Here is a 72089-nt window from a genome sequence, read left to right on the forward strand (position 1 = left end):
CTCTGGACTAGCACCCTTGCCTGCCCAGAGATTCCAGCCACTGCTGGAGACTCAGCACTGTATGTGAGGGAGGGGTTCTGGGACCTTCCTCCTTCCTTTCTCTTAAACCCACATGTTCTTGAATTCAGGCTTTTTGGGGAGACTTACCTTTTAAGCTGGGTCCAGGAGGAGGGTTCCCTGGTTCGGTTCTGTTGTTAGATTTGGTTTTCAGTCCCCTTAAAGCAGTGTGTTTTGATCGGTGAGGAAGGGTTTAGAGGAAGTCTGAGCTGTTGCTGTCTCTTAGCCACCATATTGACTCTGCATCCTGAGCAACACTCTTGGCAGCTATTGAAGATTATCCTATCATTTTCATGTAAGATAAACTAGAAAGAGAATGGAAGTAGAAGACCTGTCCAAAACCTATTGCATTAGTTCAGACATGCACTAATGAGTATTTGCACTAGTGTCTTAATGGAAAATAGAAGAGAGGGCAGATTGCAGACATAAACGAGTTGAAAAGTGGGAGGTCTTTCACTGATAGGCTGATGATAACTCTATGTTCATAAGTATGGGAGAATGAGTAAACTGTGGTGCCACTGATAGCAATAATGAAATCAGAAGGAAAAGCAGGTTTGGAGGAGAATTCAGTTTTGCACAGGTTGGATATGAGATTCTGATGGATCACTTACCTCTCTATGTCTGGAGTACAGGTAGAGAAACAAGTCTAGAGCAGTGATGTGGAACCTATGGCAGGAGTATCAAAGATGGCATGCAGAGACTTCTCTGTGGGCACTTGGGCACCCTTTTTCTCCATCCCCCATCACCAAAGTTTGTTACTAGAAAAGCAAGAGAGACTTAGGTGGAGCTGCTCCCCTTCCCCTCTTCACCAAGCCTGTTGATGACATTTTTTAACATTCCCCTCCCCTCTGCCTAGCAGCCCAAAGGGATCACACAGGGGATAAGGTGGGCAGTTCACAGGAGGCAGTGCTGGAAGGGAGCTAAGCTCTTGGGTCACTCCCCCTCCCCCTCCCCCTCTCTACAATTATTGAGGACATTCCTCACTGCACTCATCCCTCCATCAAGCAGCCCAATGGGAGGTCTTCCTCCCTTCCCCATGTGGGGGGTAAGGAGCAGAGCTATACCCAGCATGTGGTGGGGTGGAAGGGCATGGCATAAGGTCTGGGGTGGGGGATGGGGTATGGGCAGGGCCCAGTATCCCTATCACTGGTCTAGAACCACAAAAGAAGTGAATAACAGGGTGGCATTTGAATCTGCATAAAGTTGATTGTTTTCCACAAGGGAATGAATGGGGGATAAAATGGGAATGAATACAATGGGCTGAAGTGGTCAGGGGAGGAAATGTATTTGATTTGCAGCAGAGAGCCTGGTTTTAAATCCCAAATCTGACACTTGCCACTTATGTGACCTTAAGTACATCACTAAGTCTCCCTAGGCTTAGTTTCTTAATCTCTAAAATTAGCACATTTGAAAAGATGATGGGTAAGGTCCCTTACAGCTTGAAATCTATGATCTTATGTGGTAGAGGCCATGGAGAGAGAGAGGACTTGTAAGCCAAGATGCAAGAAAACAAGCTGGGGACCTGACCTGTCAATCAAGAAGAATGTTCCAAATGGAATGTTCCCAGGAGGAGAGGCAGTTGAACTGGCCAGGAGAAACTGAGAAACTTCTGACTGTGGACTTGATTTCTCTCTGGAGGTTGAAGCTAACCAAGGAGACGAAGCTGAGAACTGATCCTGGTTAGCTTCTGTCAATGGGTGAAGGACCCTTGTAGGGCTGGCTTGGCTTTGGGCTTTCTGATCATGGGGAAACCTCTGCTCTCTCTGAGGTTTTGACTTACCAAAAGTTGGAGGAAAGCCAAGCTGAAGGAGAAATTTTCCTTGGTGGCTTTGTGAAGAAGAAAGAAGATTTTAAACAGTTGTCCTCCACCCATCTCTCTGCCTCTCTGTCACAGTTTGTGACAAGACTGATTATTTCCATAAGACTCCTAAATTCTCCTTGTAGTTTAGGGAAACCCTCATCCCTCTTACCTCAGTTTCTCATCCTGTTATTACAATAAACCCCTATCTGAGAAAGAAAACTAGAGTATTTTATAGTCCACTGGGGGGCGGGGAGGGGGGGGAGAGGAAGCCAAAAGGCTTCCAGAAGTGGGCAGTTCATGGAGGGAGGAAGGGAGGAAGAGGGAGGAGGAGGTTAGAAAATAGATTGATCCAGCAGCCATCAGTAGGGATCCATTGGCAAACCCCAGAGCATTCCCCTGTAGCAGTATCCCCTGTGGCTCCATCTCTCCCTGTCTCTGTAGTACCTCTACCTCCATTGTAAGTAAGTATCATTAGGTGTGATCCCATACTGCTCTCACAGTCACAAGCCAGAGCATTCAGTCATTGTAAGAGAAATAGTTCAACACAGATTTACATTTCTATTTCACTTATGAGATGTTAAAGAAAAGAACATACAGAAAGAAGAGAGCTAAGGATTTTTCCCTTGGGGAAAATCCTTATAAACCAAGGTCCAAAGGAAGAGTGGTTAGAGAGGTAGAATCTGCCTAAGGTGTCAGTAAAGAATAGATATCATTTCTTATATTCTGTACTGGTATCTTAGACATATAATTGTATGTCTTTTTTAAAGAATCCAACTGCTGTAATTAATTGAAAACCTACTTCTGTTACATTTTTTTTCTCTATAAAGCAACACAGTTGCTGGCTTTTAAGATCTTATAATGCTAGATATCAAAATAAAAACTAAATATAGAAATTCTAGACAGGGAAAAAAACCCAGTAGACATAATGATTTTCTTCAAAGTTTCTGAAAACATATTAGACCAACCAACAATGTTCTGTTATAGAAAGTAGATCACTAAACTTGATTATTTTGTCCTATACACATTACATGCTCAATTATCCTTTAACAAGAATGAGGAAGTTCTTCGAGGAACAGTGGCTTGAACTCAGTGAGGTCAGTCAGATAATTGTATATAATCTCATCTATGCTGTTTACAGGGGTATAATTGGAAATGGAAATGGAAATGGAAATGGAAATTTCCATAAAATGGAAATACTAGTCTTTTGGAGGTGGCAGACTTTTAACTTTAATCTCCATTGTTGGCATTTTCTCCATCACTTTAAGCCCAGATCATCAACAAAACAATTAATTAAGCTCCCGTTTGAGTATTTCTGATGTGTAAATGCTCACACTGAAAATTAACAACCTGTCAGCTGGTTTAAACTTGCTCCAGCATATCACCTGGAATACCCTATTAATGGTTTTTGTTTTATCTGTCCCAAATTTGAGATTGATAGACAAAGGAGAAACAAAATGCTCTCTTTTCTCAGATCTCTATTCCCATAATTCAATTCACCAAGTAGTGTTGTCCTATCATTTTTTTTTGTTTTGTTTTGTTTTGAGATCTCCTTGCCTTTTGTCTTCTAAATTTCAACAATACCTTTGGCTCCTTAGGTTCATCCTTTCACTTTATTTATTCTGAATTACATTGCTTCTGACACTGTTCTTACAGCACCATGACATTCTTCCAGATCAATCTTTAAGTTGCCTGTCTTTACATCTACCTTTGATGCATCTTTTTCTCTGTTTTGGACTTTAATTCTTACTCTCTATTTTTCTATCTTTTGATTCTCTCTTTGCCTTCTTGTTTCTTTTGCTTTGTTTCACTGTGTGCTTCTGTTATTCTCCCTTTCTCCCTTTCTATCTCTGTACCTTTGTCTCTTTGTATTTTCCTTTTTGTCCCTCCATATCTCTTTCTCTTTCCTTGAATCTCTCTCAATAAACTGAGTTCAACAGAAGTCATCTACATATCTAAATTATTTTTAGACAGCTTCCCTTTTTTTCCCCTTGACAGAATTATTTCTGACAGATTTCCTTTTCAGAATTTAGTTCTTGAGAGATCCTCAACCCTTTTGGGCCAACTTCCTCTGCACAATTTGCTATCATGAGACTTTAGCTCTCCTTTCTCTGAATTCTTGGAAATTCACTCTCCCAGCATGAGGGTCACACATCAAATGATGCCTAACATTTCTTATCATCAACTGTATTATCGTCACTACAAGATGGAATAGTGATTTCTTCACTTCTCAAGATTCCCACTATTTCCTCTTCAGTAATTAGTTTTTCCTCAAAACCAGATAAAGAATAGCAAATCCCAGCATTGCTTCCTCTATCTTTAGAAAAAAATTATTGCTTATTTTTGAAATTATTTATTCATTATTAAATCATGTAAAATATTTGTGGAGAAGAAAAAGAAGGAGAGAGAGAGAGAGAGAGAGAGAGAGAGAGAGAGAGAGAGAGAGAGAGAGAGAGAGAGAGAGAGAGAGAGAGAGAGAGAGAGAGAGAGAGGCGGGTCAGGTTATTGAGAGAGATTCTCTATCATAATTGGGAGGTATGGACAAAATACCAACAATGACCCTAAGGTGAGAGCTCATAAACATGGTTCTGTAAATTTGTTTTTTAAATACTTTGAAAAACTATATTTTATATTTTTTGGTTTCCTTTGTAAGCATATACATTATTAACAATATTGTTAAAGTAACATTATTATGTTTATATTTTATTTTATGCACTTAAAATATTATCCTGAGATAGAGTCCTTGGGATTAATTAGAATATCAGAGTTGTCTGTGATACAAAAGATGAAAAGTTAAGAACTCTTTCCCTAAGGGTTTTGGTTTCTCACCCAGAGAATTTTCTAATATCTAACAATTCTTGATACTCTTACCTTTGATTTTCCTTTAGTTCTTTATATCTTTTGTTTGATCATAGTTGAAGGTCACAGCATGAATTTAAGATGGGTTTTGAACAGAATAGTTCTTATAACAATAGAACCCAGTTATTAAAGACAGAGCTAGTGAAAAGAACCCTGGATTCAGCACCAGAAGACCTGAGTTCTAGAACTATGTGAAAGTATCTACTGGGACACACTTTTCACATGTATATAAAAAGAAGGGAATAGACTAGATTTAATGTAGTGTTTCTTTTGATTCTAATGTCTGATAATTTTCTGATCCTAGTCATCTTTTGACTGTTGTCAACATATTACTCAATATTACATTAATAACTGCTGCCTTGAAAGGATGACAAAAGGTAAAGGTGGGATGGAAGTAGATAAACTCATTTATAATGTTGTGGAATTATGGATTGGTTCAGTCATTCTGGAAAACCTTTTGGGATTATGCTTATTAAGGTGATTAAAATATTTTTTATCTCTGAGAGATTTCACTACAATGTATATATTTGAGAATATGGCAATAATTTCAAAGTCACTATATATAACAAAATATGGTACCATCCATGCTAAAAATATCCATAGCTATACTTTTTTGCACATCTTAGAAACAATAAGATAACACTGAGGAGAGAATAAAGATATTATGCTACATTAATGCAATGAAATATGAATATAAGACCTGATAACAGGAATATGCACATTGAATGATGTAGGATGAATTAAGTAGAACCATGAAAACAATATTCATGATGCCTACAACAATGCAAACTAAAAAATAAAAATTAGTTGATCAGTGTATATTTATTAGGACCACATTTGTCTTCAATTAAGAGATTTAAAAAAGGTAGCACCCTCCCTTCATTGGAGAGGCAAGATACTACAAGTATAAAATACTACATATGTTGTCAGACACAATCATTGTGCTGATTAATTTTACTGAGTCACTAACAAATCACTGTCATAAGAGAAAACTCACTGGATAGGTTGATGAGGAAAAGAGGAAAGAGACAAGCATTTGGAAATGCATGGGTTATAAAAATAAAATGAATAAAAAATAAGTGCCTGGGAAGATCTTATTATATACCCCATCCCAACAGAAAAGAAATTGCTTTAAAAATCTTTAATGAGATAAAAGATAACTGTAGGTACAGAATAAAACTACATTTATGACCAGAATAGTCAACCTTTATGTTTGTATCACATTTCACTCTAACTTAAAATTTTCTTGAAGATAGGCATTATTAATTCTTATGTTTTGCATTCTTGATAGAATTTTGATGAAGAATTGTCATTGGTACATACTGTTTGGATTGCATTTTTAAAAGTAATGTTAAGTGCAGGGACCCAATGATCAAGAATATCTCTTCTTCTGTTTATATTCTCCAGCCCTCATTTCTAAATTCCCTGCTGGAACCCTGAGGTTCTGGTTCTGCACGCACCTTGTCTTATTCATAGCTCAGACAAACCATACAGCTTCCTCATCATTATATCCATGCTGCCTTTTCTCCCTCTCTGCCTTTCTTATTTTGCTACTCAAGCTCTAAGTATAGGCAGAAAGCTGGCACAGTGGCTAGAGTTAGGAAGACTGATCTTCATGAACTCAAATCTGGCCTCAGATGCTTACTAGTTTTGTGATGCTGGGCAAGTCACTTAACTCTATCTGCCTCAGTTTCTTCATCTAGAAGAAAATGGCAACCACTCCAGCATCTTTGCAAAGAAAATCCCAAATGGAGTTGTGAAAAGTTGGCCATGACTGAAAAATAGCTGAATGACAAAAATCCTTGAGTATAGTAATCAAATTAATACTACCATTCTGGGAAGGATATGCAAGTTTATTACCTTATGATTCCAATAACATCCTCCTGACTTCCTTGCTCAAAATATTTCTCTTTGCGAACATCTCCCACATCTTGTGTTATCTCCCATTAAAACATAAGCTTCTTGAGTACATAGACTAGATCATTTGCTTAAATTTGTGTAGATCTAGCACTTCCTGTAAGTACTCAATTAATTCATTTATTCATTCATTCATTTCATCATAGGCATATGGAACCTGACAGATGACAGCTTTCATTCAAATCTGACTTTTTAAATTTACTCCAGTAGAATATGTAAATTGTGTTGAAGGCAAGAGATCAAGTGAAAAACTGTCTATGCTTTCTTGGCAAGGCGCTAATTGACCATTTAGAAGGATCTTTCTTCTCAAAATGACAATAGAAGGAGCCTAAACAAAAGTGGTCCTGACACAAATTTTCAAATCTCTTCATTTTTTCCTCTCCTCTCCTTTCCTCTTCTCTCTGCCATCACATAGCAAAGCAAATGTCTTGAATGAAAAGAAAGAAAAGAGTGAGGTGAGAAGATTAAAAGAATTATAGTGAAAAAGGAGTTTTCTGAGAATATGATTTGACCCTGGACAAGTCTCTTAACCTTTTGGTATACCAGGCAACTCTTTATAACTAAAAGTGCTGATCAGCATGGGCAAATAGAATTTCCCATCAGAAGTTCCCCATATCAATGAAGTCACAGGTCTGCTCTCTACCTTATTTGTCTACCCTCCCCATCCAAATAAATAAATAAATAAATAAAATGAAAGGAATTAATTTGGTTGAATTTCAGACTAAACAATTTGAATAGTTGGGGGGTTTAAAGATATGCAATTTAAATCAGCTGCATTTATTAATTTCAGTCCTTCAAGAATCTATGACTTCAGCAGTATCAGTAGTTTAGTCACTCCATTAGAGCTAATTACAACCCTTCTAAAATTGTGGATCCTTGAGAGATATTATGGTTAAAACATGCATTCCCCTTCAACCTAGCTGAGTTTACTGGATTCTATGCAAACAGTTCAGCACCAAGTTTGTCCTTGGAGCCCTTCCAATTTGACGTGTTTTTTCTGCCAGGATTTCTACTTTGGCATAGTCTTTAAAATATCAGGGTTGCTTTCACTCAAGAAATATTTTTTATTTCATGAAAAAAATAAGCCCTATTTGATACTTACGTAACATTTATTTTTGTATATACATAATAGTTTAAGATTATACGCTGTAGAACATTTGGTAATCTGAAGTGATAGAAGCTATTTCCTCACTGGAAGTTGGAAGTTTTTTAAATCAATGAAATCATAGGTCCAGATCAAAGGGATGGGAGTGGGGGGGGGGGGGGAGAGATTACACTGGGAAAACTAGACTGAGAAAGTTAAAACATATGAGATTTGTGTTCAATATTATTAGCTACAAGAACATTGACAATTTATTTAAACTCATATTCAGCTTTGTCTTTTGTAAAATGGGATAATAAAGCTGGCATTACCTCCTTCAGAGGGTTGATGTAAGAATTATATGAGATAATATATATGTATATATATATATATAGCATACTTTGTAAAGCTTAAAGAACCATAGAATTTTCAGTTATTGTAATGTAAAGCACTTTATGATTTCAAAGTGTTATATAAGTCGATATTAGGATAGACCCACACATCAAGAGATCATATATTTAGACCTAGAAGGTACCTTTGAGTCTATCTACTCTAACCTATTCATTTTAGAGATGAGTAGAAGTGAATTGACTTGCTTGGGGATACAGATAGCAAATGTCTGAGCCAAGAACTGAACTGTGGCCTTCTTGATTCTGTTCCCAAACCCTATGCATTATGTCACATGGAAATTTTAAAAAATTAAATAATTTATTTAATGAATCTAGAATATTTTCCATGGTTACATGATTTGTGTCCTTTACATCCTCTCCTCCCATCACCCTCCCAAAAAGCCAATAAGCAATTCCACTGGGTTTTACATGTGTCATTGATCAAAACCTATTTCCATATTATTAATATTTGTAATAGAGTGATTGTTTAGAATCTACATCCCCAATCATATCCCTATCGACCCATGTGATCAAGCAGTTGTTTTTCTTCCATGTTTCTGCTCCCACAGTTCTTTCTCTAAATGTGGATAGCATTCTTTCTCATAAGTCCCTCAGAATTGTCCTGGATCATTGCATTGCTGTTAGTAGAGAAGTCCATTACATCACACGGCCATTTTAAGGATCTAGAATTTTATTGGTGTGGCTACAACCAACACAAATACATCTATGTCATACTTTGCTGTGGTTGAAGAAAAATTCCCAGTGGTCAGTCTTCTGATGATGGGTTTTTATTAATTTCATCACCACCACTACAATTACCATCATTACTGATCATCAAAATTGGATGGGACTAGAAATGGGAACTAGAAATATGGTAATTCTAGTTCTAGTTAATAAATGTACTATGAGGCCCCATTTTAATTCAAAGAAAAACTTAGTCACCAAGAGGATTATGAGCCAGATTGTGTGGGAATACCACTGCCAATCTCTAGAGTAGATTCAAAATAAGCTTATCACAGTTTGAAAAATTCCACCTTGTTTGCTTGGTCTTTAGATTGTTGCAAGTCCTGATAAATAGAAGCAAAGAGGATCAATTCAAGAAATATATTAAATATAATGGACACCAGTCGAACTCAAAATAAAACTAGAGCTTCATGAGCGCCTTCCCACATGCTTATTGAACAAACATATCCTAAATAAGCTATTGGTGGACTACCATCAGAATAACATTCCTGCACTCAATTCATCAGTTAAGACCCTGGCTATTTTAGAGGAAACACAAGTCAGGGTAGAAGAAAATATTTAATTTGATATACAATTAAAACCTACATAGAACTTTAAGATTTGGAAAGCACTTTAACCATCATCGCATTTGATCCCAATGATAAATATTATAAGGTAGTTACTATTATGAACCCCATTTTATAGATGAAGAAATGAAGGTTAAGAATGGTTAAGTAACTGGCCACGGCCACTTAACTAGCATTCATCACAAGTATTTGAATTGAATTCAGGTCTCACATATATACATATATGTGCATATTTGTCAAAACAAACCTAAAACAGACTTTAAAACTAACTTCAACTCAATTATTAGCTATATCTCATTAGAAAACATGGGAGCAAATTTCTTTGTAAATGATAGGTGAATTCAGTTGCAAGCAGAGTTAAAAAGAAAATCAGTGACTAGTTTGTTATGATTGTTAAGGAGCCAGACTTGAGAATTTCATTTTCTAGAGAATATCATATATATATATATATATATATATATATATATATATATGTATATATATATATATATATATATATATATATATATACACACACACACACTTATGTAAATGGTTGCATAAGGGTGAAATGAGGCTGATCCTACTGACTATACTACTACTACTATGATTACCGCTACTACTACCTCCACTATTATTACAACTACTACTCTACCACTAATATAACTTCTACTATACTTACTATGAATGCTACCACTATTACTATTGCTTTTATACACATAGAAATGCACTTTGCAAATCTGAAGCCATTATCTAAATCCTAGCTATTATATAGTAGAGTGGGAGACAGGGAAGGGAGTTTTCATCTGTGAATTCACAGGGGTTAGGAATAGAGCCTCAGAGCTGTCAACTTCCAAGCCTTTTATAGCAGCTGTGGTAGTATTGATTAGATTACTATCCCCAGAATAACAGGGAAGAGGCAGTGAAGTCATGCTTACTAGTAGGGCAAATGGCCAGATGCCCAGGTAAGCCCTAGTTTCTTGTGACTAGATGGAATGTGAAGTCTGGTCAAGGGTCATCTTCATATAAAGGTAAGTTGACTTTCATTCATCCACCATTTGGAAGAGCTCAAGAATCAGGAGTTAACAACTGAGCTGGTCTTTGAAGGAAATTAGAGACGTTGAGAATTGGGGGGAGGGAAAGGTACAAAAGAGAAGACCAACTTCCTCTTTTCTTTCCCTTTACATAAACCATGGCCTGCACAAGGTATAGATCTGCTCACTTCTTTGTATGTGCATTTTTGTTTGTTTTTTTTTGGTAGGAAAAAAAATGAAGGAAGTCGTGAAAGCAAGGGCATTTCCTGCCACTGTTAAGGACTTGAGGATTTGGGGGTCTTTTTTCATTTTAATTCTAACATCTACCTCTGGAACATGGAGATAAGCCTTTTTTCCCTCCTATTCTAAACCTGAAGTTGACCTTGTACTTATAGCCCTTCATCTTCTCATTCCTTAAAGACAGCCTTTTTCATTTTAGACGTGATGACTACTATCATGAACCTTTCACATTCTGTCAGGGAAATACTCGAATCTTTTGAAAATTGTTTAAATTAAGGACATTTATATGAAAATTCTTGCTCCTCTTGGAGAATATACCAAAATGTAATCCAATCTCTGCATTTTCCTTTCTGTCAAGGACTACAAAATTGTTTTCATCTTTACTGACAATGCACAATGCTAAAAACAATTTGTTACAAATTTTCTTCTAAAGACATGTAGATTGCCTAGTAATAGTGATTTCCATTTTGCTGCCATAGGCCCAAGCTTACTTTTTGTGGCAACTGTCCCATTTCACAGGTCTTACCAACAGAGGCCAAAAAATGGTGGCACAAACAAATTGGATCTGTTCAATGGAAACAAGAAGCTTATTCTTAGTTAAAAGACAAGTACAAGGTCATGTTCCAATCTTGTAATGGGCCACCACAGAAAGGTATGGCTCCCCCAACATTTGAGGTCTTAAAAAAAGGCTAGATGACAATTTACCAGATATTCTGAAAGGGAGAATATGGATTAGGCCCCAGACTTCTGAGGTTCTTGTTTTTGCTGGTCAGGACTCATGATTTCACTGGTGTAAGGGACTTCCAGTGAGGAAGCAGATGGACAGCTCCTCTGAAACTTACATTCTTCAATAGCTTGGATCTCTTTTCCTACCAGCTACAGTGTTTTTGGACTTCTCTATCATACCTTCCCTCTACAGGAAACTCATTGTTGCAAAATCACATTTTCCCATGAGACTGAATCTGCCTTGTTCTCACATCTCATCAGTATCCACATCCCTTCGATTGGATCTTCTGGCTGGAGGGCAGGACCATGAGTTCCTGAGCTTCTATTTATAAGGCGACTGAACACAGTCTTCTCCCCATTTCCCATCAATTAGACTGACTTTGCATTACTTTGGATTTTTCCATCATGCCCTTGTGCTGGGAACTTTTGCTTTCAGCTTTCTTTTGTTTAATATTTTCCCCAATTATCTTGCAAGTTCTTTGAGGACACATTGTCTTTTTTTTCCTCTCTCTTAACTTGTATCTCTAACAGTTAGCACAGTACCTGTCACATAGTTGGTGCTGAATATATGTTTATTGACTGCCTGAAATATAACTATTAATATATAACCATGTGCTTGTATATGTTCTTTAATATATGTATACACATATGAAGACATGCATGTGAATGTGTATATATACATATGTACTATGTGAATCTCCATGTAGGTATATGTACACAGATCAAAAATTAAGAAGCCCTGCTCTAAGGTTTGGTCTCATCTCCTCTGATAGAGGTCACTCAGTTGATCCACAACCAGTACTTTAGGGATTAGGTATCTAAGCCCTGAAGAGACGGTGACTTGATCAAGAGGAGCCAGGATTTAAACTTAGATTCTTCAAGAACAAATTCAAAACTTTCCATTGCATCACACTAGTTCTGCCATCTACTATCTGAGTGGGTAAATGTTTAGTACAATATCTGATCTATGGTAGGTACTTAAGAAATGTTTGTTAACTGACTAAAAGTCACTGAACTTCTCAGGACCTGAGTTTTCTCATCTGTAAAAGGAATGTATTGTCTAATTTAGAAAAATATTTTACATGATTATACATGTAAAATATGCATCGTTTCAGTGAGGATGGATGGGTGGGAGGAAAGGGAGGAAAGAGGGGAATAATTTTGAACTTAACATTAAAAATGTTAAAAATTGTTTTTACATGTAATTGGAGAAAAAAAATTCAAAAGGAATGCATTGTGCTTACCATCCTGTAAGTTTTTTTTTTTTCCAGCTATGACCTATGTTTTTTCAGGGCTTCTGTTTCTTAATTAATATAATGAAGGACTTGAAGAACATGGTCTGCTTTGGAGGACTGTTCTGCCCCTTAATCTATGCTTTTATAGGAAAAGAAATTGGGGGATATCTTCAAGGAGAAAACAAGCAAGACTTTTAGTGATAAGTTAAAAAGTTTTTGGAAAGTTTTTGAACACTTCATAATCAAAAGGACTCAATTTATAGAAATTAGGGACATTTTTGTACAACTATTTCAAAAGTAATTGCTAAAAACACTGAATATCATATAAAATAATTTCAATGACTCAGTTGTGTCCAACTTTTCATGACCCCATGGACCATAGCTCTCCATAAGGGTTTCCTGGCTGGATCCTGGAGTGGTTTACCTTATCCTTCTCAAGTGGATCCTTCTATCAGGCAATCAGAGGTTAGTTAAGTGACTTATTTAGAGTCATACATCTGCAGAATCTAAGGCTATATTTGAACTCAGGTCTTCTTGACTACAGATTAATCAGTCTATCCACTAAGCCACTTAGCTGTCTCCTAAGTATACAAAGGTTAAGGGACTTGCCCAAATTTACAAAGCTAGGAAGTCATCTGAGGCTGGATTTGAACACAGACATTCCTGATACTGGGACCACTGCCTCTATAAAATAATATTAGGATTTAAAACAATTCTTTTTATTTTCTGCTTGGTGTTTGTTTTTGCTTTAAATGAATCACAGGCACTTTTAAATGAATTTACTACTCATCAGGAATTGAGAAATTAATCAGTTTTTCCAATTCAAATCTAGATTACTTAGTTACACAGCCTGATTTAGCACCCAGAATGAGACTGTACTTTCCTATTCATACAACATACACACACACACACACACACACACACACACACACACACACTGAATTAAGGATACAGTGGGTGGGGAAGCAGGAAATGAGTTAATTCAAAAATACTCAGTATTTGAGAGACAGTAAATATGCTGGCCTCCAATGCCTTTTGTCCTTTTGTGTCCTTTCTAGTATTTCAGTACCAATTAACACCTGAACTTTCTCATCTATGACGATAGCTGGGTCTGAAGTGAGAAACTTATTTTTTAGAACTTAGAAATATTTGTCAGATGTAGGAGGGCTGTGCTATACAACCAATTTTCTCTTGCTTACAAAAATGCTATTTTTGGAAGAGAAGAATCAAACATTTTTATTTCAAAGAAAATCTTGAAATGGGCCAATCACTTATAGCAATTTAAAGAATGGCCTTTCTTGCCAAAATAATATTTATGTTTTGCTAAGAGATGATTTTCAAGCTATCAAATGAATTTCATACTCTCAAAGGTGACTATCTCCATGTTGATTACTGTGGAAAGAGAAGTATGATTCAGGATTATATAAATGTAATAATAAAGTGAAGAAACTAGAAGCATCAATCAGCAGTGGTGTATCTAACTGCTAATTTAACAACAAAAATAATATAATTGGATGGGCGGGCCTTTACAATCTTTTCATATAAATAAAAAAGATAGGAGACCATGTGGTATGGATAAAGTGAAAAATTTGGAACAAAGAAGATAAAGGTTCAAGACCTGCTCTGTGTGGCCAAGGACAGGTTGTATAACTTTTCTGTGCCTCAGGCAACTCTCTAAGATCATAAATTATGGATATGTCAGGAATTGGATCAATGAAAGGAGTTCCCACTCTTATAAAGCATTGATATATAATGATGGTTCCATGTTATGAATGCATTAAGTCCTTGACTAGAACCAACCACTTCTAAAGGTTAAATCTGATTTTTTTTTTTTTTGGTATTGTACATCTCAGTCTTTTGGAAGCTATGATCCATGGAAAAGAGAATTTTAGAGGTGCAAGAGAGTTTGATTATTGTATAGCTCAATCCCACTTGAAGAAAATGAGATCTAGAGAAATAAAGTGATTTCTTTAAGAACCTACAACTAATTGACCCCCAAATGGACAAAGAGCTCTTTCCACTGAATTGGATTGCTCCTTATTTATTGGATTACACAATAACTCCCAAATACATATGTTTTTACATTACTACTCAAGTATGTCACCGACTCTAATTTCATTGATTTGAGCATTTGCCAGAATGGGGGATGTGAAAGCATATGACAATCCATCCAGGCCTGCTGGTATTGTGTTACTCTTTTTTTATTTCCTCTTATAAATTCACTACAAAGAAGTGGGTGGGGCATTTCTTCCCATTCTCTTACAATTTCTTAGATTCCAAAACTACCATCTCCAGTTGAGAATCTCTTAGTTGTCAAAGACAAAATATTTTCTCATTTCTCATCTGCCTTGACCTGTGTAAAGACTTTATCACTAATATTACCTCTTCTTCTTTATATTTTCTTGTTTCAGCTTTCTTGACCCTACTTTCTCCTGGATCTCCTCCTACTTGTCAAACCTCTCCTACTCAGTTTTCTTTGCTTGATTTTTACCTAGGTTCTTTCTCTCCTCCTCCCTCACCTCTTCTCTCCTGTGGCATATGTCTATTGTAATGATGGGATTTGGTAGGGGAATGAACAAGAAGAAAACATATAAAAAAATTAGCTTTATTTTTTGAGAAAGGGAGGAAGGAAAAGGGGTAAGGAGAATTATTACATTTAATCTTAAACCTTAATTTCTATTAATTTATCTAAACCTAAATTTTCTAAGCTAAAACAATAAGTTTCCCCAACACCAAATCTCACAGGTGGAGTCCAATCAAATGGGTCAGAATCTTCAGATGAAAACTGTCCAAAGCAGGTCCAGTGGAGAAGTGAGTCCTCAGTGCTCTTTTCAAGCTGCCAGCAGCCATTTCAAAAGATTTCTTTCTTCAGCTGGTATCACCAAAAGTCAGACCTGTTTTCAAACTTCCAACCCAATGTCTTTCAGGAGAAAAGTGCCAAGACTGTTGGGACCTTAGAATCTTTACCTAGATCTTGACCCTTATGCTCCCATGTGACTCTCTGTCACATGCTCCTGTCAATCACTCTAACATTACACAGTTCTTTTGCAAAACTGTTCTCCCTATTACATTTCTCCCTTTTGCCCGAAACAAAAATCATGTTGGAAACACGATTTTTGTATTTGTGCACAATCTAAAATACTTACCAATTATCTAAGCTAAGAAATCTACCCCAAATAACAAACAACCTACACTCAATTATCTTACTGTAACTAATACTAACCTATTTTAGGGAATTTAACAAGGAAAAAGGAAAAGGAAAAGGAATTAAATAATGAACAAGTACAAATGTCAAAGAGAAACCAAAGCAAAACAGCAAATAACATCAAACAAAAGATGAACATAACTTCCATGCAAACATCAAACTCAAAATACTACTATTATCAGCGAATACAGAAAATTGTACTACTATTGCATTGCATTAACATTAAACTTAGAAAAAAATTTTTTTAATTAGAATAAACACATTGCATATATTTTACACTAAAAACCAAACCAAATATTAAACTTACTTAAGCAAATACATGTAACAATAAATATAAGTGAGCTGTGTACATAATTTACATATATACATATAGTACATGCCTACAATATATACATATGCACATATATACACTCATATATACTTTATATTTACAATATTTTACATATATACTTATACTATAATACAATTAATTTACAATCCTATTATATATCCTATTTACATATATTTACATATTTATTTACAATTTTGTTTGAAATGTGATGTCTTATGTTGTTTATGTTTTTGTAATGTATGATATAGTACATGTCAGTATCTAGTTTTCTTATCTTATTTTCCTTAATCCTACCTAACCAATCCCTATCTTTAAAATTCTTCTAACTAGATTTCTATACTTAAACTAAATCTAAGTATTTAACTACATTTTGTTAGTAACTAACTTATCTATAGCTAACTATAATACTGCTAGGGGCCTAACTATACATTGTTTCACTCATTTAAGTAATGATTCAATGTAACCTAACCATGTTTATATTTTGGGTTTATGTTTTAAGTTGTTACTTTTGCTATGTCATGTTGTTTTGCTATTTAATGTCAGTGTTACTGTTTTGTTAGGGTTATGTTACTGTTGTATGCAACACACTTAGCCCTACTTTAGATCTTTCTTTCTCTTCTCCTCTCCTTCTTGAATATTATTCTGCAATTCCATAGTAGTAAATATATTTGTGTTTGTATATGAATAAATGCTATGTTCTTTTGTAGTATAATACATTACTCGAAAGTATTAATTCAGCGGGCCATTTATCCTGTAATCCTCTTAATTGCAAATTTCTCAAAGCATTTTAAATTTCTACAATTTCATTCTTTTAACACTGTCCATTCCTGGGTTTTCCTCTTCATCAGCATTGTCCTCTTCTATCCACTTCCACAGTAATGATCCTCTCTTACAGATTTTTTTTTCCCATTTCAATTAGTTTATTTAGTCAATTTAGAACATTATTCCTTGGTTACAACAATCACATTATTTCCCTCCCTCCCCTCCACCTACCCTTACTGCAGCCAATGTGCAATTTCATTGGGTATTACTTGTGTCCTTGATCAGAACCCATTTCCATGTTGTTGTTTACACAAGGATGTTCATTTAGAGTCTACATCCCCAGCCATATCCCTTCCATCCATGTATTCAAACAGTTGTGTTTCTTCGAGATTTTACTCCCACAGTGTTTCTTCTGGATGTGAATAGTGGTTTTTCTCGTAGGTTCCTCCAAGTTGTTCAGGGTCATTGCATTGCCACTAATGGAGAAGTCCATTACATTCAACTGTACCACGTATCAGTCTCTGTGTACAATGTTTTCCTGGTTCTGCTCCTTTTGCTCTGCATCACTTCCTGGAGGTTGTTCCAGTCTCCATGGAATTCCTCCACTTTATTATTCCTTTGAGCACAATAGTATTCCATCACCAACATATACCACAATTTGTTCAGCCATTCCCCAATTGAAGGGCATTCCCTCATTTTCCAATTTTTTGTCACCACAAAGAGCACAGCTATGAATATTCTTGTACAAGTCTTTTTCCTTATTATCTCTTTGGGGTACAAACCCAGCAGTGCTATGGCTGGATCAAAGGGCAGACAGTCTTTTATCACCCTTTGGGCATAGTTCCAAATTGGAGGTCATCTTTTATCCTCTTTACCTTATCTTTCATCTCCTTTGCCTCATTTTCCAGATGGTTGCTTTTGGCTTCCAAGACACTATTTTCTCATTTTAGTTCAAGTACCTCTGTTTCCAGATGACTTATCTTAGTTTTTAAGCTTTTTTCCCAATTATCTTCAGCCTCTCTTAATTGTGTTTTGAATTGCATTTTGAGTTCTTCCAAAGCCTGTATACAATTCACTGGGATTTCTGATTTATTGTCTGCTGATCCCTCCCCTTCTGTTCCTTTCACTATATAGAAGCTATTATAATTTCTTCTTTTTCTGTTGTTTGCTCATATTTACCCCTTCTTTGCTCCCCATATATGTTTGTGCTCTTGCTCCTCTCATTTATTTTTGGTTTTGGGGGCTTCTGTCAGTCTCTCCTCTTGGAGCTTTGACAAAAGATCTCTCAGGGCAGTCTGTGGGGGAGGGTTGTTGGGGTTTGACCTTCCCTGTCCTCTGGAGGCTTTTGATTTGATTAAGGTCCAATAGTCAATGAAGGAGAGCTGTTGGAACCTGGGATTCCTTGAGCTCTACAGACCTCTGATGGGATTAAGTTCAGCTGGGTTGGGCTGGGTGTGCTCTGAGACCAAAACCTTCTGGAAGACTGGAGCAATATGGAGCACATCCACAGCTCTGACCCAGCTACCAACTCTATGCTCCCTCTCCAGCTCCTTCCCCGCCATCTGTGTTCAATGCTCTGAGCTTGTCACAGCCCTGCCTGCAAGGTAAGCCCTCCAGACCAGCACCTTTGCCCTCCCAGAGATTCCTGATGCCACTGGAGGCTTGGTGCTCTAGGTGGGGGAGGGGTCCTGGGACCTTCCTTCTGCCTTCCCCTTAAACCCAAGTGTTCTCGAATTCTAGCTTTTGGGAGGAGTGTACCTTTTGAATTGAGTCCAGCAGGATAGTTCCTTGACTCTGTTTTGTTGTTAGGTTTGATTTTCATTCCCCTAGGAGCATTCAGTTTGTGATCAGTAAGGAAGGGTATTCAGAGGTCTGAACTTCTGCTCCTTCTAGGCCGCCGTCTTGACTCCACCTCTTACTGATCTTTTTAACTGCAGACTGAAATTAATTGATGATTTCTAACTTTTTCTTCATTTTCTTCTTCTTCAATGATTTGTACATTTTCATTATTAATACTATGTGCTAATTTTATATGTGAACAATGATACCATGAATCTCTACCCCAAACTTTTACTAAAGATGGAGAGCCTAACACAATAGTGTAAGTACCTAACCAACTGCCTTGGGTTGCTGACATTTTAGCAAATTTTTTTACATATACCATATCTCCTGGTTTGTAATTATGAAGAGAATAATCTAAAGGACCAGTTTGAATTAATATTCCCATATCATGTAGTCATTTTAGTCTTTGTTATAAAGCACTTAAGTAAGAAGCAAGTTGACAATCCCCTCCTAAGAGAGATGTATAGACTGTCCTACAGGTTTTTGCCTGTAAAGGAGCATGTCCAAAGAGCATTTCATACAATGACATATGTAAATATGCTCTTGGTTTTGTACTCAGGTAAAACAAAGTTTTGGGAAGAATCTCTGGCCATTTGAGATGAGTTTCAGCACAGATATTCTCCATCATAGACTTTAATTCCTTATTTACGTGATCCACTTGCTCTGAACTTTGTGGATAATAAGAATCATGATATTTTGGTGTTATTCCTAGACTTTCATAGACTCTTTTCAGGATGTCTTGCATAAAATAAGATCCCTTATCAGAGACTATTGTTAGTGGTACTCCAAATCTAGGTATAATTTCCTTAATCAACACTTTTATCACAAAGCTAGCTGTATTTGTATTTGATGGAAAAAACTTCAGGCCATTTGGTTAATCTATCAACAATTATCAAGCAAAACTTGTAACCTCCAGCTTTTGGCATGCTGATGTAATCAATCTGCAGACTTTCAAATGGAGAATATGCTAAAGGTCTACTACCTAAACCTTTCTATCTAGATGCCTCTTGATTGAATTTTTGGCAAACAAAGCAGCTTGAGCAGATCTTATTTGCTACAGTACTTATTCCAGGAGCTACCCATTGTCTCCTTACAATGTCAATTACATCTTGAATACCAAAATGACCTTTTGTGTGAATGGCTTGACACAAATAGGTATACAGATCTTTTGGTAACAGCAGCTTTCCAGTATCTGTTAACCACTGTAAAGATTAAAAATGTAGGGGAGAGACTGAGGCAAGATAGAAATTAGTTTCTCTCTGCAAGGAATATTATATTTTTAGAGGTTTATTAAAGGTTAAGGATTAAATAAAATACAGAATAAGAAAAACACGTGCCTAGACCAGAGGCCTAGACAAGATAACCTCACATCATGAAAGAGACGCGTCTGCTCCAAAAAGGAAGTCCAAAAAAGAGAGCCAAAAGCCTTTGCAATCAGGTTAAATACCTTCTCAATCTCAGCCCACATGGGAATTCAGTGAGATTAGAAAGCATTTTGGGGAAGTGGAGCAAGGAATTTGGGGGATTGAAGTCTTGGATTCAAGTCTATTTTTACACCACATACCATGTACTTTTCTTGATCCAAACTTCTCATTCCATTTTTGTATTTCTGAGTCTATATAAGCTTTTTCTAGATCATCAGATTATATAGTTGATAAGTTCATGATATACACTGGAGCATTTCTGGCTGCAAATTTCACAGTTATTTTAGCTCTATGATTTCCTTTAGCAACTGAATCTCTGTGCCATAAGTATGATTTCTACAATGGATTACTGCTAGCTGTTTCAGCATTTGGATAGCATCCAACAACTCAGGTATTATTTCTGCATGAGCAATTGGTTTTCCCGATGCAGTAATAAAACCCCATTGTTTCCAAATCTTTCCTGTAGCATGACATACTGAAAAAGGATAATGGGAATCTGTATACACATTTGTACTTTTACCATCAGCCAGATGACATGCTTGCTTTAAAGCAACCAACTGCACATTGAGCACTAATGTTACTAGGTAATGTTCCATACCACATTGTTTCAAATTCTGTGACAACTGCAGCACCTATACATCGAATTCCATTACACAATTATGAAGAACCATCTGTGAATAAAACCAAATCTGGATTTTTGATTGGAGTGTCTTTTAAATTCATCCTTGGCATATCCACTAGATCTATTATTTCTGCACATTCATGTAATGGTTCACCCTTCTTTGGCAAATCAGGAAGAAGTGTAGCCAGATTTAATACACTACACCTTTTCAACTTGATGTTTTCACTACCTAGAAGTATAATCTCATACTTAGATATTCATTGATCAGAATATGCTTGAGTACAAAATTTGCCCATTAGTGTTTCTATTTGATGTGAACAATATACATTCAATGGACATCCCAAAACTATGTCTGATGACTTCTGAACTAACACAGCTGTAGCAGCTACACCCTTAAACAAGGAACTGTACCTGCAGCAATTGGATCTAGCTGAGAACTGTAAGTATCCAATTGGACAATAACTTTGTCCTAAAGTCTGTGTCAGTATACCAAATGCAATTCCTTTCAGCTCAATCAGAAATAATTGAAAAGGTTTAGTATAGTTTGGGATTCTAAGACCTGATGCAGATAAAATCACTTCCTTAAGCTTACTTAAGGCTTGAAGATATTCAGGTTTGAGTGTCAGAGGTTCTGGTTCTGTATTCCTGGTTAGATCTGTTAAACATTTAGTAATTTCACTATACCCAGGAATCCATTGTCTACAGAAACCAGTTGTTCCAAGAACAGCTCTGAGTTGTTTCTTGGTCTTCGGTGCACTCAATTTCTGGATATCAGCTATTCTTTTCTGAGTGATACTTCTGGAACCCTCTGACAACACAAAACCAACATGAGGCAATACCCACTGGAGTTTTGCTTTAGAGATTTTATGTCCACATTTATATAACTCAATCAAAAGAATCTTGCTCTCTCTGAAACACACTTTAGCAGATGGAGATGCTATGAGGTTATCATCTACAAAATGTACTATTTTACTCTCTTTGAATGTTATTGTTTTAAGGTCTCTGTTCAAAATTTATGAGAATTGACTTGAAGTATTGCAATACTCCTGTGGAAGACGAGTTCATGTCCACTGCGTTTTCTCCCATGTGAAAGCAAAGATCTTTTGAGAATCCTCATGAATTGGTATCGAGAAGAACACTGAATATAAATCTACCTTGGTGAAATATCTTCCTTGACTTGGGATGGATGAGATTATAGCAGCTGGACTTGATGCTATAGGATGTGTCTTTATTACATGATTGTTTACAGCTCTCAAATCTTGCATGAATCTGTAGACAATTCTGCCATCTTGATCCAGCTCTTGCCTTTTTATTGGAAGCATGGGTGTATTGTATTCTGAGAAACACAGTATTATGACCTCTTGATGAATTAGGGACTTAATGATAGGTCTTATCCCTTCTATAGCTTCTTTACTCAAAATGCATTGAGGAACACAAGGAATCGGTCCTTTCTTGGTTCTCACTTTTATTGGAGTAGTGGATTTCAATAGGCCTACATCTGTGGAAAACTTTGACCATGAGTCTTCTGGTATTTCCTCAGGAATTGGATAGATGGAATCCAACTCATTCTCTGTAATGACTGAATCTAAGAACAGCGATGGAAAAGCTTTCAGAGATTCTTCTGGGAATGGTAATGATATATCCCCAGCGTCAGTATATTGAATCATTGCTTGGAATTTACAAAGCAAATCCCTCCCGAGAAGATTCATTGGACATTCTGGCATACAAAGAAATGCACGTTTCACAGATAAAGAACCTAAAGTTTTCATTTTACGTTGTAATTTTGCTACTATCTCTGGTTTTCCAGTAGCGCCAATCACTTCCATAGTACCAACAGCTTTACAATCTTTAGGAAGACTTTGCAAAAATGATTTACTGGCTCCAGTATCCACCAAAAGATCATATATCTGATCCCTTATAGTTACAGAAACATAGGGTTCAGTGCTATTTGGATGTTGGAAGGTTTCAAGAATTGGTACAAGCACAGTAATGTCAGTACAAAGGTCAGTCATTTCCTGTCCATCCAAGTCTACATCTGCTTGAATTACATGACTTTCCCAGGATTTTGTATCATCAGCTTTTATATTACTTTCATTGGTCCTTAGATTCTTCATCTTAGTATTATTGTTCTCATTTACAATTTCATTATTATTATTTAGTTTAAATTCTTCATTAATTTCTCTTATTCCACATCCATTAGAATTTTCTATTAAATTTATATTACAATGTTCTTTCTCTATGCAATTATTTACACTAATTATATCCTCCTTTGATTCAATTAATTCAATTGTATCACCATCTATTTTATTTTCATTACTCTCAATTCATTTATCCTCAACTCATTTTCATTTATACCACACTCATTTCTTGATTCATTTTCATATGTCCCTTTGGGAAACTTTCATAAAGCACTTTTACCCTTGTTCTGATCACCTTTTACTACCTGGCTTTATTTTGATCTAGCTCCAGAATTTATCCATGATTGCATAGTATCTAGATTTGTAGCCTTTTGGCCTTAGCAACAGGCATTTTGGGATTGATTAACATATCTTCTTCGATTATTATTATTGTTGTTGTTGTTGTTATTCCATCTATTGTTATTATTACAATTATAATTATTACTCCAATTATTGTATTATCTATTAAAACCATTATTCCTACTTAGTTGCAGTCTGACTTGATTTCTGAATCTGCAGTTTCTGTGCAGATGACTGACCTGATCACAAAGGAAATAGAACCTAGGACCTGATCTCCTCTCACTAGGCCTATAGTTATTATTATACTTTGGCTGCACAGATCTCAAAGCAGCCACAGCCTTTACTTCCTTAATTTAACTTTCCTTAGCTTTCATTTCAGCTTCCCTTAATTTTCTTTTCAAATCTTCAACAATGGAATCCCTATCATCAGCTTTTTCTTCTGGATCATTTGTTAAATAAGTAGCCTTTCTGCTCAATTCCTCCAGATCAAGCTTGTCCCAATCTGGATAACTTGACTTAAAGAATTGTCTGACCCTTGGAACTGCATTCTTCACAAAGATATGTTTGATGTGGGCAATGGTGCCTTCTTCAAGTGCATCCATCCCCAATACAGTTTAACCTGCCTCAGTTATACTTTCCAGAAAAACTGCAAGTGCTTCAGATACCTGTTGCTTTATGGTCTCAAACTTTGACCAAACATTGGGCCTTTTTGTATATCTCCCCATAATATCCAGGATTGCATCTCTTCCTTCAATTAGCATATCATATACACCGTTGTCTGCAGTATTCAATTTCAAATTCTCTGGCCAGGATTGTAACAGAGGGTCTGATCTTGTCTCCTCTATAAACTTATTTCTCTCTCTATTAGTTAGGACCTCTTTCATTAGGAGAGCAAAATCATTAAAATCAGGATTATATAATTAAATTGCCCTATGCATCTACTTAATCAGTTTATTGGGCTCATCACTAAAAATTGGTGTTCTCCTTTTAATGGATTCAAGGTCCTCCAGGGAAAATCTTTTGTGAGTTCTAACCTTATGCACCTTATTCTTTGTAACCAGTGGCAAATCTCTAAGGGGACATAAATTCACTATTCCTGCTGCTTCTTCTTGCTCTATCCTATTTAAACTTTTCCCCTTACTGTTTATTTTGTTGTTATCATTTCTATATCCCAGGTTCATGTTAATGCTATTCATAAAGTGTTCCAGTGTATCCATTTGTTGTTTCATGTGCACGGCCATAATTTTCAAGTCAGAATCCCTTTTAAACCAAGCAACTAGATCTTTTAGCCAATTTCCACAAATGCACAAAGAGGCAAGAGACTTGTACAGATAGCAGTAAGGGAAACATAGGCCATTACATCACATAACTTCATGTCCATTACAAGCTTCATACAGTCCCTTTGAAATATATGATGACAATAATTTGGGAAAGATACAAATATAAAATAAGGAATACACATTAAATAGTCACATAACAAAATTAACAGTACTAAACATGCTTGATGACATGTTAGCATTCATAGGTACAGTAGAATTTAAAATTATATTATTACAATGTTCTTTATACATACAACAAATAAGATGTTACAATTTTTAAAAATTAAAAAAAAACCCAGTTTTTCTAAGATGGCCACTCCAACATGGCTACTGGGAGTATGTGGTGCATGTCAAAATAACCCCCCTGGGCAAGCCAAGCCCTCAGAATTCTATTTGGCTTTCCCCCTGAGCTGCTCCTAGTAGCTCAGAGAGGTTTTAGAATGTTGAACTGAACTCCCAATGGTTACTTTAATATACTTAAGAAATACTATAAACATACAGTGAACATACAATAAACCTAGCTGGCTCTGCCAAAACTGTAATGATGGAATTTGGTAGGGGAATGAACCAGTAGGAAAGATATTAAAAAATCAGGTTCATTTTTTGGGAAAGGGAGGAAGGAAAAGGGGTAAGGAGAATTATTACATTTAATCTTAAACTCTAATTTCTATTAACCTATCTAAACCTAACTTATCTAAGCTAAAACAATGTTTCCCCAACACCAAATCTTACATGTGGAGTCCAATCAAAAGTCAGAAACCTGTTTTCAAACCAAGGTCCTTATTGTCATTCTTGGTCACTGAGAGACTACCACTAACTGACCCAAGTTCCTTAAGGAGAGAAGTGCCATTAGACTTTAGAATCTTTACCTAGATCTTGACCCTTAGGCTCCCGTGTGACTCTTTGTCACATGCTTCTGTCAATCACTCTAACTCACTGTGTTTGCATTACACAGTTCTTTTGCAAATGTCCTCTCCCTATTACACAATATATGTCATAAAACCTATTTTATACAAACTCAACACACAAATTCAGGTATATGCAATTGATCTCTGAAAAAAAATAAAGGCAGAGAAATACATAAATAAAAAAATTTAATTATATACTAAATCATCCCATTTTCCTAAAAAGTTTAAAGTCTCACAGCAGTTTACCCAATCACACTTATTCTCACACTGAAAAGTGTTAGCATGAATCATCACATTGTTTTACATCATACATTAATTCTCTCATTAGTCTTTGTCCAGAGTTCTAGCTTGTAACAAGTTGAGTCCATATAAGAGCAGTTTTTCTTTGTTTCATTAACAAAGTTTCTTGGAACTTTATATTGGTCATGTTAATATATATATATGTACATATATATATATATTATATACATGTATTATGCTACCTACTTGAGTCAATCATCCAGCATTAGCATTTATTTAGTGTCTACTACATGCCTCGCACTGTGCTAGGTTTGAGGATACAAAGATAAAAATGTGTGTCTATGTCAAACATTATTTTTCAATCACATTATACTCCAAAAGTTATACTTCATTCACATTGTACATTTTCAACAATTGGACGATTCTGAGTTCAATATTTTAGGGAAACTTTGTTCTTTGACTTTTTAAAGAACAAAAGCTTTAAATAATATGTACCTCCTAAATTGTCCCCTATTACCCCCCCAAAAAAACTCCTGAAATATATTGTAAATATTAAATAAGATATCACAGGAGAAAAATTGTTTAGAAAGGTAGTGTGGCTGATATTTTAATGAACAAACTCATCAGAAACTACACATCTAAATGTGTGTTATCCCCTTCAATTAAGTCACTTTGAGAAGCAACCCACTTTAATAAATCAATCATTCTTTTAGGATTTATTAAGTGCCTACTATGTAGGTGGGTCACAATGGATAGATTGCAGGCCTTGAAATCGGGAAGACTTCTCTTTCCAAGTTCAAATCTGGCCTCAGACACTTACCAGCTACCTGATTCCAGTTGTCACGTAACCTTATTTGCCTCAGTTTCTTGATCTGTAAAATGAACTTTAAAAAGAAACGGCAAGCCACTCTAGTATCTTTGCCAAAAAAAAAAATGAACTCAAATGGGGTCATAAAGAGTCAGACACAACTAAAAATGAGTGAACAACTACTCCATGCCTCACACTATGCTAGGTTTGAGAGATACAAAGTCAAAAATGATCAATTCCTATCTCTATTAGTCAATGATGCTAAAAGCAGGAGGCCTCTATCAGGTGGATGGTTTAATTCACATGAGAGGAGGTCTACCTGAGGCATCCAGGGGCCAGGATAGCATAGGACATATGGGACTTAGAAAAACAGAACATGAGCAAACAAAATGTAACTGAGATAATCCATGACTTCAGAAATGGCATAAGGAATAAGGCACTTCATCTGATGATATTACCAACAGCTGCAACATTTTGGAAATCATTCCTGGAATTGTCTTCGGTGTTTGTGACTCATTCTTTTAGAGAGCTTCAATAAGAGCTCATGTTTACTGAGTGCTTTATGGGGACAAAGCATTTTCCTCACAAAAGCACTGTGGGAGAAGGTGAGTAAGTATTATTATTTGCACTATATAGATGAAGAAACCCAACTCAGAATTGTTAAGTGACTGCCCCAGTGGTAATAGAAGAAATTTCTCCATTTTGGGAGAGTTCATCCTGTTTCTATTGAGATTCCTCTCTACCAGACTATATGCCACATCCTTTTGTTTGGGACCCATCCTTTATCTCACTCTTTTGTGTAAACTAGAATATCTGATGGTTGAAATTTCCATAGCCCATATTGGTAGAAAGGAGAAGAGTTAAAGGGAGATACTTTATCTGGTCAATCTCCCTGTTCTTGTGATATGAGAAATGAAAAACTAACCATATACCTAAGTGAGAATCTTTCTCTCACTATAAAGCTTTGGTTGTTTCTGGCCCCACTCACTGCTATCTCCAATTAGCCCTAAGATGTTCTAATTTGTGGACAGATGAATCTAGGATGTAGAATTGCTCTACTATGAGTTTAGCCTGTTGTCACTTTGGCATTAAAGGCAAGGGGTCAATGAAAAACTCCACTGAACGAACAGAAACCCAACTATCCAAAAAACTAGGGAAGCAAGTCTGAAGGGCAAATTCTCTATAGGAATATCCTCTGTTTTCCCTGCTCAGTCATGAATCAACTAATGAAATGACATCTTTGATTTGTAACACATAATGATATTTTAGACACTGCATTAGGCTCCAGGGATAGAAATACAAAGAAAAGAATTGTTCTTGTTCTCAGGGACCTTATAGCCTGGTCTAGAAGAAGCTAAGACCAAAGATCTTGAGTCTATTCACCATTCCAGTTGTCTTTGATTTTTGCTGGATCTCTGCTCTTACTCTTATATAGCTTAACTTGCCCCTAACCCCCTGTTCATCTCAAGTTAGACCTGATGCCTTCCCTGATAGTGAGGGAGACACACACACACACACACACACAGAAAGAAAAACTGAGACAGAGGGATACATACATAGACAAAGTGAAAGGGAGAGATGATAGATGATAGATAAGATAGATACACAGATATATTGATAGATGATGGAAAGAAAGATGGATATATGGATGGATAGATAAATAAATATACAGGTAAACAGACAGATAGAGATATAGATGACAGATAGATGTATTGATAGACAGAGAGATAGATAGATAGATAGATAGATAGATAGATAGATAGATAGATAAATGGATAGATAGATAGACAGATAGATAGATGGATAGATAAATAGACAGAGAGACAGAAAGATGATGGGTAGATGGATGGATAGACAGGCAGGCAGATAGATAGATAGATAGATAGATAGATAGATAGATAGATAGATAGATGATAGGTAGATGGATGGATAGATAGACCATTTATTAAATACTTCCTCTATGACAGACATTGAAAAATGTTGGAAAATACATCACAAGCAAAATAAACTAGTCTCTATTCATAAGAAACAAATATTCTAATAGAGAGGGTCAAGACATTGGAGCTAAAAGTGTGTGTGTGTGTGGGGGGGTGAGAATAAGCTACCAAGGAAGAGGAGATTCAGATAGTAAGTGAATATGTAACTAAGGAGAAGCATGATCTGGGACATGCAGAAATAGTCATCTGAGATAAAGGAAGACGTTCCAATTAGGAAAGTAGGAGTTTAGAGAGAAGATTCTTCCAGGGTAGGAGAGCAGCTGGATAAGAGATATATAAAGCCAGTGACTGAGGCAAGATAAGAGTGAGTTAAAAATGGGAACTATAAAGGCCATAATTTAATATTACTAGTTGATTTGCCTCTTTGGGGGAAGCCTGTAAGGCTCAGAGTAAATTCAACACAGTAGAACCTCCACATTCCCATTGAAAAAAGGAATGAGAGTTGATTGGCATCTAAGTCCCCTAACACCAAACTCAATGTTCTCTCCAATGTAATTTTTAGCAAATGTTTTTCATTTGAAGATGAATTTAATTTTTAAAATAGCCAGTGCTCATTCAGAGCCAAATCTGAGATATAATATGGATAATCAATCTGGGTATCTTCAGTTTTGCTTAAAAAACAAAATGGCAGAATTTAATGAGATTGCTTTTCTCATTTGGATTGCAAAGCATTTCTTAAAGTAATTATAAATGAGGAATTCCCAAAATGTATTGATTTGTGACAGCAACACTGGGAACACCCACATAGAATTGAAGAACTATAGTACCCAATTATACATATTATTTATAGATATATAATTTGTGTATATATGTATGTATTTTTGTAAATATATAAATATACCTGTATGAATATATGTATAAGCATGTATATGTATATATAATTGTATTTTATCAGTATGATAGATCATAAAGCATGCTTTTAGTTTGTATAACTAATAGAAAAGAATAAGATCCAGTTTTCTCTTTTAATAATTTAATTTGTACAACATAAATTAGAGAATAACTTGTTGAATTCTGTTTGGCAATTAGGAGTTACTTTTTTTTATAAAATAGGCATTTTACAACCAAATATTCTATAATATGTCATTCTCAAACATAATTTTAAAAGCAAACCCAAATTTGTACATGATGATGCACTGCAGACTCATATCTGTTTGTATGTGTATACACACAAAACCAAACACATGAACATTGTACATAAACAATATATATGGAGGCAACTGGGTGGTTCAGTTTATTGAGAGCTAGACCCATAGATGGGAGGTCCTGGGTTCAAATTTGACCCCCAGACACTTACTAGCTGTATGACCGTGGGCAAGTCATTTGACCCCAATTGCCTAACCAGGCTTTTGCCTTAGAACCAATACACAGTATTGATTCGAAGATAGGGTTATATATATATATATATATATATATATATATATGGGGGTGAAAATATCTATAAATAAATATATGCCAGGTAGAATGTAAAAGTGGGTAGATCTAGAAAAAATGCCTTAGGAACAAATGAGGAATGAGCGAATACTTTAATTTGGGGGAATAAGGAAGGCTTTGTTCAAAAATTGATACCTGAATTGAGCCTTGAAGTAAGAGGAAGATTTCAGCAGAAGAGACTACCTTGCAGACAATAGATAACCTACCTGCAGTTCAGTTTTGCTGAAATACAAAATACATTCAGGATCATTTTGAATTCTATTCTGAAGGATCTTAAATATTAAACTAAGGAATTTGTGTAGTGCAGTAAAGTTGCGGTCCTTTAGAAAAATTTCAGAAAGATGTCAAATGAAGGACTTTCTGCATTTGAATTATATGAAATGATAAAGCACCTCAGTTGCGTACATGTTTAAAGAGTATTTGTTATTTAGTTAACTATGAATGTTATAAAAGGTTAAAGGTCTATGCAACCACATATTCATTTTCATTTAAAGAGCAAGAAAAAAGTTATTATTTGATTAGAAAAAATGAAGGATAAGTTTAAGCAGAGAATTAAGAAATGTGGGTAACATAGAAAAAATAAAAGATTTAAAGCTGAAATGAATATCAGAGAGCATTATGATCAATACTTTCATTTTAAAAATAAGGAAAATAAGGCCCAGAGATATTGAGTAATTTCCAGAAGATTATACAGATAATATTTTTGAAGAATCAAGATTTGAAGACTTCAAATTCTGGGTTATTTTCTTGAGGTTCAAGTGAAATTACTTAATTTACTTACAAATTGAGAACAAGGACTTCCAGGTAAACATGGCTGCAATCTAGACGCCACACGATTCCTCTCCCCGGCACTGAATGAAATAGACTACATCAAAGGAGCATAAAAATCACCTTTGGAGGAACAGAAGGACTCCCCAGTACTCCCCAGTACCCCACAGAGGCAAAGGTACGTGGGGTTTGAACATTTCCACACTATAATAAGAAGGGGGAAAGCTTGCACAGAAACGTGTACTGAGCTGCACTTCCCTCACCCACCTCCCCCACCAAACCAGAGTGAGCTACCGGAGCACTCACTGGAACAGCAAGTGAGTGGGGAACATCTCTGTCTGGGGGGGGGGCACTCCTGGGTCCTTGGGATCTGAGGACTGCCAGGAAAAAATATCTCAGGGCGGTTTCACGGGACAATCCTGCTCTGAGCACAGGGGGCCCAGGGAGCTGTACTTGGGGCATTTGGGCTAAGCATCTGGGTGGAGCTAAACAACAGGGGGGGACCACATGCTGATTATCTGGGCGGAGCTGATCACCTGGGTGGTTGTGCTGAGAACAGGGGCCCAGCTCTCTAAGAAACCTCAGAGGCGGGGAAGAACTAGTCTGAGGCAACCTAAATTCACAGAAAACCCACCCATATTACCCAGACCCCAGACCAAGAAGGAAAGGGGAATAAAACCACCGAAGAGATGCCTCACATGGCCCAAAATCAAGCCTCCAGGAAGAAAGGGAAAAATGTGACTATTGAAAACTTTTATGGTGGAAGTACCCAAGGAAAAGAAGAGAATGGGGATGAAATCCAAAAAAAATTAGAACATGCCTCCCAAAATGGAAACTATCAACAAGCTCTGGAAGATCTCAAACTGGAACTTATCCAAAAGATGGAAACCTGGAAAGAAAAATGGGAGAAAGAGATCAGCAGTCTGACAGATAAGACAGCTCAATTGGAAAAAGAGCTCGAAGGATCCAATAGAAGGGCAGACAAAGCTGAAAAGCAAAACCAGTCCCTAACGACCAGAATTAAGCAACTTGAAGAAAGTGAGATCATAAAACAGCAAGAATCAATAAAGCAAACCCAAAAAATTAATGAATTAGAAGAAAACATAAAATATCTCACTGAAAAGGTCACAGATTTGGAAAGCAGAGGGAGAAGAGACAACCTTCCGAATTATCGGTCTCCCAGAAAAACCAGAGATAAACAATAAATTTGATATTATTCTACAGGAGATTATAAAAGAAAATTGCCCACACGTTCTGGAGCAAGGGGGCAAAATAGAAATAGAAAGGGTTCATAGAACACCCTCTATACTAAATCCCCAAAAGACAACCCCTAGGAATGTAATTGCCAAATTCAAGAGCTTCCAAGAAAAGGAGAAAATCCTACAAGAAGCCAAGAAGAGGAGCTTCAGCTATAAAGGGGCTCCCATAAGGATCACACACAACTTAGCGGCTAACACACTAAGAGACCGCAAAGCATGAAACACGATATGTAGAAAGGCAAGAGAGCTGGGTCTCCAACCAAGAATCCACTACCCAGCAAAATTGATTATATACTTCCAGGGAAAAGTATAGGCATTCAACAAAATAGAAGATTTCCAAGCATTTGCTAAGAAAAGACCAGAACTTAGTGGAAAATTTGATATCCAAGCACAGAAAGCAAGAAAAACATGAAAAGGTAAATATGAAAGAAAGGGAAAAGTAGATAAATCTTATCGTTTTCATTAAATCAAACTCTCTTCTATAAGGACTACATTTACATCAAATTATATATATTAATATGTGGGGAAAATGTTTTGTGTAACTCTCAAAAATTGTATGCATCATAAGAGTAGTTAGAAAAAAATATGCATAGGGAAAGATTGGGGCATTAAGACGATTTGGGGAAAGTGGGGGCAAAGAAAGGAAAAGGGAGGGGGGGAACCATCGATAACACTAAGATTTACTTCAAGAAATAGGGGGGACTTAATGGAATAATCTTTCCCATATAAAGATACACATGGGAAGGGGAGGGGAAGAACTCTCATATGAGAAGGAGAGGAAGAGAGCGTGAAGTGGAATTACTTAAACCTTACTCTCAGTGAAAGCAAATCTGAGAGGGAAGAACATCTAGATCCAGTGGGATCCTGAATTCTATCTTATCCAACAGGGCAAGAAAGAAAAGAAAATTAAGGAGGGGGAGGGAGGGAGTATAAAAAGGGAGGGAAGGAGAGGGGGAGGGGAAGGGAGCATAAAAATGGAAGGGCTAGAAAGGGAAGCATATCAAGGGAGGGGACTAGGGGGACTGACCTAAAGTAAATCACTGATTCAAAAGGAGATAGCTAAAGAAGAAAGGTCAGAACTAGGGGAAGATATCAAAATGCCAGCAAATCCACAAATGACAATCATAACTTTGAACGTGAATGGGATGAACTCACCCATAAAACGTAGACAAATAGCAGATTGGATTAGAACCCAAAACCCTACCATTTATTGTCTTCAAGAAACACATATGAGGCGGGTTGATACTCACAAGGTTAGAATTAAAGGTTGGAGTAAGACCTTTTGGGCCTCAACTGATAGAAAGAAGGCAGGAGCTGCAATCATGATATCTGACAAAGCCAAAGCAAAAACAGACCTGATCAAAAGGGATAGGGAAGGTAAATATATTCTGTTAAAAGGGAGTATAGACAATGAGGAAATATCACTAATCAACATGTATGCACCAAATGGTATAGCATCCAAATTTTTAATGGAGAAACTAGGAGAATTGAAGGAGGAAATAGACAGTAAAACCATATTAGTGGGAGACTTGAACCAACCACTATCAAATTTAGATAAATCAAACCAAAAAATAAACAAGAAAGAGGTAAAAGAGGTGAATGAAATCTTAGAAAATTTAGAGTTAATAGACATATGGAGAAAAATTAATAGGGACAAAAAGGAATATACCTTCTTTTCAGCACCACATGGCACATTCACAAAAATAGATCATACACTAGGTCACAGAAACATGGCACTCAAATGCAGAAAAGCAGAAATAATAAATGCAGCCTTTTCAGATCACAAGGCAATAAAATATTGATCGGTAAGGATACATGGAGAGTCAAATAAAAAATTAATTGGAAATTAAATAATATGATATTCCAAAATTGGTTAGTTGGAGAAGAAATAATAGAAACAATTAATAATTTCATTGAGGAAAATGACAATGGCGAGACATCCTTTCAAACCTTATGGGATGCAGCCAAGGCAGTACTTAGAGGAAAATTCATATCCCTGAGTGCATATATTAACAAATTAGGGAGGACAGAAATCAAGGAATTGGAAATGCAAATCAAAAAACTTGAGAACAAACAAATTAAACCCCCCAGAAGAAAACCAAACTAGAGATCCTAAAAATTAAGGGAGAAATTAATAAAATCGAAAGTGACAGAACTATTGAACTAATAAACAAGACTAGAAGCTGGTACTTTGAAAAAACAGACAAAATAGACAAAGTACTGGTCAATCTAATTAAAAAAAGGAAAGAAGAAAGGCAAATTAACACCATCAAGGATGAAAAGGGGGATCTCACCTCCAATGAAGAGGAAATTAAAGCAATCATTAAAAACTACTTTGCCCAACTATATGGCAATAAATATACCAACCTAGGTGATATGGATGAATATTTATAAAAATATAAATTGCCTAGACTAACAGAAGAAGAAATAGATTTCTTAAATAATCCCATATCAGAAAAAGAAATCCAACAGGCCATCAAAGAACTTCCTAAGAAAAAATCCCCAGGGCCTGAGGGATTCACCAGTGAATTCTATCAAACATTCAAAGAACAACTATTTGACATAATAAGCAAAGAGGGAGTTCTACCAAACTCCTTTTATGACACAAACATGGTACTAATTCTAAAGCCAGGCAGGCCAAAAACAGAGAAAGAAAATTATAGACCAATCTCCCTAATGAATATAGATGCAAAAATCTTAAATAGGATACTAGCAAAAAGACTCTAGCAAGTGATCAGAAGAGTCATCCACCATGATCAAGTAGAATTTATACCAGTGATGCAGGGCTGGTTCAATATTAGGAAAACTATTCACATAATTGACCACATCAACAAGCAAACCAACAAGAACCACATGATTATCTCAATAGATGCAGAAAAAGCCTTTGATAAAATACAACACCCATTCCTATTAAAAACACTGGAAAGCATAGGAATAGAAGGGCCATTCCTAAAAATAATAAACAGTATATATCTAAAACTAATATCATCTGCAATGGGGATAAACTAAATCCATTCCCATTAAGATCAGGAGTGAAACAAGGATGCCCATTATCACCTCTATTATTTGACATTGTATTAGAAACACCAGCAGTAGCAATTAGAGAAGAAAAAGAAATTGAAGGCATCAAAATAGGCAAGGAGGAGACCAAGTTATCGCTCTTTGCAGACAACATGATGGTCTACTTAAAGATTCCTAGAGATTCAACCACAAAGCTAATTGAAATAATCAACCACTTTAGCAAAGTTGCAGGATACAAAATAAACCCACATAAGTCATCAGCATTTCTATATAATTCCAACACAGCTCAGTAGCAAGAACTAGAAAGAGAAATCCCATTCAAAATTACCTTAGACAAAATATAATACTTAGGAATCTATCTCCTGAGACAAACACAGGAACTATATGAACACAACTACAAAACACTTTCCACACAACTAAAACTAGACTTGAACAATTGGAAAAACATTGATTGCTCATGGGCGAGATGAGCTAACATAATAAAAATGACAATCCTACACAAATTATTTTACTTATTTAGTGACATATCCATGGAACTTCCAAAAATTTTTTTTACTGATTTAGAAAAAAACATAACAAAGTTCATTTGGAAGAACAAAAGATCAAGGATATTCAGGGAAATAATGGAAAAAAATGCAAAGGGAGGAGGACTTGCAGTCCCAGATCTCAGACTATATTATAAAGCAGTGGTCACCAAAACAATCTGGTACTGGCTAAGAGACAGAAAGGAGGATCAGTGGAATAGACTCGGGATAAGTGACCTCAGCAAGACAGTATATGACAAACCCAAAGATCCCAGCTTTTGGGACAAAAATCCACTATCTCATAAAAATTGCTGGGAAAATTGGAGGACAGTGTGGGAAAGATTAGGTTTAGATCAACACCTCACACCCTAAACCAAGATAAATCCAAAATGGGTGAATGACTTGAACATAAAGAAGGAAACTATAAGAAAATTAGGCGAACACAGAATAGCACACATGTCAGACCTTTGGGAAGGGAAAGACTTCAAAACCAAGCAAGACTTAGAAAGAGTCACAAAATGCAAAATAAATAATCTGGAATACATCAAATTAAAAAGTTTTTGTACAAACAAAACCAATGTAACTAAAATCAGAAGGGAAGCAACAAATTGGGAAACAATATTCATAAAAACCTCTGACAAAGGTTTAATTACTCAAATTTACAAAGAACTAAATCAATTGTACAAAAAATCAAGCCATTCTCCAATTGATAAATGGGCAAGGGACATGAACAGGCAGTTCTCAGCCAAAGAAATCAAAACTATTAATAAGCACATGAAAAAGTGCTCTACATCTCTTATAATCAGAGAGATGCAAATCAAAACAACTCTGAGGTATCACCTCACACCTAGCAGATTGGCTAACATGACAGCTATGGAAAGTAATGAATGCTGGAGGGGATGTGGCAAAGTAGGGATACTAATTCATTGCTGGTGGAGTTGTGAATTGATCCAGCCATTCTGGAGGGCATTTTGGAACTATGCCAAAGGGTGATAAAAGACTGTCTGCCCTTTGATCCAGCTATAGCACTGCTGGGTTTGTACCCAAAAGAGATAATAAGGAAAAAGACTTGTACAACAATATTCATAGCTGCACTCTTTGTGGTGGCCAAAAATTGGAAAACGAGGGGATGCCCATCAATTGGGGAATGGCTGAACAAATTGTGGTATATGTTGGTGATGGAATACTATTTTGCTAAAAGGAATAATAAAGTAGAGGAATTCCATGGAGACCGGAACAACCTCCAGGAAATGATGCAGAGCAAAAGGAGCAGAACCAGGAAAACATTGTACACAGAGACTAATACACTGTGGTACAATTGAAGGTAATGAACTTCTCCATTAGTGTCAATGCAATGTCCCTGAACAATCTGTAGGGATCTAAAAAACATTATCCACAAGCAGAGGATAAACTGTGGGAGTAAAAACACTGAGGAAAAGCAACTGTTTGACTACAGGGGTTGAGGGGATATGACTGAGGAGAGATTCTAAATGAACACTCTAATGCAAATACCAACAACATAGAAATGGGTTTGAGTCAAGAACACATGTGATAACCAGTGGAATCGTGTGTCGGCTATGGGAGAGGGAAAGGTGGGGGCGGGGGGAAAGGAAAAGAAAATTATCTTTGTTTCTAGTGAATAATGTTTGGAAATGACCAAATAAAATAATGTTTAAAATTTTAAAAAAATTGCGAACAAATAGAAATTGTCAGCCAGTAAAAATGCAGTATGTTGGGCCAACATGATGTCATTTGCAAAAAAAGATGTCAACCTATTCCTTCTAAGTTTACTGTGATCTTTAAAAATGCTGACTATGAAAAACCTTGTTATAAAATAGGCATTTTAAGTAATTTCCCTCTAGGCATTATGCAAAAATATTTTTCTATAAATAAAAGGACAATGAATATAAAAGAAGGAAAAAATAGCTGGATGGTTACATTAGAATAGCAGTGTGGCTATTTTAGAAAAATTCTTTAAGTTAGCTATTTTGAGGAAAGAGATGTGCTTAGGAAAACCAGGAAAGAGTAATCAAGCAATAAAATTGCATTTAAAGAGCAAAATCATTAGAATCATGATCTGAAATAATTATATTAGTAACTACATTTTATATTTCACATTTGTAGTATTAATCTAGTGAGAGAAAAATTATTTTTGATAGAACTCAATTAAAGGCAATTATATATTTTTATAGAACTTATGTTAAAATTCCCCCTAAAATTGTCATGGTTATAAGAAATCTTCAATCTAATAACTTCTTTTCTTCCTCTCTAAGTCCCAGATTCAATGACACTAATTCTTACCATGTCTGTGTAATTCACACCATATCTAGTTAATAGGATTGGTAAAGAAAGATGCTAAAAAGAATTAAACTAGAAAAAATATTCAGAAGAGAACTATGGTTATATGACTTGGTAATATGAGAAGGAAAACTTTAAGATTAATTCTTTAAACAAAAATGGAGAAATGGGGAATTTCTTTTGTTAGAAGACAACCCCAATAACTAAAGTAGAAACACAGAAACTAATTGAATTAGAAGTGCTAAGCCCTTCCAGGCAAAGAATAAACCAAGTTTGGGGTGTTGATAATGTGTTGTTAGTTATCAACAAGAGTTGTGCCCTCTTAGGCAGTAATTGCCATAGCAGGCAAATTTTGATTATCATCTGGGAAGATCAAAGTGGAAGTCTGTCACCCCTTGTATAAATGACACCATAAATAAACAAAAAAATGACTCCCTTTCCCACAAGGGTCTCATTTGTTTATTATATGATGAGAAGTGAGTCCCACAGGCACCCTGATAGTAACATTAACCATGACAGATAGCCTTTGATGAACATAGCATTTTTAAAGGCAGGTGTTCAGAATAGCTGCATCTGATTGGCTTCCTGGCAGAAGAAAAAGATTATATATGCCAGAGGGAGCATCCACCCCCACCTCCAACTTTCATTCTTGGGTTGAGATCCCTGAGGTATGACTATGGAAGTTTCAAGGTACTTGGTGAGTCCATGCTCCTATAACGAGGTCACAAATTCTCACTGATCAGTTTGCCTTTATAGTCAACCAGAGAACACTTGACTTAACTTGAAGGAAAGGCATTTCCTGATATGAAATAGTAAGAAAAGTAGCTCCAAAACATCTGTCTGATGAATCTGAAGTACAGGTTCCTATAAATATATACAGCATCCAAGAGAAGAGTATGTGTGAGTAGAATTTACATGGGAAGAGGTACCTATTGAAGGAACACAGGTGGACTAGGAATGTCATGGGAGGAGAACTTGCTCCTCTGAAGCTGTGGGGTTCTAGGGCTTTCAATGTTCCCATGGACCCTGGTCTCATAGGGTCTGATGGATATTGGTTTACAAAATTGCTGTATTTGTTCATTTCTATATAAAAGCACTCCAGTCATTTAAGATGACAGTGAACTATGCCAATTAAGATAGTGGAGTCTATGGAAAGAGATCAGTACTTCTTCCCAGGTACCTCTTCCAGAGTAAGAAGACAAAGGGGTGAGTAGATTTATTTTCCTTCAACCTATTCCCATTGAATGTTATTAAGCAGATTAACTAGGCTATAAAAGGGACTTTTCTAGGCAAAGAACTGGGTCATGATTAACGAATCTATATTAAATATATACATATGATATGTATGCTAAATATATATAAATATAATATAGATACTAAATAAATCAGTCCATCTGAAGAGTCAAATCAAGGGAAATGCTTAGAGGGATTAAGAATGTGCTAAGGGAGCTAGGTGGCTCAGTGGATAGGGAGTTGGGCTTGGAGTCAGGGAGACTATACTTCTTGAGTTCAAATCTGGCCTCAGACACTAACTATGACTATGAAGTATCCTTACATATAATGAGAGATGACCACTAGTACCTTTACCCTCTTGAATGAGCAGACTTCTGTCTCCATTATTCCTGATAGAAGAGAAAAAGATAATCAGCAATGACAATGACTACAGATAGGTCAAGAAGGATAAGGATTCAGAAAACCTCATTAGATTTGGCCCTGAAGCGATTATTAATAATTTTAGAGATAGTTTCAGTTGATGATGAGGTAAGAATTCTGACTGTAAAGAGTTAAAAAGAGAGAGACAAGAAAGGAAATAGAAGTGCTTATTACAGATGTCCTTCTCAAGGGTTTCTGCCCAAAAAGAGAGGAGAGATATGGGATGATAGCTAATGGGGGGAAATAGATCTAGAGGTTTTTTGTTGTTGTTGTTTTTTTTTTTTGAGGATGAGGAAGGCATAGGTATATGTGTAAGCAATAGGAAAGCAGCAAGTAAAAAGGGTGCAATAGAAGATAAATGAGAGAATGGATAGAATACAAGTGATGCAATCTGTCAGAGAAGACAGGACAGAATAAGATCACTTGCATAACAGAGGGATTTGTTTTGTCAAGAAGAGCCACCTTTTCATCTAAGATAAAGGAAAAGAGAAAATAGTGACAGAAAGCATCTATAAGATAAAGGATGAGGCAACACGGAGAGGAAGCTGCTGGTGAGCTTTTTAAGTAAAATATGAGGCAAAGTTCTCAGCTGAGAGGATGAGGGAAAGACAAACCTTGGGAGGGTTAAGGAGGAAATAACAATCTTGAAAATGAAGACAGCATTGACTGAGAATTAGGAAATCAGAGTCTTAATAACTATTTCATCAATTAGCTATATGACCATGATTGGATCATTTTGCCTTTCTGACCTTAAAGTCAGGCTTTCTGGGTCAAAATTCCCTCCTCTTAGATAAGGGAACATAGAAGTACAGTGGAAATAAATAATAATGTATTTGAATTTAATGGAACTTGGTTTTGTCACAATCTGTATGATCTTAAGCAATTCATTCACTTTTCTAGACCTCAGTTTCCTCATTTGTAAGTTATAAGATTGGGATTTCTTCCCACTCTATACTTCTATGACAATGTAGGTACTAAAACCAAATTATTTGGTTTTCTTCTCATTTTGATTATCTCATTCTCATTGATTGGGTTTACATAGAAATTGTCTCAGAATTCATTATGTTGCTATTTTAATATTTTATTTAATATTTAGACAGGTTAATTGAGAGGTAGCTAAAAATAATTGCTTTTTCATAATTGAATAAAAATATCAGGATGGAAGCTCATGCACTATAGGCTGACTATAAGCATCCATAGTATGACTTCTGTAGGGGACAATAGGGATGACATGAAATTTATTCTGTGTGCATATGATACTAATGTCCCCAAATGGGATTTTGTATTTTGAAAACATTTTTTTATGTATCTTTGAATTTGTGAGTATTTGAAATAGAAATATTTATTAACAATTTTAAAAAGTATTTAGTATGGACCAATGTTATGTTAAGGCAATTATGGACAACAATTTGGTTTAGGATCATGGTCATCTTCTAGGACAATTTACTAGATGATTTTTCCAAAATATTTCAAAGCCTGAATTTGTATTGTGAGCACTGTTATCTGTCAGTTTATAGAAGAAAGCAAGGTATTAATAGTAAATTTCTGACTAATAGGTTGCATCTTGTTATATATTCAGAAGGTAATAAATTTTTATAGTCTAAAAGTGACATGCTATACAGTTCCTAACATCTCCTTGTAAAATGAATACATATTATTTTAATTTTATTCTTCTCAATTTCAGGATTTCAGGATGCCTAGAAGTTTCTTAACATATTCAACTATAACATTTCCTTGATATCTATGTATTTTGCCTAGAGAAAATCTTTATTTAGAGAAAATTTTTCATCTATTGAGTTGAAAAGATCTTCAAATCTGAACTAAAATTTTTCAGTTTTTATCTGCTTTTGCTCTGTTAAGAATTTTATATTTATCAAGTCAAAACAATACTTTGAAATCATTGGAGACAAATTATATCACTTGAAGGTACTTTTTACTATTTTTGTTGTTGGAGCCATATTTATAATTTATGACATCTATGCACACCAAGTGATAGATGAGATATTCTGGATCAACTACATTTTTTAATTCGGAAACTATGGTTAATCCTATTTAGGAAATAGTATAATAGATTTAAAGCCAGACAAAACCATTATGGTCTTATAGTGTTTCCCTGAAAAAATTCACATTTTAAATTAATTAATCTTGCTATTCTTATGTTGGTGACATATTTTGGAGAACAGTTTTCTTTTATGTTTTATATTGTTTCTTTAATAATATGTTTCTTTCAAAAAAATTTAGAGGAAAAACATTCTCATCCACCTACTCCACTGGGAGAAATCTTTACATGCTCACAGTAGATTGCCTCTTCCCCAACTCACCTATGGATTTGAAATCTTTCAGTTTCCCTCAACCTAGTTTGGCTCATCTGCCAAGACCATTTCATTTGGGCATGGTGACTAAGTGTGTTGTGGCTTATGCCCTGATCTAATGGCTAATATTTCCTAAAATCATCTTGGAGCACAGTCATATCAAAGAGCCTGTGGGACTATGTAGGTTTGCCAGCTCTCTCACCATGTTAGAAATGTTTAAATAGTAAATGAATGTTAAATTAAATAAAATTGTTCCTGATAGACTTGAACCTGAAAACCCAGAAGACCTCATTAGTATTAACAATTATTTCATAATACTTAGGACTTTGCTTTTTAAAAATTCATTTTAAGGCTATTTGCAATTTAAAAATTCTATTATATAAACTGACAGAACAAGAATAAGAAAGAATTCTTCCTGTGATGTAGTCATGGAAATATATATTTACACTAGAAGATTTGCAGACTTTGAATAACATTTAGGCATTTTTCAACATTGCTTCTTTGGATTTTTTTTTTCATTTGTAAAGAGAAAGTCATTTCAATGGAACAATCACATATTTGTCATTAAAACTCTAAGTTGCCCAAGTCATCTGTAATTCAACTTTGCCCTTGAACAATCATAAGGATGTTTAGTTTGGCAGAGTTCTGACTCGCTGTTAAGTCATATATTACATAGTTGTTCAAGCATTATAAGTTTAAGTCTCTGCAACTTTGTCAGCACAGTATTTCCCAAAATTGGGTCATACCTGAAATTTGCATTATGTTATAGATTACTTGTATAAACTTTGGCTCTGGGGGCAAAAATGAGTCTCTTCTATTTCTTCCTTGAAAGGTAACATATATAAAAAGGCATTTCGATGACAAATACACTGTTCAGCTCCCAAAATTGCTTTCTCTGCTACACTGAAAGAAAATGTATTTTTAAAAAGCATTAGACTGTGAATCTTCTAAAATGTTAGTGGAGATACTCAGTGTTGTTCAAACTTCATAAAACTTATGATCTGGGGATGAGCACTAACTTTTTAAAAATTTCTCTTTCTGCTAAGATTTTCCATGAGCTTTGACCTGAATTATTAAAAAACAGATATGTGTTATAGAGCATAGAGAACCATCTCCAAGGCTAAATGTATCTTGATTCAAGGCCCTTCTTGGATACATATTGGTTGTATGACCTTTGGTAAGTCACTTGACTTCTCAGATTCTCTACAACTCTCTAAGACTTTAAGTCACAGGCTGACTTGACTTTGCAGGTTGTGTTCCCTACAATAGAGAAATTATAAGCATGGTCACCATCATTATTTTTTATCAGTTATTTGTGGACATTAGAATTTTTCCCCCTTTCAAACTTTGATTACATTAGTGTTTGGAAATCTATGTGTAGAAACTTCCTTTACCAATGCTGATCTGCAATTCACCCAAAATTTAATGGTTCTCCAAAGCAGGAAAGTCTCTCTATTAATACAAATTAGCAACTGTTTTTTTTTATAAAGGTGTTTCTTGTCAACAGTGAGAAGTTAGTGACTGATCTACAGTCACATAGTAAATATAAGAGGCAAGATGACACCATATCTTCCTCATTTCAGGAACTTGATGATTAATTATTTAGAGCTCACTCACTCATCCTTATATCCAGGGAGTTTTAAAACTACAAAGCAAGATAAAAATTAATCTAGAGAATGAATTAGGTAATTATCAATATCATTTAGACAGAAGTATTTTTCAAGGACTTGATTTAATTATTCCTAAAAATAAATTTACTACAATATCTTTTCATTTTATTTAGAGGTTGTTATGGACATAAATCTACATATTACTAAAAGATTCACTGATTCAAGCAGGTGGAGAATTTTTCATTTAGCCTGAAATAGAAGAATTGGTCATGAATTGATAGCTCATCATGTTTGATACTTCAAAACTTGAAGAAATTCTTCATCTAATTGCAAATCATAGCCCATCGACACATTCACATCTGGTGCTATATATTCATTAATCTACTTCATGTACTGGAGAGATTTATCTAGTTAATTTTAAATGTCATGCATACCAGTTCAATATTAGGGTAGTTCATTTATCAAACCTTGCTATTACTACTTGACTGACCTTTTCCAATTCTCTATTCCCTGAATGATGTCCTTACTCACCTTTCTCAGCATAGGTAATCATTGGGTTTTTCTATGGTCTATGAGCATTTACTATGAATATTTCCTTTGACCTTTGTCCCAACTTGCATTTTTAGGTGACTGAGAGATTCCCAGACTCATAACCAAAAGTTCTCACTGATATAACATGTGTGTTAAAAGTTTTATTGGGAATCTTAGGATTATTAAAATCAAATTCAATTTCCCACATGCAATCCAACCAATTTACTTTTATTTGTTTAATTGTGGATCTAACTTACTGCTAACTATGGTCCCTGTCCCATATATCTGTTTTAGTTTACTAATCTAAGGTTTTAAAAAAAACTTCATATCATAGTCTAGACAGTATACATTTTCATCCATTTCTTTATAATTGTCAACATAGGTTCATTAACATATACATATATATGTAAGAAGTAAATTGGGACTCTGGTCCTTATTTTTCATAAAGTTTATTAGTTATCTGGAGAGAGATAGAGAGAAAAAACCTATTATAGCTCACGATGTGTGTGGTCTCTGCCTGGCTACCATAGCAGCTCCCCTATTACCATCACCTGGGATAGAGAGCCCACACTTCCTGGATTCCTTCTTTTTATTCCTTCCCTTTACACCCAGATCAATTTCAGAATCATTTCTGGATCAAGTGCCTAGGTCACCATTCTATGACCCATGCTCAGTGATGTGACATAGCTCTAGGAGAATAGGTATGCAGATAGGACTCCATGTGTGATCCTGGGAGAGAGTTCCTTTCACACAATCCCCTTTGATCTTTTGGGAGACCAGCATATTAAATCTCCTCAACTGGGTTTTCTAGGAGATTAACATGTCAGGTCTCTCCAATGAATCATTCCACATACATAGCCTATACTTCTAAAGATTCTCTTATTAGAAGTGTATAGACTATTGCCCTTTACATAGAGGGAATTACAACCATTTCAGGAATAAGAGGTAAAGATAAGAAAAAGGAGAAAGAAAAAAAATGATTGATAGACACATTGACAAAAAAGTCAATTGGGGGACACTCTCCTTAAGCATAAGAGTTTACATTCAGAATAAATGATAGGGTTAACCTTCCCTCACTTCAGTACAGTTCATTCTATCCCAAAGTTCACTCTGAATTTTTTAATGTAGTGTGTGGTTTCTGTAGCCATCCGGTTATGATATTATCTCCAAAAGATCTACTTTCTTGATTCAGGGTGTTTATGATTTTCTCTCCCTAAAATTGCTTAAAAATATCCTAAACCTTGGATTTTAGGATAATTACACAATCCCCCCTTAGGAGGGTGTTGACCAAAACTAGGATCACCTTGGGATACATGGTTGAGTTATGAAGTATATGAACCAATTCTCAAAAGAAAACTAAAGCTTCCAGCGAATAGCTGGAGGCTGTTGGCACTGCTGTTGTGTTGGCCCGGTGAGGGAGAGGAGGCTGGGAGCCACCAGAGCTGGAGCCACCACCCCAGGAGCAGGCAGGTGCAATTAAGCTACAATAATGTTGTTCCTCTTTGAGTGGATCTATAATGGCTGCAGCAGTGTCCTACAGTTTTTAGGACTCTACAAGAAATCAGGAAAACTTGTGTTCTTGTCTTTGGACAATGCAGGTAAAACAACCCTTTTGCACAGGCTCAAAGATGACAGATTGGGCCAACATGTTCCAACACTACATCCAACATCTGAAGAGCTGACAATTGCAGGAATGACTTTTACAACCTTTGATCTTGGTGGACCTGAGCAAGCATGATGCATTTGGAAAAACTATTTTTTTTTTTTTAGTATTTATATAACAGTTTATTTTTCATATTTAAATAATGTATATACTATACAAATAATCTGTAAAAGGTGACACACTTTTATATTATTTTAACATATGCAATATATATGTCAGTATATATAAGTATGTCATGCTGAATTAGTATTTCACAGAACACTTGCCACAATCTCTGAAAATGGTGGGATGTAAAGACTTAGGGACCATGACATTGATAAGAAATATATTTGACCAGGATACTAATCTTGTCACTCTCATCATCACTGTAATACTGAAGCCCAGCAAGCTAAGCCCTTTTTTTCTCTTATGATTCCACATTTTACCTTTGGAAGTGGAGAGCTTCCTTCTTTCTCTCCTCTTTACTACCCTGGGATATCAACATGGAAGGGAGAGTTCTTTTGAATGTTGTCAAAATCAATTCATTTATTAGCTATTTGCCAACAAAAATTAACCTTTGTTAATCAAGAATCCACTCTTCCCTATTTTATATCATGATCTTTATATTTTCAATGGTATTGGAAGTTGCAACATCAATGGTAATGGCTTTTTCTGTCATATTTCAGTTATCCTACCAACTGATGGCATATCTGAAAATTTAAACCTTCATTTGACATAGAAGAAAACAGATAAAATAAATAAAAGAGCCTCTTACTATCAAATTATCCTACAATATCAGGATATGTAACCAAACATATAATGTAAATTATTAATGATAGAAATACTCATTTGTTTCTAATATTTAGGAAAGTAACTGGCAAACATCTATTGATATTTCACCAAGATTTTGCCTTAGATATCCAGAAAAGAAAAAGTCATGGAGTAAATAGATAAAAGCTTTGAATTTGTGTTGTCTTTGTGACATAAAAAATTTAAAGCATACCTTAAAGAAGTTAACTTTGTAAGGCATAAATTTAGTCATATTAAATGATTTTTATATGCATCCATTTGTTGAGCAGATACCAATAGTTTCTATCACCACCTATGAAGTTATAAATTAATAAAAATTTGCTAAGTGGTAAAGTGGCATAATAATTTTAACACTACAATAATCATGGGGTCAATGCAAGGCTCTAACATCTAATGTAAATTATGTATTATGTTTTATTATTGCTAAATAATTTGTTATAAGTACATATTTTCTATTTAATTAGTGGTTAATTAATTTAAATTTAATTTAAAATATTTTATTGCTATATAATTTATATAATTTAATAGGTATATAATACTTTAAAATGGGTCTAAAAACTTTTTTAGGAACTTCATCATAAAGAGCACCTTTGCTATCAATGAAAAGAATGACTATCCAAATATAATTAAAATAATTTTTAGCATATTTTGAAATCCTCTGCTTATTTTAAGTTTTAGCTTTCCTGACATTATTGACATATTTCATGCATTTATTTCCAGGATATGTTGTCCAAAAGTGACTAAGAAGATAGTCTGAAACAGTTAGCTGCATTCAAAGTATAGAAAAAATTAATTTCTGCCTGTAATATAAGGTAGTGCTAGGCATGAGTTGTGGTCCTGTTGACCTTCAAATTAATACCATGGCCTACTGTTATCACAGCATGATTTGCCAAGCAGAATGTCCTATAAAGAATATTTTACATGTGTATATTTTCTTTTTTTTTTATCTTTTTTTTTAAATATATTTTATTTGATCATTTCCAAGCATTATTCGTTAAAGACATAGATCATTTTCTTTTCCTCCCCCCCACCCCCCATAGCCGACGCGTAAGTCCACTGGGCATTAGATGTTTTCTTGATTTGAACCCATTGCTTTGTTGATAGTATTTGCATTAGAGTGTTCATTTAAAGTCTATCCTCTGTCATGTCCCCTCAACCTCTGTATTCAGGCAGTTGCTTTTTCTCGGTGTTTCCACTCCCATAGTTTATCCTTTGCTTATGAATGGTGTTTTTTTTCTCCTGGATCCCTGAAAGTTGTTCAGGGACATTACACCACCCCTAATGGAGAAGTCCATTACGTTCGATTATACCACAGTGTATTAGTCTCTGTGTACAATGTTCTCCTGGTTCTGCTCCTCTCGCTCTGCATCACTTCCTGGAGGTTGTTCCAGTCTCCATGGAACTTCTCCACTTTATTATTCCTTTGAGCACAATAGTATTCCATCACCAACATATACCACAGTTTGTTCAGCCATTCCCCAATTGATGGGCATCCCCTCGTTTTCCAGTTTTGGGCCACCACAAAGAGCGCAGCTATGAATATTTTTGTACAAGTCTTTGTGTCCATTATCTCTTTGGGGTACAGACCCAGCAGTGCTATGGCTGGGTCAAAGGGTAGATATTCTTTTGTCGCCCTTTGGGCATAGTTCCAAATTGCCCTCCAGAATGGTTGGATCAGTTCACAACTCCACCAGCAATGAATTAATGTCCCTACTTTGCCACATCCCCTCCAGCATTCATTACTTTCCTTTGCTGTTATGTTAGCCAATCTGCTAGGTGTGAGGTGATACCTCAGAGTTGTTTTGATTTGCATCTCTCTGATTATAAGAGATGTAGAACACTTCTTCATGTGCTTGTTAATAGTTTTGATTTCTTTATCTGAGAACTGCCTATCCATTTACCTTGCCCATTTATCAATTGGAGAATGGCTTGATTTTTTGTACAATTGATTTAGCTCATTATAAATATGAGTAATTAAACCTTTGTCAGAGGTTTCTATGAAGATTTTTTCCCAATTTGTTGTTTCCCTTCTGATTTTAGTTATATTGGTTTTGTTTGTACAAAAGCTTTTTAGTTTGATGTAGTCAAAATTCTTTATTTTACATTTTGTGATTCTTTCTATATCTTGCTTGGTTTTAAAGCCTTTCCCCTCCCAAAGGTCTGACATGTATACTATTCTGTGTTTACCCAATTTACTTATGGTTTCCTTCTTTATGTTTAAGTCACTCACCCATTTTGAATTTATCTTGGTGTAGGGTGTGAGGTGTTGATCTATTCCTAGTCTCTCCCACACTGTCTTCCAATTTTCCCAGCAGTTTTTATCGAATAGTGGATTTTTGTCCCAAAAGCTGGGATCTTTGGGTTTATCGTATACTGTCTTGCTGAGGTCATTTTCCCCCAGTCTATTCCACTGATCTTCCTTTCTGTTTCTTAGCCAGTACCAAATTGTTTTGATGACTGCTGCTTTGTAATATAGTTTGAGGTCTGGGACTGCAAGGCCCCCATCATATGTGTTTTTTTTCATTATTTCCCTGGATATCCTTGATCTTTTGTTCTTCCAAATGAACTTTGTTATGGTTTTTTCTAAATCAGTGAAGAAGTATTTTGGTAGTTCAATGGGTATGGCACTAAATAGATAAATAAGTTTGGGTAGGATGGTCATTTTTATTATATTGGCTCGTCCTATCCATGAGCAGTTAATGTTTTTCCAATTGTTCAAGTCTAGTTTTAGTTGTGTGGCGAGTGTTTTGTAGTTGTGTTCATATAGTTCCTGTGTTTGTCTTGGGAGATAGATTCCTAGGTATTTTATTTTGTCTAAGGTGATTTTGAATGGGATTTCTCTTTCTAGTTCTTGCTGCTGAGCTGTGTTGGAGATATATAGAAAAGCTGATGATTTATGTGGGTTTATTTTGTATCCTGCAACTTTGCTAAAGTTGTTGATTATTTCAATTAGCTTTTTGGTTGAATCTCTAGGATTCTTTAAGTAGACCATCATGTCATCCGCAAAGAGTGATAACTTGGTCTCCTCCTTGCCTATTCTGATGCCTTCAATTTCTTTATCTTCTCTAATTGCTACTGCTAGTGTTTCTAGTACAATGTCAAATAGTAGAGGTGATAATGGGCATCCTTGTTTCACTCCTGATCTTATTGGGAATGCATCTAGTTTATCCCCATTGCAGATGATATTAGCTGTTGGTTTTAGATATATACTGTTTATTATTTTTAGGAATGACCCTTCTATTCCTATGCTTTCTAGTGTTTTTAATAGGAATGGGTGTTGTATTTTATCAAAGGCTTTTTCTGCATCTATTGAAATAATCATGTGGTTCTTGCTAGTTTGCTTGTTGATGTGGTCAATTATGTGGATGGTTTTCCTAATGTTGAACCAGCCCTGCATCCCTGGTATGAATCCTACTTGATCATGGTGAATGATCCTTCTGATCACTTGCTGGAGTCTTTTTGCTAGTATCCTATTTAAAATTTTTGCATCTATATTCATTAGGGAGATTGGTCTATAGTTTTCTTTCTCTGTTTTTGACCTGCCTGGTTTTGGAATCAGTACCATGTTTGTGTCGTAAAAGGAGTTTGGTAGAACTCCCTCTTTGCTTATTATGTCAAATAGTTTGTATAGTATTGGGGTTAACTGTTCTCTGAATGTTTGATAGAATTCACAGGTGAATCCATCAGGCCCTGGGGATTTTTTCTTAGGAAGTTCTTTGATGGCTTGATGGATTTCAATTTCTGATATGGGATTATTTAAGAATTCTATTTCCTCTTCTGTTAGTCTAGGCAGTTTGTATTTTTGTATATATTCATCCATTTCTCCTAAATTGGTGTATTTATTGCCATATAATTGGGCAAAGTAATTTCTAATGATTGCCTTAATTTCCTCCTCATTGGAGGTGCTGTCCCCCTTTTCATCTTTAATGCTGTGAATTTGCTTTTCTTCCTTCCTTTTTTTAATTAGATTGACCAGTACTTTGTCTATTTTGTTTGTTTTTTCAAAGTACCAGCTTCTTGTCTTATTTATTAAATCAATAGTTCTATCACTTTCGATTTTATTAATTTCTCCCTTAATTTTTAGGATTTCTAATTTGGTTTTCTGCTGGGGGTTTTTAATTTGATCACTTTCGAGTTTTTTCAATTGCATTTCCAATTGATTGATCTCTGCTCTCCCTTGTTTGTTAATATGAGCTTTCAGGGATATGAATTTGCCTCTGATTACCGCTTTGGCTGCATCCCAAAAGGTTTGAAAGGATGTTTCGCCATTGTCATTTTCCTTGATGAAATTATTAATTGTTTCTATGATTTCTTCTTTAGCTAAACGGTTTTGGAGTATCATATTGTTTAATTTCCAATTGGTTTTAGATTTGGTTTTCCATGTACCATTACTAATCATTATTTTTATTGCCTTGTGATCTGAGAAGGCTGCATTCATTATTTCTGCTTTTTTGCATTTGTGTGCTATGTTTCTGTGACCTAATGTATGGTCAATTTTTGTGAATGTGCCATGTGGTGCTGAGAAGAAGGTGTATTCCTTTTTATCCCTATTTATTTTTCTCCATATGTCTATTAATTCTAATTTTTCTAAGATTTCATTCACTTCTTTTACCTCTTTCTTATTTATTTTTTGATTTGATTTATCTAAATTTGATAATGGTTGGTTTAAGTCTCCCACTAGTATGGTTTTATTGTCTATTTCTTCCTTCAATTCTCCTAGTTTCTCCATTAGAAATTTGGGTGCTATATTATTTGGTGCATACATGTTGATTAATGATATTTCCTCATTGTCTAGAGTCCCTTTTAACAAAATATAATTACCTTCCCTATCCCTTTTGATCAGGTCTATTTTTGCATTGGCTTTATCAGATATCATGATTACCACTCCTGCCTTCTTTCTATCAGTTGAGGCCCAGAAGGTCTTACTCCATCCTTTAATTCTGACCTTGTGGGTGTCAACCCGCCTCATGTGTGTTTCTTGAAGACAACATATGGTAGGGTTTTGGATTCTAATCCATTCAGCTATTCGTCTACGTTTTATGGGTGAGTTCATCCCATTCACGTTCAAAGTTATGATTGTCATTTGTGGACTCCCTGGCATTTTGATTGCCTTCCCTAATTCTAACCTTTTCTTCTTCGGCTCTACCTTTTAGTCCAGTGATTTACTTTGAATCAGTCCCCCTTGTCCCCTCCCTTGATGTTTCCCTTTTTAGTCCCTCCCTTTTTGTTCCCTCCCCCTCCCCCCTCTCTTTCCCTCCCTTTTTGTTCTCCCTCTCCCCCTCCCCCCCTTGGTTTTCCCTTCTCCTTACCCTTGTTGGGTAAGATAGAATTCAAGATCCCAATGGATCTGGATGTTTTTCCCTCTCAGAGTTGATTTCCCTGAGATTGAGGTTTAAGTAAACCCCCCCCCCCCTCTCTTCCTCTCCTTCTTATAGGAGTTTTCTTCCCCTCCCCTTCCCCTGTGAATCTTTGTGTGAGAACCATTATTCTATTTGGTCTTTCTTTACCCCCTATTTATACATTACATTTTCCCCACGGAAAAACTATTTACCAGAAATTAATGGGATTGTCTTTCTGGTGGACTGTGCAGAACATCTTCGCCTCCTATAATCCAAAGTGGAACTCAATGCACTGATGACAGATGAAATAATATCCAATGTGCTAATCCTTATTTTGGGCACTAAAATTGACAGATTAGATGCAATCAATAAGGAAAGACTCTGTGAAATATTTGGGCTTTATGGACAGACCACAGGAAAGGGAAACTTGCCCCTGAGGGAACTAAATACTCGCCCCATGGATTTCATGTGCAGCATGCTCAAAAGACAGGGCTATGGTGCGGGTTTTCATTGACTTTCCCAGTACAGTGACTGATGTGGGGGCAATGAAAATAAAAGCCCTTTACTTCTCCAAAAAAAAAAAAGAAAACCCTAAACCAAATACAGAGAAAAAAATTAAATTCTGGATTATATATATGCATATATATATACACATATATATCCTATGTGTGTAAAATTATGAGTAAAATTAAAACCATAACAGGTCCTTGAATCACCAGCAAGGCCCAAGTAAAGTGGCTTATGTCCTACAAGAATTCAGGACAATTGCAGCAATATTGCACTTACCCATTGACAGTAAGGACTATGGAAGAGTGCCATACTATAAAAGAGAGTTTGAGATAAAAGGGAAGTATTTTTCCCTGGTCTGATTTTACTTTCAATTTCAGGGATAGGGGAGTCAAAATGAAAGCCAAATAAAGGTACTTGTAGAAACCTGGCATGATCCAATGCCTGAATCTTTTAAATAGCCACTTCCTTGAACCTCAAAACAATTCCTCTTTCTTGGTGTAGATCCTCATAAATCCCAAAGGGATTTTTGGTCTCCTTGACCTTGTGCTTCTTTGCACTTTGCAGTGGCTCCCTAGTAATCCCTTCTTCTGAAATCAGACACAATTATTAGTTCAAGTCCCACAATACTTAATCAATGTCAGGTTTCCATAGTCTAAAGCTTTTGGATGTGCATTGGTATTAGGGCTAAAAGATATCATAAATTTATCCTTCAAAATAAAAAAACATTAATACTGATTCCATTACTCAAGAATGAAAATAAGAAGAGAAAATCAAATATTCAGAGAAAAACAACTATAAAAAACATAAATTCATATTGCACATCCCATTTGACAATGGGTTGGCCAAACAGAGGCATAACAGAAATTTTTCTCACTCAAAAGCAAGCTCTATTTCCTCTCTAACTTGGCCATGATCCATGGTTTGAGTGTACATAATTTTTTCACCACTTAAAGTTTGTTATAAACAGTAGTACAATAGTTAATACAGATTCTAAGAAGTACCATAATTCCCAAAATTATAAGAGCTAATTTGAAGACAGTAGCGAACAAACTAGTTCCCTGCAGTCATAAGAGGTTCCACCAGTTACCATCAGAAGTCATGAGTCTCTATAGCCACTTGCTGTGTGTGTCACTTAAAATCCTTTGAAGCTTTTGGATATTTTCCACAAATTCTCCAGATCTATTTACATAAGAACAATAAGATTGATTAATAAAGTCATATCTACCTCTTGATGCAACTGTAAGCATGTCAAGAGCCAGCAGATTTTGTAGAAATGTTTTTGCTAGGTAGTCTATCTCTTCCCATAGGTAAGAGATGGCCTTAGTTGTTCTGGAGATGGCCTGAGCTGTGTCTTGAGCCAATATTTCAACATCAGTTGAGATATTTCTAATAGTCTATCACTGCCATCATTCCAAAATTTGGCAGGAGTGCCCAAAAAACCTCTGTACTGCAGATGAAGATGTTACTGAATTTGGCCTCAACCTCTTGGTCTAGAATGCCACCAAGAACCTAGATTTCTGGCCATGAACTTGTCTATTTGGCCTATATATCTGGCCATGCACTGATATGGGTGTAATAACATCATACCATCTTGGGGTAAGAGTAGAGTAAGCTGAAGAGTTGCAATCATTGAACTGTTCATAGGGCACCAAACTCCATGGGGAATCCTTCCTCCACCAGGATGAGACTGTAACAGTTGTAAAAGACGTATTTATATGTCCCATTGTTAAGATTTAAATTTGAGGGATACTGAGGCAGGTAGAAATTAGTTTCTCTCTGCAAGGAGTATTATATTTTTAGAGGTTTATTGAAGATTAAAATATAAAGAAAATACAAGTAAGAAAAAACATGTGTCTAGGCCCAGAGAGCCTATTCATGACCACTCACATCTTGCCTGCCAGGTGGAGAGCCGCATGTGCTCCGAAGCAGAAGTAAAAAGAAGGGCAAAGCCTATTCACAACCAGGTTAAAAACCCCATCTCGCTCTTGGCCCAGGTGAGAATTCAGTGAGATTACAAAGCATTTTGGGGAAGTGGAGCAAGTACTTCTGGGGATTGAAGTCCTGGATTCGAGTCCATTTTTAGATTCTCTGTTTGATCCTTTTGGGAAGAAGGACTTCCCCAAAGGATCATAAAAACATAATCAATTTAAAGATTACAATAATTTGAGGATAAGAGAAAAAAACCCCAATACTTGCTGGACGCATTGACAAAAATCCAGTTGGGGGTAGTCCCTTTTGGCATGAAAGTATACATACAAATAAATGTTCAATCAACTACACCCAAAGTTCATTCTTGATCTTCTTGTGCAGCTTATGGTCTGGAGGCTTCTTCATGGTGTCTTCTCCAACAGTTCAGTTTCTGGATTCAGGGAAGTAGCATCTTTCTTTATCTAAAATTCTTCTCAAAAGGAAATTTAAACTTTGCAATTTAAAATAATGATATTTTTTACACCATCCATTGCATTTCTTTTTTTTAAACCCTTACCTTCTGTCTTGGAACCAATAGTGTATTGGTTCCAAGGCAGAAAAGTGGCAAGGGTTAGGCCATGGATGTTAAGGGACTTGCCCAGGGTCACACAGCTGGTAAGTGTCTGAGTCCAGATTTGAACCTAGGACTTCCTGTCTCTAGGCCTGGCTCTCAATCCACTGAGGTACCCGGTCCCCCCCCCCCATCCATTGCATTTCTAAGCTGTACTCTAGCACAAATAAATGTGGAGGTGGGGAATGGGATGGTGTGGTTGCACTTCATTTTGACATCCATGTACTTAATGGACCCTTATCTCTTGTCACACACAAATCAAAGGTAGGCAAATGATCAGTCAGAGTTAGTGGTGCTCTTTGATTGTGAAAAAATACTTCTGAAGACCCATTAAAATCAATTGAGATTTTTAGTTTATTAATTCCTTAATGGTCACTGATTTAGGTTGTAACCATTTTGATGAAGCCCATCCATAATCATCTGTGTGACAGTTAACAAAGTCAAAAGGAGAAAAAGGCTGTTTAGGTAACATGTGACCTTTTGGTGGTGCAAGCTGTGGTAACATCTGATTTCTGTGGACTGGAATTGTTGCCCATGACAAAACAGAGCTCTGATGGATCTGGTGACAGACCAAGCATCCATAAGGACCAATGATTATGCTACAGAAAAGAGTTTGTCCAACTTGTCTGTGGACTTATACTGGCATTATCTTTAGTCATAGGAAGAGGGTAAAAATAAAGACAATGTAAAAGAACATATAGCTAATAACAGAAACATACTAACGGAATGTAACATTGTATAATAGAAAATAGTAGATTAGGTTAATATGTAAACTTAAAAATAAAATTAAATCTAAAAAAATACAAACAGTAAATACAATATATGTGACAGGTTACAGTTACTCAGTGTCAGTAGAAGGTATCCATTTTACATGGAAGCAATGAATCCAAGATTCCTTTTATCTAATTTTGATACCTGTTGGAGTGGTTAACAGTACTTGAAACAGACCTTCCCAGGTATGCTGCGTTCCTCCAGGAAGTTCTTTATGTATACCTTGTTTCCTGGGTGTGAATCAAGGATTGAGAATCTAGAGGTCCAGCTTGTATAGAAACTCCAGATTGTATGAAGGGAACCCCCTCCTATGATCACAGATGGAGTCCTATCTATGTCCTTGTGCTCTTAGAGCTATGTCATGTCACTGAGCATGGGTCATGGGATGGTGACCTCGGTACTTGATCCAGAAATGATTCTGAAATTGATTTGAGTGTAAAGGGAAGGAATAAAAAGAAGGGATCCAGGAAGTGTGGGCTCTCTATCCCAGGTAACAATGCTGGGAGAGCTGCTATGGTGTCCAGGAGGAGACCACACATTTGGTGAGCTAGAATAGACTTTTTCTCCCTATCTCCATACAAGTAACTAATAAACTTTATGAAAAATAAGAATCAGAGTCCTAATTTTATTTCTTATTACATGACACCTGTATGTATGTATGCTAATTCCTATAAAAAGCTCTGAAAATTCATGTTTTAAAACCCATTTATATTAATTGACTTTTTAATAAATTAATAGATTATGAAATTATATGTTTTAAATAATGTATGTTAACTACAATCAAAAGAGAAAAACTTTTGAGTTTTTCCAAGTAATGATTGATATATGCGCTGATTTATTTAGATATTTTCATGCAGATTCCTTATGGGAAGAATTGGTACCTTTTGTAAGAATTCTCACTACCATTAGAAATGTTTTCTGCACACAAACACACACATACACAAAATTTATTTTTTTATCCATTCATATATTGAAGAAGGCTTCTTTATCCAAATGATTTATTAAGTTCAGATAGAAATCATGTAAAAGCTGAGTGTTTTGTGTGAGAGTAGAACTTATATTCTTCAAAAAAAATTAAGTAAATATATTTTAATTAAAGAGAATGTATTGTCTCTTTCTTTCATCAATACCCTCCACTGAAGAAAAAAGAAAACCAGAATTCTAATAACAAATGTGCATGGTGTAATATTTATTGGGAAAGGAAATGGGGAATTGGAAAAATGGGGGATAAAGTGAGGTTTGTATGGGGTATGGAGGAGTTAAGGGGGGAGAGAGTATATTGCTTGGTGAGGCAAGTGAGGGAGATACCCCCTGCTGAGAGGAAACAGCAGGGGTCTGATAAGGACTGTTTGTCCTGGAATGACTGAACTGAAGTTCAGCTCCCTCTATGACCAGAAAAGATAGTCCACTTATCTGACTGCGAATTCAAATAATATAAAGTTTAATAACCAGTTGGAATTGAAGTTCTTTCCTCAGCTTCAGAGTTGAGGCCTGGCCCAGAGGCTGGGGAGCATTCTTCCTCTCCCGTCTACTCTATATCAATCCAGTTTTGTCTAATTCAGAATCTTAGCAGTAGACAGAAAGCAAACAAGAACAGTTCTAACCTTCAGAAGCCCGTGTCTTCGGGCTGAACCAAGAAGAACATGCCACTCCAGACTGGGCTGAACAAGCTCCTCTCTCCTCCAATACCAGGAAGCAAGACATACCCGGCAGGAAGGAAGTGCTAGTCACAAAACCCAACTGCCACTCCCAGTTTCCCCTTCCCCCACCAACTGTTAGTCTAGTTTCCTTTCCACAATGGTCAAGTGAAACAATTTTTACATTGCCCATCATCAGGAATGCATATTTAATTCTTCATCTTGAGTGTATTTCCTCTCTATCAGCAGGTGGGAAACAATTTTATCATTAGTATGTGTATTTGTAGTATCTAAAAGTGCCTAGGACATAGTGGATACTGCATAAATAAATGTAGCATGATTTTCTGTTCTTTTTCTCCATGCTATTCTAACCTTAAAAGAAGTCAGTCTATTGATGCATGAATAAGACCAATGTTTCAAGTAAGGTCTGTATAGCCTTGATTTATTTGATAGCTCCAGGACTTCAAATTCATTTGGATCATTAGACTCTCAGCACTAGCTAACCATTTTATCCCTAATTGCCATTCAAATTTGAGAAGGTCCAGTGATTAAAACAAAACAAAATCTTTTAAATGTGACTTGTGTTACTTTTCTACTTTGTCATTTGATGTCCTTGGCTAAGGAAAGTAATAGCTTGGTTGGTACCAGCATTCCTGAAGAAAAGTAAGAAATTTTGAGGCCTGCAGATAATTTGAATCTGAATTCTGACTACATTGCACTAAGGGGATTTGGATATTTCTCTTACACCTTGGGCAGTAAATTCAGTCCAGTCTCAAAATTCTGTCTCATTCATTCAAGCTGTATTTATTCAGGCTAATGTGGGACTAAGGAATTGAAAGACAAATAAGAAACCTAGGGAAAAGTGGAAATTAGGTCTTATCCCTGAAAAGGAGTACAAAAAAAGGCAGGGTTGAGAAGCAACAGTAAGAGAGCCACAACATAAAGAAGATTCAACTAGCAAAAGAAAAAAAAAACATTCACAAAACCATGAGATATTTTGGTCATAAGAGGATGCACAAAGAATATTTTGTTCATTTGATACAGACGGAAGGAATATTAATAAGAGAAGAATAACAAAAATGAGATGAGATCTGCAATGCCTTCTTTATTTCCATCTTTTCAAAAAAGATTAAAGGCAAATAATAATTGGAGAAATTCCCAGTTCTGAGAAAGGTCAAATGCAAAGAAGCCTTTCTTTAAAGAATGGCTAGAGAATATGGATTCATTGAAAGAGGATTCATAAATATCTACCACAGGGTGTTTAAGGAATTGATGTGTCTTTTCAGAGCCACTAGATGTTTATTAAAAAAAAGAAATCATGGAGTATCAGAACATTATAATGTTATTTCATTTGCCCAATTTGTATCATTAATCAGTTAGCTGAATTTTGATGCCTAACAAAACACTAGGCTTGATGACTTCCTCTCAGCCTATGAGTTGAGTTAAACAGCCACTGAGATCCCTTCCAGCTCTCAAATTCTATAAGACCACAATGAATGATTAAAAGATCAATTTCAAGTAAATAAACACCAGAAGACTTCACAGAAATGAACATCTCTATGTAGTAAAAACTTGAAATCCATATTAATTTCTAAGCTATACAGGAGATGTTTAGGTTCATGATGGTGAACCTATTGCACATGTGCCCTCTCTGCCAGAGAGTTCATTACTAGAAAGGCAGAGGGACTTTATTGGAGCTTCTCCCTTTCCCCTCTCCACCATGCCTGAAGACATTTTTTCACTTCTGCCCAGGAACCCTATAGGAGGGCTTTCTCCCTCCCCTGTGTTGTAAACCTTAATATTTCTTAGACTTATGAATGTTGGAAATTTCCCCAGTGGGAAATCTCATACTGGAAAAAATTTCCTACTGATAGTAAGAACTCTATTGGAATGTGAAAACCCTTAGTATGGGAGGGTCCTTCTCCTCCCTACTTAAGACTACTTTAGGACAGAAACCTTTTGCTAAACAATGAAAAGGGCTTTGACCTATGCTTAAGCATAGAACAGGAAGTTCTTTGAGTCATGATTGATTTTTGAATTGATACAATAGAGATACTTGGAATGACAGAACCAGGTCTTGGAACTTACAATCTTCACCCTACTCAGAGTAACTGGATTTAGGAAGGACTGCAGCAAAGATCAAGATTTAATTATTTGAGAATATGACCTTCAACAGACATGTGCAAAGCCACAGACCTCTGGGCGGTCCTGGGTTAAACTAGAGCCACCATTGGCACAGGGGAGACATCGACAGTGATTGGTAGATGTGAGAACTGAGGGGAGGGAACTTAGATGGTTTCCTTAAAGATAGCGGGGTCTGAGGACAGAGGGAGGAGAGTTTTTTGCTCTGAGAGGTTTTGCTCTGAGCGAGGTGGCTCTGAAGGAGGACTGAGGAGGTTGATCTGTGGGAGGACCAGGAGAGAAGACTGGCTCTGAAGGAGGAGAATTCTCTGGAAACATTTTTTTGAAAGGAGGCTCTCTTGAAGGTGGAGCCTGAGGTTGGCATGAGAAGCCTTACCTAGAGAGATCTTGGGTGAGTGATAAAACCAACTGACTGATTTATTCATTCTTATTCCTTTCTTCCTTTCTCTCTTTTTCTATTGATTAATCAGTGTATTATAAATTAAATTTCTCTATAAAACCCAGTTGGCTTGGGCATATTCACAAATTGGGAATATATTCCCTGGTGACCATCTTATATTTATATAAAACCAAGACACAGTAGAAAACATATTTCAGCGGTCATAATTGATATATATATATATATATATATATATATATATATATATATATTTCTCTTGCTCCCAAACATTTTAATTATCACAGTTTATGGCTCCCACTCTCTTATCTACAACTATTTAACACTCAAAACTATTTTAATTCTAACAGTGTGGGGTAAGGTGGGGGAAGGGTGTCTAGCAGGGCATGGCATGCAGTCTCTAGGGTGAGTGAGGCATGACACACAGTCTCCAAAGTTCTCTAAAAGATTGGCTATCACTGATCTAGGCCAACCTATAAGGGAAAGAGGACTTGGAATCCTAAGATTTTAGGATCTTTTAGATCTACCTGCACCATTTGCTAGCTCTGTGATTTTGGACATGCCACTTGACTTTTAACTATCTCCTTGGCAACAAAGGAAAAGTAATATTCAAATTATATATCTCACAAGTTTGTTAAGAAGACTAAATGACATAATGAAAAAATAGAATGCTATGCTACTTTATACTAACTCACTATACAAATGTAAGATTTTATTGCATGGGAAACAACCAAGATTCAGCCCTAGAGTCAGACATACCTAGCTTCTGACTACATCTTCACATCTAACCTCTGACACAAGAAAAACTTGTCTAATCCCTTATTAGCCCAGATTACTCTTTCTGAATAAATATAATAATTGATTTGGATAAGCAAAGGCAGTTTTCCAAACCATGAGTTTTCCACAATGGTGGAATGATAGGTTAGGATCTAGATAGATAGACAGGCAGACAGACAGATTGATAGATGGATAGATATGGATCCATTTTAATCTTGGTTTATTGATCTAGATAGATTTAATATATTATATATGATATAATATTTTTATAATATAATTATTAGTAGTAATAATTATTATAAATGTTTTATAATTATATACACACAATTGAACAAGTAAGATTGATCAACCTATGGCCACATACAAATATACAATAGTGTGTATATATTTACACACACACACACACACACACACACACATATATATATATATATATAGTTAGTTAGTTAGAAACATACACACATATATGTATGTGGGTATATGTACAATCAGGGGCTGAGTCACAACTTTTAGATATTCCTTTCTGAACCTTAAGCTGTTCCCATATTTAGTCTCATAATCCCAAACTCTAGAGCAATCCAGAGATACATTTTAATGTTTTCTTTCTAATGAATAAAATCAGAACATCTTTCTCTTTAATTAGTTTGAGACCTTCAAAGTCTTAAATGTTATTTATTATAGTAGAACAATCTGAACAATCTTCTTTACCAACAATACTAACTCGTACATAACTTATTAACAAATAAAATGCATAATAAAACAAAGATATAAATAATTATTCACAACATTTTTTGCTATAAGAAAGATTTCAGTTGGTATCATCTCAGAACCTCAGTTTAAGAGTGATAACTTTTCTGCACCTTAGTAAATAAGATTTTTTTTACCCTTTAGTTTACTGCTTTCATTAAACTCTCTCTACATATCTTCATATTTCCCCTCAAAAAACTTTTAACATTTTTTCAGGAAATAAATTATGTATAATATTTTTATTTGTTCTTTCTTCAGTCAAGAGAAGAAATTCTATCCAGAATTCACTGTACTTGCCAAATTCTGACTTTTTTATAGAATTGTTTTTATGTTTCTTTAGAGTATAAATTAAGGCCGTTGAAATAAGAAAGATATTTCTCTTCACTTCCTTTATTTTTACCCTGTATATATTTTATCTCATAGATCCTTGAAAAAGTAAGAAAACATACACTCCCTAATTTTATAAGGAGAAGCAAGTCATTAAGATAATTCAAAACTATATCCTATGGTGCAAGCACAAACTACTTTTTCTATAACAATCCATTTTTAATTGAAAATATAGTAGCTATAATTTCTATGGGACAGAATAATGAAAAAATAGGTTTATGTTTATTTATGTATATATGTATATACATGAAATAACTGGCAAAACATGATCAATAAAGTCAGCAAAGCTTTGGCTCAAGGCAAGTTGCATGTAATCCGAGGCAAATGTGTTAAAGTATCAATACCTGAGGCAAGGTGCTGAAACAATAGGTTATAGATGAGGCACTGGCCTGTTCTGCAAGAGGATGTTTCCTCTTCTAGCTGTCCATATAAATGAGGCATAATGGGATAAAGGGAGGAGCATATCTAAAGTTAAAGGATCTGCTTATAAAACCCACCTCTGATGCTTACCATATAGTATTTGTGGTCAGGTCACTTAAGTTTCTTGGGTCTCAGCATCCTTATTTCTAAGATGAGAGAGTTGAACTAAATAACCTCCAAGATTTCTTCTCAAGATCATATGTTTAAAATTAGTGTTGAATAGGATCATCAAAGCCAATCTCTTCTACAGGTAAAAATATTAAGGCTCAAATTAGTGACTTTTCCAAGATCACCAAGGTCTTTGGTGACTGAAATGGAATTTGAATCCAAGTACTGCTGAATTCCCATTTAGCATTCTTTTCTCTATACCGCATTGCCTTGTAAGAGCTCATTTATACAGAGATTTATTACATGAATTGTCTAATTTGGTTCTAAAAACAAACCTGTGATGTAGGATTAATATTAACTCCCTTTGACAGATGAGGATAAAAAAGTCTGATGCAGAATTTTTGAAGTCAGGTATTCCTGAATGTAAGCCCAGTACTTTCTCCAATACTCAGGTATAATCCAAAATTATAATGGTTATACTTTTTTATCACATCAAAATCATCTATTTTTTCTAATTTCATTCTGTGATAGAGTAGTAAGTGATACTAAGTTATGAGGCTTGAAGAATATAATCTATGTTGATTTTAGAAAGGTATCTTATTGTGCCTATAATGAAGAGAGACAAGTCAAAAAAAGTGAAATTAAAATGTATAGTGATCACTTCAATAATGACTGTATCAGTGGTCTTATCCACATGGGTAATTTCTTCAGGGCTACAGATCAAAAGCCATTCATGGGGGCAGCAAGGTAGATTAGTGGATAGAGAGCCAGGCCCAGAGTTGGGAGGTCTTGGGTTCAAATCTGTCCTCAGACATTTCCTAGCTATGTGATCCTGGGTGAGTAATTTATCTCCAATTTTCTAGCCATTACCACTCTTCTGCCTTGGGACTGATTCTTGGTATTGATTCTAAGATGAAATGTCCACTCTGGCTTTTGTTAATGTCCTTCCATGTTCTCTCCATATAAAATCCACCAAATATTGGGAGCCACTCTAGAACTCTTTTTTTTCCATTAAAAAATTATTACATGTCAATACAATTTTAATCACTGTTTCCTTACATTTTGCAATCCATGTTCTCTCATTCCCTACCATGTCTCCACTCCTTGAGACTGCAGGTAATATGATATAGGTTATAACATGTGCTGATAAGCAATATATGTTTCTATGCTCCCCATGTTGTAATAAAAGAATTATTGCTTATGCTAGGGAAAAATTCATAAAGGAAATAAAGTGAAGAATGACCTCTATACCTTGATCTGTATTCAGAATCCATTAGCTTTTTTACAGTTATGGATATTTCTATAGGTCTTTTAAGATTATATGGGTACCAGTGCAGTATGTGGGATGCCTGTCTATTATATTTCACTCTAGCTGTACAACTTGACTACACCTTTTTAGTAACATTTCTTTGGGATATCTTTTATGATGTTTCTTGTTTTAGAGTAATTTCCAAATATAAATCATTCCTTTGAAGAATAATGGGCCTCTGTGAGGTCCTGCTTCTACTCAAATTTGGTGTAGCTTTGTGAGGTATGATGTATGCAGAGAGAGCTATGACTCCTGTTACATTTTTTTTTGAGGGAGAGAATATGATGCTACATATGTGCCTTGAGGTATTTCTTTTCCTTCATTACATTTCAAAAACTCTTAAAATTATGTGGAGAAAAGATCAGAGGAGGTGGTAGGCTGAGAGACTATGGGAAGAAGAATAATATTAATGATCAAAGGATGCCCTCTGAGCCAGAGGTACCTGTAGGGGCTAACTCCTTCATTTTTTGACCTTCAGGGATAGGAATTCTAGAGATTGCTGAAAAGACCTCCCATGAGTGAGTATGATCTCTCTCTCCTGGTTTGAACTCTGACCTTGTTCCTGGCTGAAGAACTCATTTGTTCCTGCATACTTCACGTTATATTCTAATCCATAGCATTTCTCTAATTATTGCCTGCTTTTTCTTAGATTAATTGACCTATTTACTTTTCATTATTAGTGATGATATTCCATGTAACTTAGTTGAGAGGGGCTAATCAGGCAAGTAACTTTTCTTCTAAATACCTCACTCCAGAGATATTTTAAAGGTGAAAGATATATGGAATTCTAATCCAATCCTCCTCTTGGAACCTGAAGAAAATATAGTCCACCTTCATTGTCCTTAACGTTGCCCAGATCTCCCAATCAACCTTTGTCCTGGCAGTACAACCATAGCCCTTCTACTCTCTGCAAGTTGACCAAGACTTCAAGTCATATATATCCACACTGCTTGCAAACCATATCTATATATTTACCCAATACCCTACAAGCACTACATACACATTAATATTATTTTTGTTTCAAGAAAGAGCCAGGTGCCATTAAAATTTTGAACAATTCCCAATAGGGCTTCTGGCTGATCCTATTCCTTCCATTTTGTCTAGTTGCAACTCATTGTTCTTCTATCCAGTTATGGATCAGCTTAATGGGTTGTTTACTCAGTTGTATATTAGAATCTAAACAAGAGGCAATTCTCATTCTCTAATTTTTCCCCCTATAAATTATTGGGAAATTTTTTTCAAGAGCTTGTGGATCTCAAATATTGTGAAACAATAAAAACAGTTCTATGGCATTAGCAAACAAAAAACATCTGGAAGACTAAACTTTCCAGAGGAAGAATTCATTCATTCATTTTGACTTTATAGTGACATCATGTTGGCAAATATATTTCATGAGCATTAATCTCATAGTGATATATGATGTGAGATATTAATAATGAGAATATCAAAGAAAGCTATCTCTTTCATTGCATCTGTCAGTGATTCTTATGTGATTGAAAAAATATCTTTTAGGGAAGATAAATTATACACTTAGATTGTAAAAGGACCTCAGAAAATGGTCTGGACGCATTCCTTCATTTTACAGATGGAAAAATTGGGATTCTTATTAGGAAAGTCCTTAAAATTGATTTTTTTGCATCAAATCAAATATGTTTATTTCTAAAAATCAATAAGCACTGTTTAGTCTTATATTATTTTCCCCTCTCATTCAACAATAGTTTTACAGATGTGGTCTGCAATAGAATATTGCTTGAAAATGTCTGCCTCTTCCCTTCTCTGAATTTCTTAAAAGATGCCATTGAATCAGTGGTCATTTTAAGTAAATGAAAAGGAACTGCTACAGGTGAGTTATATTATTTTTTATATTTGAGAATCAATGTCTACTAAATGCAGTTTGGGGCTGTTATTTCTGAAAAATGTCAAATTCAGTGAATGTTCCACTGGATCTCCTTTACATATACTTTGGAATAATTCAAGATTAAGTTGAATACTTAATCATAAGAGCTTATAACAAGCAAGTGAGCATCTAATTATTTGAATTAATCTATTGACAGGTGCCAAAATAGAAAATAATCAAGACTCAAAATAAATAATCGGAAGAGATTAAGCTGGTTAAATTTTAGGGAAGTATAACAATTCTCAATAGCTGAGTAATCTATCTCTGATATTACAATATTCAGTGATGGTGAAACTTTAGAGACAGTGTGCTAGGCCCTGCCCCCACCCCACCCAACAGACTAAGTGGCATGCCCACCCCTCCCCCCAAGACTGAGTGCCATGTCCCTCCCTACCATTGAATGCTGGGAACACCCTGCTTCCCTCTTATCCCACCCAGGGGAGGGAGAAAGTTACTCCCATTGGGCTGCTGAGAGGAGGGGGTGAGTGATGTGAAAAAATGTCATCAGGCATGGTAGAGAAGGGAAGAGAAACTGTTCTTCCTGAGTCCTTCTGCCTTTCTAGTAACAAATTCTGGTAGAGTGGGGGGTGGCTGAGTGCTCACAGAGCATGTGGGCATGTGTGTCATCTTTGACACTTGTGCCATAGGTTTGCCATCACTGCTCTAGGTTATGATATAAAGTTACAAATAATAGATGTTACATGTTCAGAAGAATCAAAATTAAAAATAATTCAAAGAACTATAAAGAAGCCTAAAAGGTATGTATATGTTGTAAGGAGTAATGTTACAACACATCAACAGTAAGTATAAATGCCAGAGTATTTATGGAAGTGGATTGATTATACACAAAAATGAGAGACAACAAGAGGAGAGCTGAAATGCTACATTTGGAACCTTGAGATATGGGAAAGATAAAATACAGACCAAGATTTGAAATCAGAATGACCTGGGATCAAATCCTATCTCTGAAATACTGGCTGTGTAACCATAGGAAGTCTCTTAGTCTTTCAGGGCCTATACTTAATTTCCCAAGAATATAAAGTGGTATATCCGTTGCTGATCTATATTGGTGATGAAGTTTCCTCAGTGAGACACTTTCTTTTTTTCTTCTTTTTAATTTTTTTTCAAATTATATGTCTATACAATTTTTGACAATCATTTTCTTTTTTTTTTTTAAACCCTTACCTTCTGTCTTGGAGTCAATACTATGTATTGACTCCAAGGCAGAAGAGTGGTAAGGGCTAGGCAATGGGGGTCAAGTGACTTGCCCAGGGTCACACAGCTGGGAAGTGTTTGAGGCCAGATTTGAACCTAGGACCTCCCGTCTCCAGGCCTGGCTCTCAATCCACTGAGCTACCCAGCTGCCCCTGACAATCATTTTCTTACATGTATCAGTCCATGTTCTATCTCTCCTTTTCATTCCTCCCTCCTCGCCAAGAAGGCAGGAACTATGCTATCAGTTGCACATGTTATCATACAATGCATATTTCCATGTTTGTCATGTTGTGAAACCAAATCCATATTGCTTACACTAGAGAAAAATTCATGGATGAAATAAAGTGAAGAATAACATGCTTCAGTCTGCATTCTGACTCTTTCAGTTCCTTCTGTGGTTGTCTTTCCATCACAAGTCCTAGATTCTTAGAGCTGTCCTGGATTCTTGCCTTATTGATTGATAATAGTTAAGTCATGCACAGTTGATCATCTTACACTATAGTTGTTACTGTGTACATCATTCTTCTGATTCTGCTGCATCATTGTCAAGCACTTTACATAAGTCTTTCCAGGTTTTTTTTTTTATGATTTTCCTGTTTGTAATTTTATAGCACAATAGTATTCCATTACAATCACATACCACAACTTTTTGAGCCAAGTGATGCACTTTTCCATCTTCATGAAATGACAAATCATGGCATCCTCTCCCTAACCAAATGAAAAAGAAAGCTTTCAGCACCTTGGACAGATTTATGGGAAAACAGAAGGAAATAAACAGGATACTATTTATATACATTGGTAGGGGGAATACCTATCCTATATGCCGTCTAAAATGCCTCCTAAATATCAAAGGATAGGCATTTCTCTATATGAATGAATTACTTAACAGGCATATGTCCATGTCTTGCTTTGTATCTCCAGAGTTTAACGTAATTCCTGAATTGCCTAATCTGTGCAAAATATTGTGCTTCACTCTATAGCACAAAGGTAGTACTCAGGTGTGGATTTTATTATGGTATTATTTAATTACAATTTTGGGGCATAATTTCATTCTAGGCTCCAGATTTTTAGAAATAGGGAGAAAAACGATACATGACTTCTCAATGTCTTTTCAAGGATAAACAAATTTATATGAAAATAGAAGTCTGTCTCACTTGTGTTGAGTATGAAAAATTTATAAGGATTATATCATTAAGACATTGCATTTTTTTCAATATTTAATAGAGATTTAGTCTACAAGTAGATCAAGACAGACTGCATTGTCATAATTATAAAATTGAATACATATAAACATTCCTTTTTGACCACTCTTTACATCCCATGTTCTTCATAGACATGCCTAAATATTATGTCTCTTTCCATTTTTAATACCTTTACTGGAATACTTCTATGAAATGGTAACTTAGTAACCTTTGAAAGCTTAGTTTGTGCCTGTCTCTGAAACAGTGAATCCTGAAGTTGCTTATTTATTTGTACAATTATTTATCCTAAATTTTTGTTATACAAAGTAAATCATGAGAGGGAAATTCCATAAAAGATAACCAAAACATCAAAATGAAATTAATTTTGCCACAAATAAATCTTCTTTTTCCTAAATTTATTTTCTTCTGTTCCTAGAAAAAGAGATCAGCTATTTTCTTAAAGATAAAGTATTTGGTGAGTATCCCCAAGGAAAGAATATAGAATAATTAATTCTGGCATGTTCACCAGATAGCCAGACTGCAGATGGCTGTTGTTGCTGTGTGTTTTACCTAGGGACTTCCTTGAAATGTGACACACATATATGCATGTGATAATATAGTGGGCTTTCTGTACCTTGGGTAACTGTCACCAGATGAGGAACACATTTTTCAGACTGGTGTTTACATAACTGCTATTAGCAAAGATGCCCATTGAAATAAGATGCCCATTGAAGGGGAAATGGAAAAACCAATTATTTTACATAAATGGAATGGAATGTAACTTGCTATAAGAAACAACAAACATGATGATTACAGAGAAATATGGAAAGACTTACATGATGCAAAGTAAAGTAAGCAGAGGTAGAACAATGATGTACATAATAAATGAAGCAATGTAAATGGAAAGAATAACAACCATTAAATGACTGAAATGGAATGTTGTGAAAATAGATTAAGCCAGATCCTAAAGAAGAGATATCATAAGACAATTCCTCCTCTCATTCGTTTTCAAGGATGGGGGGAAGGGTCCATGCTAAGGAATACTGCATAGAGTATAAGATTTTTTTGCATGTCTGAATTGATTTGGATGATTTTTTTTCTTTTTCCTTAAAAAATTGTAATAATGAATAACTCCATGGAGGATGGAGGTGGGAGAGAATACAAGGGAAAATCTAGGTGATGTACATATAAAATACAAAATCAAGATGATGTGAATACAAATCAAAGAAAAATCTATTAAAATTATAATATAAAATTAAATTTAAAATAAAATATATAAAAATAAATTCTACCAAATAAAATGATTGACAAAAATTCTATTAAAATTCTTAAAATTTTTCATTTAGAATTTTTAAAATGCTTTCTAAAAGGAAGAAGTTTATGACACAAATCAGGAGAATTATCAGTAAATGTATTCATTATGGTAAAATTCAACATGACAAACATTATTAAGTGTACTACTATATTTTAGCTTTTGGGGATACAAAGTGAAAAATGAAATAAGTAGCCTCTGCCCTCAATGACCTTTAATGCTACTCTGAAGGGAAAGGAGAGAAAGAGAAGAGAGAAACTATTTTATCAGAAAAGTAAATTGATTATAGAAATAACATAAATAATACAAAATAACTTCAAGATGAATAGAGCCAACAATTGACATTAAGTGTGTAGGGAAGAGGAAAAGGAGGAAAGAGAACAGGAAAGGTAGCACCTGGATTGGGTCTAATGTAAAGCAAGGATTCTATCACTTGAATGTGGGAAGCAAGAAAAATTTAGGCATGGGGGTATGATTTTTCTAAAGTCAGAGAGAAGAGATATGGAAGGTCTTATATAGGACATTTAGAAGGCAAATGTGAAAACAGAGAAGGGAAATGATGTGAGAGATATTATGGAAGGAGGAAAGAAAAATTTTAGCAACTGATTGAATATGGAGATTAAGGGATAGGAGAGAGTCAATGATGACTGAAGCTTCTGAAAGGATACCAGTGTTTTCAATAGACATAGGAAAGAACCATTTTCTAATAGCACAGGGTTATAGATTTGGATACAATATTTTTCTCTGAAAACAAAACAAAACACCGCCTAGATAATATGCCATTATATAGTAGTTTGCCTCAGCTGTGAAGATTCTCTTTTTTGAAAGACAAGCCATGTCACCATGGACAATGTATTTTGTCTCTCTACTCTGGACTCTAAGCAGCAGAGCATTGTTATAGGGAGTTTTCTCACAAGGGAGTTCCCATTTCATTGAAATTTTGTCTCTTCCCTACCCCTATACTAGTGCCATGAAAGAAAGATCTGAGTTCAAATCTTGATTCAGAAACTCAATAGCTATATGACCCTGGACAAATAACCTAACTTTTTTTCAAATTGAATAACTTGATTGAATAATAATAATAATAATGATACTACATACTTCATAGGAATATTGGGTGGATAAAATAAGTTAACATGTAATGCATGCATCTAGGTTGTGATTACTATAAATAATGAATCTCATAAAAACATCCCATTATTCAATTTTTCAACATTTTTCCCCACTGATCTCAAATCAATGCCTATATTTTACATAGAACTCTAACTTCAAAAAGGGCATATTTGAATAAAGTAGTTACTCCATAGGGTTTATTATTAACTTTTAATACTCATAACATGTTAAAAGAAAGTTCAAAATAATTTCTTAGCAAACTTTCCATTCTAAGATATTAGCTATTAATTCTCTCTGAATTGTACCTGAATTTCTGTCCTGGAACAAATTTTCCAAGAAACCCAGTCTCATATCTTGAAGTTCTTCATCTTATGGTTTCTGTTGGGTTCTTATCCAAGAGCAATCCCATGAGTGTCAGCATCACTGAAACCAAGGTCTCAGTTCTGAAAAATTCAATGTCTTATCTTACAAGTTTACTCTCTGCTGTGGTAGTACTAAAAAGATGCATTCAAATATATGATTGGGCACAGAATTTCTTTAAAATTCAGCTATTAGAAAATATTTGTGTCGGGTTTCTTTTTTGTTTTTTCCCCTCTTTCCTTCCTTCCTTCCTTCTCTTCTTTCCTTTCATCTTTCTTTCTGTTTCTCTCTTCCTCTTGCTCAAACAGCTAAAAAATAAGAAAGCCACATTATTTGCTCAAACACTACTTTATTGTGGGGCCTTAGAAAAGTGGCAGAGCTTTTAGTTTCCTTTTCCTTATTTGCAAAATGAGGGCAATTATTTTGATCCATCTTGTTATGCATCTATTAAGTCAATATCTCTCAAGGGATTTGAATGTAGGGACAGTTTCAAAAATGTTTATTACTGATTTATTTATCCAGTGCCAAGGATTCATTGAAATGAGCGGCAATACAGGACAACCATGTGAAATCCTGCTTGAATGAAAGTCATTGGGAAAAAATTAGAATACTGAACAACAATGAGCATGTTATATATATATATATATACATAGATACATATATACATATATATGTATATATATATATATATATAACTTCTGCCTTGGAACCAATACATAGTATTGCTTCTAAGAAGTGAAGGGGGGGTAGAAAAAAAAGGATTGTGACCCCAATGTTGTTTATGGGAAAGGGATAAATCACTGAATCAGAGGTTTAGTGTTGCAATGGGCCATATAGATTTTATCAAGTCCAATTCTTTCCATTATTTTAGATGAGTCACAGAGTTGTTGTGTCTTGAGACAGGATTCAAAATCTGGTTATGGAGGCCAGTTTTCAACCTGCTAGCTAGTTGCCTAAACAGTTCTTAGATATGTTCTAAGAAGGCAATGAGTGTAGGAGAAAGAATAATTAATTTGAAGTCAAAGAAAGAACATAGGTTCAAATCCCAGCACTTCCACTTTCTACCTGTGAAAGCTTGTACTGCCCTTTACCTTATCAAAACCTCAATTTCCTCATTTGTTAGGTGAACAAAAGTAAGAGTTAGATTCATTGATGCCTAAGGTCCTTCTAAATAGAAATGAATAATTTATAATATTAAATTCTACCCAGGTAACAAAAAAAAAAACAATAGGACAGCACAGGATATGGGAAGCCTGACAGCAGTGTTTCATTTCAATGCCAAAAAAGTTTATTGAAATATTTCAGTACAGTAAAAATATATATAGTTTCAAGAACGAAGTAAACAGGCTTACAGTGCTCTAGGTTGGCTGGTAGAATGGGGCCAGATTTAGCCATTTGAGAGGAAGCGCAAGCCTTAGGAATGGGAGATGGCTTGTAGAAGTCAAGTATTTTTATGAAAAGGATCGGCTAATCTTCTGTTTGCCCTCCCTCCAGCTGTGTGTTGCA

The sequence above is a fragment of the Monodelphis domestica genome, chromosome 5 (assembly GCF_027887165.1).
Source record: "Monodelphis domestica isolate mMonDom1 chromosome 5, mMonDom1.pri, whole genome shotgun sequence".
NCBI classification, from domain to species: Eukaryota; Metazoa; Chordata; class Mammalia; order Didelphimorphia; family Didelphidae; genus Monodelphis; species Monodelphis domestica.